At 41.2% G+C, this 72,089-nt stretch overlaps 1 protein-coding gene across 19 annotated transcripts; it reads left to right on the top strand.

The window, feature by feature from the left end:
• Positions 1 to 29,403: 29,403 nt before the first annotated feature.
• LOC100345762 (spermatogenesis-associated protein 31A3) lies at positions 29,404 to 63,949 on the top strand. Of its 19 annotated transcripts, XM_070050549.1 has the most exons (9): positions 29,404 to 29,560; positions 29,997 to 30,113; positions 48,337 to 48,449; positions 49,917 to 50,064; positions 54,807 to 54,965; positions 58,797 to 58,851; positions 59,388 to 59,445; positions 59,695 to 59,798; positions 61,054 to 63,949. In XM_070050549.1, the coding sequence occupies exons 8-9, from the start codon at positions 59,715 to 59,717 to the stop codon at positions 63,463 to 63,465; spliced, it is 2,496 nt and encodes an 831-aa protein (XP_069906650.1). In that variant the 5' UTR covers positions 29,404 to 29,560; positions 29,997 to 30,113; positions 48,337 to 48,449; positions 49,917 to 50,064; positions 54,807 to 54,965; positions 58,797 to 58,851; positions 59,388 to 59,445; positions 59,695 to 59,714; the 3' UTR covers positions 63,466 to 63,949. The 19 variants fall into 19 exon arrangements, with proteins under 19 accessions (XP_069906650.1, XP_069906651.1, XP_069906642.1 ...); XM_070050550.1 differs by lacking the exon at positions 54,807 to 54,965; XM_070050541.1 differs by lacking the exon at positions 59,388 to 59,445.
• The last annotated feature ends 8,140 nt before the right edge of the window (positions 63,950 to 72,089 follow it).

Below are 72,089 nucleotides of genomic sequence, written 5' to 3'. Positions count from 1 at the left end.
TACATTGCCTTCTCTGAGTCTAAATTTCCTCTGCTTCTTTCTTATAAGGACATTTGGGCCGGTGCTGCAGCTCAATAGGTTAATCCTCCGCCTAGCGGCGCCAGCACACCGGGTTCTAGTCCCGGTCGGGGCGCCGGATTCTGTCCCGGTTGCCCCTCTTCCAGGCCAGCTTTCTGCTGTGGCCTGGGAGTGCAGTGGGGGATGGCCCAGGTGCTTGGGCCCTGCACCCCATGGGAGACCCCGATAAGTACCTGGCTCCTGCCATCGGATCAGCGTGGTGCGCCGGCCACGGCAGCCATTGGCCACTGGAGGGTGAACCAATGGCAAAGGAAGACCTTTCTCTCTGTCTCTCTCTCTCTCACTGTCCACTCTGCCTGTAAAAAAAAAAAAAAAAAAAAAAAAAAAAAAAAAAAAAAAAAGGACATTTGTTGATAATCTCTCCATCTTAAAATCCTTTCTTTAATCACTTATGCAAAGACCCTTTTGTTTTTCACAATAGGTACACCATTTGCAGGTTCCAGGGCCTAGAACCTGTTAGTTTTAAGAGCCGTTATTCAACTCACTACAGTGCCTTTGGCACAGTGTTTATTTTCCTAATTTTTTGGCAATTATTTCTGCTTAGTATTCATCTGCCATTAAATATCAAGGCATACTGCAGGGGTTGTTTGCAGTGAGAAGTGGTGCAACTGTTTAAGCTTCTGAGAAATAAAAGCAACCTTCTTCTGGACACCAGTATTTCTACTTTTTGTTCCCACTTAAAAGTAAACATCTTGGTTGTATTTTGGCACAACAGGGGTACAACTGTAATGGTTAAACCTCTTTGTTTCATCAACAGTAATATTACAAAGAGGGCCCACAGTTATCCTGGGACCCCATTATATTATTTCAGTAGGAGTAAGATAATCTATTATGTTACAACAAACTTACATTTTACATTAAATGGAACATTATTACTATTGAGTACATTTAGAGCAACCACACACAAAAGCAGAAATGAATAAAATATGAAAAAAACATATAATGAAAAGGATCAACAAAATCAAATGATCAGTTTTTAAAAAGGTCTTTAAAAGTAATAATCCCTGGCTAAATTGATAAAGAAGAAAAAGAATTTAAGAGAAAAATCAAGAAAAAATGCAAGTATACATAGGATATAATATACAATGTTATGCCAGTAAATGTGAAAATTTGGATGAAACAGAGGAACACAACTTACCAAAAGTGACTCAAGAAGAAACAGAAAATTTACATACTCACATAAACATTAAATAAATTGTATTATGTTTTAAAACATTTATTTATTTATTTGAAAGAGTTACAGAGAGAGGGAGTGACAGAGACAGAGATCTTCTATTTGATTGTTCATTCCCAAGATGGCTACAATGGCAGGGATTGGGCCAGGCTGCTGCTTTTCACAGGCCATTAGCAGGGAGCTAGATTAGAAGTAGAGCAGTAGGAACTTGAATCAGCACCCATATGGGATGCCAGCATCGCTGGTGGTAGCTTTACCCACTTTTGCATCAATGCCTGCCCCAGAATCTAAATTATAAACATACACAAAGAGAACTAAGGGGCAGATGGATTTACCAACAAATTATACCTAAAACTTAAGAAAAATATAATCTCATTCTTTAAGTCTTTCAGGGTTTAGGAAAACGGGAAAATGGTCTCAATTCATTTTATGAGTTCAGCATTACCTTCATAAGAAAAACTATCATGAACACTATAATGCAAAAAAATTGACAGGCTAACTTCCTCATATAGAAGTTAAACTCTTAAAATATGCTATCACAAAAATTAAGAAAAAAAAGGAAGGAGGAGAGAATAAGTATCATTACATTCTTAAAACTGTATCTATGAGCTACATAAAACTTGTTTTCTTTATATTAATAAAAATAGTTAAAAATCAAAGTGTTAAGGAGCAGTTAATACATGATAAAATGTGAAGCCTGTTACAATGAAAAAATGTTCACTACTAGAACACAAATTTTAAAAAGAAATATGTATCTGAAGGATTTCTGTGTGAGTGAGACCCCAGTGGAAAGAAGTGGCCATCAAAGAAGGATATACTTTTCTCTGAAGGGAGGAGAGAACTTCCACTTTGCTTAATGAGTTGTACTATGAGAATTAACTGCAAAACTTGTTCTCAAACAGTACTTTACACATTGTGTGTGTGTGGGGGGGTGCAAACTGTCAAAATCTTTACTTACCATAGAGTCAGTTTTCTGTATATAAAATTAAATTAAAATGAATCTTAATGAAGAATGGTATGGGAGAGAGAGTGGGAGGTGGGACAGGAGTAGGGGTGGGAGGGTGGGTATGGGGGGAAGAACCACTATATTCCTAAAGTTGTAGCTATGAAATTTGCATTCATTAAATAAAGCTTTAAAAAAGAAATATGTATCAAAAGAAAGTTATTTATTCTGTAAATATAAGTTTGCTTTAAACTTCAAAATGTTTAAGTATATTTGCATATATTAGCTATATATATGTATTTATACATATTTCCTATATATCTTAGGCATTATAGTTAGTGAGTTCCTAACTCTTAATTTTCTTTCAGTAGGAATAAGATAATCAATTATGCTACAACAAACTTACATTTTACATTAAATGGAACATTATTACTATTGAGTACACTTGGAGAAACCACACACAAAAAGGGAATTATAGGGCCGGCGCCGCGGCTCACTAGGCTAATCCTTCGCCTAGCGGTGCCGGCACACCGGGTTCTGGTCCCAGTCGGGGCGCCGGATTCTGTCCCGGTTGCCCCTCTTCCAGGCCAGCCCTCTGCTGTGGCCAGGGAGTGCAGTGGAGGATGGCCCAGGTGCTTGGGTCCTACACCCCATGGGAGACCAGGAAAAGCACCTGGCTCCTGGCTCCTGCCATTGGATCAGCGCGGGGCGCCGGCCGCAGCGCGCTGACCGCGGCAGCCATTGGAGGGTGAACCAACGGCAAAGGAAGACCTTTCTCTCTGTCTCTCTCTCTCACTGTCCACTCTGCCTGTCAGAAAAAAAAAAAAAAAAGGAATTATAGCTAAAAAATCAATAGAAGGATGTAAATTCAATGCTAAAATGTATCCTACCATTCCAAAAAATTCAGGGAAGAACAGTAAACTAGAAAACAGATTATTCAAACAAAAAAACACAAGTAGTAAAATGTTATATGTCCAAATCCAAACATGAAAGGAGCTACATTAAATGTAAAAGAATGAAAATACTACAATTAAATTTCAGACACTGTCTGAATGGAAAAAATACATATCTATAAAAATATACTTTAAATACAAGAATTAAAATAGTTTGAAATAAAGGATTAAAGAAAAATACACCATGCAAAAGTAAGCATAAAATATTAGAGTAGCTATTTAACTCAGAATATTATTAGAAATAGGAGGGCATTTGGTAATGACAAAGCAATAATTCATCAAGAAGACATAAAAATCATAAATGTTCATGACCATAACAGAGCTTTTTTATACATAAAACCAAAATTGATAGAGTAAAAGGAGAAACAGACAAATTTACAATCTAGTAGGAGATTTTAACTCTTTCTCCACAACTAATAGGAAAGAGAGAAGAATTTGAATATTATCAGTCATGTTGAGCTGTTAATTGATCTTTATAGAGTACTATACTCTACAGCTGGAGAATACATACTTTTTAGTGTATAGAGCATGTTCAATAAGATATTCATAAAACAATTCTCAATAAAGTTTTCAAAATACTGAAATACTAGAGAATATGTTAACTACTATGGAATCAGTTTATCTAGGGGAGAAAAGTAAATAATGTTAATCAAACATATACTTGTAAATAATCTAAATATTATATTATATATTATAATAATATGTAATAGTTTATATAATAATTTTTATAAATAATTATACAATATAATAATTTTATAATAATATATTATATTGTAAAAATATCAATAAATTGCAAGTTAAGTTAATCAAGAATAAAACAGAACACAGACAGACTTATTGAAAAGGGATATCACTCATATTACAATCATTAAAAGAACAATGAAGGAAAAATCACAAACAACTTTATGCTCATTGACATCATAGAAGAAATACAGAAATTCTTTGACAAATAAAATTTGTGGCCGGAGCTGTGGCATAGAATTAAAGCCACTGTTTATAATGCCAGCATCTAACAGGGGCACTGCTTTCAGTCCTGACTGCTCCACTTCCCATCCAGCTCCCTGCTAATGTGCCTAGGAAAGCAGTGGAGGATAGCCCAAGTACTGGGGCCCCTGAATGCATGTAGGACACCTGGAAGAAATTCCTGACTCTTGGCTTTGGCCTGGCCCAGCCCTGCTCTTTGCAGCTATTTGGGGAGCGAACCAACAGATGGAAGACCTCTATCTCTGTCTCTCTCTCTCACTGTCCACTCTGCCTGTCAAAAAATAAAATAAAAAATAAAAAAAGCTTAAACTTCATAAAAACTAAAAAAAAGTGCATCAAAAGATAATACCAAGAAAGTGGAAAAACAACCTACAGAATAGGAGAAAATATTTCCAAATTTGTATATCTGATTAGAATTTAGTATCCAAAACAAATATATATATAAAGAATCCTTACATCTCAACAATGAATGGAGTCAAAAAAAATTAAAAAACAGGCAAGGGTGGGTATTTAGCCTAGTGGTTAAGATGCCTGTTGGGGTACCCACATCCTATATCAGAGTATCTGGGTTTAAGTTCTGGTTCCAGTCCTGATTATAGTTTCCTGCTAATGAACACTAAGGAGGCAGCAGCTGACAGCTCAAGTGGTTGGGTCCCTGCCACTTACGTGGAAGATCTAGATTGTGTTCCTGCATCCCAGGCATGTGGGAAGTGAATGTCTGTTTCTCTCTCTCTTTCTTTATATTGTAAAAATTTTGATCACCTGAAATGAAAACAAAATGCATCAAAATGTGGGAGATTTAAGGTAATGTTTAAAGGTATATTTACAGCCTAAAAAGACATGACACAAGGTTCTACCTTAATAAACTAAAATATGAAGATTAAAAATACATTTCAAAAAAAGTGAAATAACAAACAATAGAGAAAGTTAACAAAGCTAAAAAATCAACAATATCAATATATACTGTTATTTTAGATTATAAAGATCAAACATTTCTCTTGGCCTTACAATGCAAAAGCATCTACAGACAATATATAAACAAAGGGGCATGACCATGTTTCAATAAAACTTTTTTTTACAAAATAAGTATCAGATCAGATGTAGCCCGAAGGCAAAAGTTTGTTTGTTGACCTCTGCCCTAAAACACACTGCTATCAGTTGAATCCAGGGAATCTCTCTCCTCCTGGTCTACATTATTTAAGATATCCCATTATTTTCCATCTCAAAATTTTATTGCACTTTATACAATGTTTAATTATCATGTCTGCTTTTTTCTTTTTCTTGCACTGGAGAGTTGCTTCCTTTGCAAGAAAAAATCTATTGTTCAAAATTTTATCCTCAGTACCTCAACACAGCAGGCACTTCAATAAACCTGTGCTAAATTTATTAATGAAACAGATTCTTGATATCACAGCTCCTGGATATCTATTAGGACAAATAAATACTAAAAAGTACACAAACATTTAAAATTGCATAAGATGCTTTGGAAAAAGAAAACAGAGTGCTGTAAGAAAGAAATATTGGGAAATGTAGGTGTAGAGCCGCCCTGCCCGGGCCCGCTAGCCATGGCGGGGACGGAAGCGAGCCTGTTGCACCAGTTCCCGCTACTTCTGCCTCAGAACCGGGCGAAAACTGTGTATGAGGGATTCATTTCGGCTCAGGGAACAGACTTCCACCTTAGAATATTGTTGCCTGAAGATTTTCAAATGAAGAATGCAAGATTACTATGCAGTTGGCAGCTGAAAACTATACTTAATGGATACCATCAAATAGTCCAACAGAGAATGCAGCACTCTCCTGACCTAATGAGTTTTATGATGGAGTTGAAGATGATTTTGGGAGTTGCTTTAAAGAATTCTCAGGAGATACCTGTGCTAACTTCACCTCCTCAGTTCTATTCAAGCCTTATTGAAGAGATAGGAACTCTTGGTTGGGATAAACTTGTGTATGTGGATTCTTGCTTCAGTACCATCAAGTTAAAAGCAGAAGATGCTTCTGGTAGAGATCATCTACTCACCCTCAAGTTAAAGGCGAAGGAGTCATCAATCAACTCTATTTCAGAAGATTGTAGTGATGAAAAGATCAATTGTGTTTGTCCTTTTTAAAAATGTGTCTGGCATTTAAGCTTTCCACAAGAGAAAATTAATATATAAAGCTGTACTGGGTGACACAGAAATGTTGATATCTTCCAGTGGCTCTGTATCAGACAGGTTGAGAAATGACTCATTCTCTCACACTCTTACACACAGAATACTTAGGTATAAGTTTAAGACCCATGTGTGATAAGTATTGAAAAAAAAATTGGTGGATAGAGATCTTATGTGTAAAGCAAGTTAGATGGTGATTTTTATTAAAATAAAAAGATTTTTATTTTCCTTTTAAGTTTTGGAAGGTGTACTTTCTTAAAAATCCAGGAGAAATCTGCCTTTATCCTTCCCAAAGGTCTTATGCTGCCAGTGGCAAGGGTGCTGTCATTTCCTTCAAAGCTTTTGTGCATTGATAAAGCTTGCTTTGCTACTTTATCAAAACCAAAAATCAAAGATTTTAAATACAGTCTTCCTTCATTTTTTACCAATCCTTCTACAAAGGAGATAATGCTTTAATTCTGCCTTTAACTATGCCTATAAGATTTTAGTATTAATCTAGGCTGATGACATTTATTTCATTTATTAATAGTATTGAGAATGAGGATGTGTGGCCTGTGATATGGTCCCTTCTGTCTTTTTTTTTTTTTATGACACATTCTCAGTGTAGATAATATGATACTTTTGTTTTTCTGGAAAGTGTTTTTCTGTGTCAGTTTATTAACATCTTTTGCTAGCAAGTAGTCTTATGGATGTCCTGGCAAAGAGGAAAAGAAAGCTTTAATTGAGCTCAGAAGGAGTTAAGAAAGAAAGTTTTGTCTTTATTTTTTTAAATAAGATTTTACTTACTCTTATGTTGGTATGATTTATGAATATTTATATTTTTCCTTTTAGTTTAGCTGCCTTTAAGATGCAGTAATTTCTCTTTTGAGGAGTATTTGGGTCTGAGATTATGAATTTAAAACAGTGATAGCTTACATGTTAAGAGTATGTAATGCAAAATCTAATCCATACTGTTTTAAACTGAATTTTTTAAAGAAGACGTATCTTCATAAATATATAAATCTTTATTTCTTTAACTTTTTTTGATATATTTCTTTTTATTCTGGAATGTATACTCTTATAATTCTACTTACTTTTGTCTCTTAAGACCAGCTAAGAACACAATACTAACTATTAATCTTAATGATACTAATTAAGATTGAGCACATTATTAATCATAGTAGAACTGAATATATAAATGAAAAAAAGGAAATAGTTGGATTGTGTTTTTTTTTTAAGTGTATTTTTCACATGATACTTATAGTACATCCTCAACTATGGGATGGAATGATCTTTTCTTTACAAAAGAAGGAGCCCAGGATTATACAGCTTTAACCAAGATACGAACTGTTTGAAAAACAATCACAGATACTGTATCAGGCTTGGTCCTCTGTCTCCATTACAATTTTTATGTGTTCACTTGGGGCCAGCCTTATTGCTTAGATAGTCCAGCATGGGACAGACTTGGTTAAAATTTTCCTTAGAATAATATATATTATAGAGTTTCTAGAGTTTACACAATACTGTGTGTTATAAAAATATATAATGTCTTATAAAATACTGTAACAAATTTATATAATTAACATATAGTTACAATCTTTTATAGTTATTGAATTGATTAATTCAAGTGAGATTTGGAAAATACTTAAACATAATTAAATACTGTACTTATTTTTCAGTTAATAGTTTGAAAAGTGGAGCTTTTGAGACTGCTAAAGTTAAACTTTAATGATTGAAGTTTATTAAAGTTATAAACAAAATTGACTTTACATGTAAAACTAATTGGCAAATTTAATATATATCTATTCATTTAAATCATAGATATGCAGCAAAGCCACTTGCATATAGGTTAGTCCAATTTATTATATACATATTTGTATATTTGCACTGTTACTAGTATAAAAATATATTTTAAAGATGACATCCCCAGAAGTATATAGCGGAATTGTTTATGTGTATGGGATCGTACTGTATTTATTAGTACCTGTCTTTAAACTTGTTTAAGTATTTGTGGATTTCTTTCTATGTCAGTTTGCTTGTACTATTTACTATACTGGGTCCTGAATAAGATGTAGGATCTTACTGCCTTCTAGCATAATAAACTGTGCATGTACTTAAAAAAAAAAAAAAGAAAGAAAGAAATATTGGGAAATGTAAGTAAAAAGGAAGGGAGGGGCAGGCATTCAGCACAGGAGTTAAGAGGACACTTGGAAGACCACGTTCCATATTGGAGCGCATGTATTCCAGACACAGTCCACTCCAGTTCCAGCTTCTGCTAATGTGAACCATGGGAGGTAGCAAATGATGGACCAGGTACTTGAATCTCTGTCATCCACATAGGAGACCTGGATTGAGGTTCAGACTTCTGGTTTTGGCCTAGTCCAGCTATGATTGAAGCAGACACCTTGGAAATAAAACAGTGAGTGGGAAATCTCTGTTTCTCTGTCTATGTCTCTCTGCCTCTCCAATAAATAAAATAAATAATAATTAAAAAGAGAAAGGAGTCTAAGATTATCTCAGATGATTAATAGAGTGCAAAAAAGCTTTAAGAATATCAATCAACAATTTATGGGAATCTCTGGTTCCCATTGAATAATAAAGTTAAATATCCAACTGGGGAGTGAACCAGCAAATGGAAGACCTTTCTCCTTGTCTCTCCCTCTCTCTGTTTGTAATTCTATCTCTCAAATTATAAATAAAATATTAAAAAAAATGACATAAAAAAAAGCAAGCAGAAGCATCAAACTGCTGGACAGAAATAAGTACTCAACACCCATCATTAATGGAAGCTATCAATCTGGCAAGAAGACACCTCAGATGACTTGTGGCATACAACCAGACTCCCTAGAACCTCTCTTGAGAATCCATGAAAGAGGGAGTAAAGGCCCTGCCTTAACACAACACAATTAAGAATTTTTCAAAAAATTAATGGAAAGATTGCAGTACAAAAAAAACTAAGCACCTACTCCAATTTTTGCACCAAAATATAAATATATCAACCCCATTTCCACAAACTTTTAAATTACCCTTGTATAAAGCTCTGTGTGTGATAAAAATAAGCTGAACTAAATATCTCAGTCTCAATCATCTAGTTAATAAACTACCATTCACTAATAACTGAGCCATTCAAGAACAAATCGAAGTACATTCTCTGCATGTTTATAATGGGCCATTCTCGACACAGGGTCATGTAAACGCTTTGCACATGCCCCATCTTGTTTAATAATCACAGTATCCCAGTAATGAGCCCAACTTTTCAGTGAGGAGAGTGCCCAGTCCCTCAGGGAGTAACTGCTACCACAGGCAGCACCAGCGGCAAGGGCAGCCCAATAGCAAAGAGCTGGCCCCAAGCCTGGGTCACAGGGTCACAATCTGCGTCTGTCACTTGGAGGAGCCACAGGTAAACCGCCAACACAAAGGGCAGCGGCAGGAAGCTGTCCAACTCTGCGCAGGAAAGGCAGATGTCCGGGCAGCGAGGCGAGCTCCTACCTTTGCCAGAGCTCCGGTGTGGCGCGGGTTTCCAGGATGAGGGCGCCCGGCGCCCAGGGAAAGGGGCCCGGCAGCCCAGGGCATTTGCCACCCAGCTGGCGGCTGCCAGCACCATCCCTGCCCGCCCTGCAGGCGGAAGCCACCAGGCAGGAGGCTGCGAGCAAAGATGGAGCCTCAGGGGACCCCGGGAGAGGGGGATGGCGGCGTTCGAGCAGAAGGGAGCAGAAGGGAGCAGAAGGGAGCAGAAGGTGGCGTTCACCTAGTCAGCTCCAGCCGCACTGCTGGTAAGGAACCAGAGGCTGACAGTGTGTAGCCCGATTCTCCTCAGAGAGGCGGGACACCAAGACTTGCAGCAGGAAGCAGCATGTTCACGCGGGCACTGGCTCAGCGGGTTCACATCCAAAGGTTGAGCTCTGGATGCAGCAGGGCCTTGCCTTAGATACTCTTACATACTTTCCCTTTACAATTTCAGCCTCTTTGCCCCCATTATATAGTTACATATGTTCTGATTGGGATCTCTAGGACTTGGGGTGGGAGGAACTAACAGGGTTGCGCATGCTCACAGATACTCATTAAGCCTCATTAGTTCCCCTTTAGTTATTCTGGGCAAGTCTGCCTCACCCCATGTTCCTGCAAAGTCCTTACCACAGGTGAAAGCCCTGAAAAAGGTCATAAAATGCGTGTTTCCATTTTTGCCAATAAATAACCTAAATCTTAAAACTATGTTTGGGGCAGGCATTTGACGTAGCAGCTCGAAGCCATTTGGGATGCCCACATCCCATATCAGAGATCTAGTTTTGGTTCCTGGCTCCTGTTAGCAATTCTGCCTTCTCTCTAATGTGCTCCTTTGGAGTCAGCAAGTGGCACCTCAAGAACTTGGGTTCCTGCCACCCACGTGGTAGACATGGATGGAATTCCCAGCTCCTGGCTTCAGTCTTCCCCAGTCCCAGCTGTTGGAGGACATTTGGGGCGCTAACCAAAGGGTGGGAGAGTCTCTCTTTTTCTCCCTCTCCTCCTCCCACTTGCCTTTCAAAGAAATAAATCCTTAAAGACAATTCTGTTGGAAAAGAGAAGGGAAGACATATTCATAATGTTTTAAATTAAATGTTCACACTAAATGTCAGGGTAACTGTAGTGGAATATTAAAGGAATGCATAAATTCTTAGAAAAAGGAATAATAAAGAAAGTCCAGTCAATCCAATACAAAACAAGAAGTAGAAAAATAAAAGCATGATTAATACAAAGTACAAAGTAGTAAAAATTTATTCACATATTTCAGTAAGAGCAGTATATATGTTAAATTAAATTTACTTTTAAATTAAATAAGTTTAAATTAATTAAATTGATTAAAGTTTAAATTAAATAAAAGTTTTAAATTAAATTTAAACTTTTTTGTTGTAAATCTACCTGTATATTACTTATAAGACATACACTTAAAAATGAAGGCAATGTTGAAAGTAAATTAGAAAGACCTTGTAAATAGTAATTCTTTTTAAAAATTAAGATAGTTCAAAATATTCATGTCAGTCAAAACAAGGGTTAATGCAGAAAATTTAGGAATAAATAAGTTACCTACTGTATTAGTCACTGCCATAATAAAATACTTTGGACAGAGCTTCCCTGTCTCACTGCTCCCTCCTCTGGGAACTCAGGGGCCCTTCCATGGAGCCAGACTCTGGGCTGAGTGGCTGAGGGAGTCGTGTCTGCTGCTGCCAGAGCAGGGAATCTCTAATCTCAGACCTGCAGATTCCAGCCACAGAGTGTGGCTTCTGGCTTCTGTCTCCCTGGAGGCTCACACCTCATCCAGGAGTCCCCTCCTGCTTGACTATGGCTTTGGCTGGGTTTTCAGCGAATGGTGACTGGGGCCTGGGCTTGCTGGGGATCATCTTTTCCAGCACCTCTTTTTAGTGGGGGCAGGGTGTTCCTCTGAGCTAGGTGGACTGGGACCCCTTCATCCCCAACATGCAGCCCCAACACAGCTGCTGCAGGGCACAGGGACGGCCTCAAGCCCAGCTTCAGAAGCCCTGATTAGGGTGTGGGGAGGGCGGCACTACTGTATGTACTGGAGCTGTACATGCCAGCAGAGGTGCTGGGCCCCAAGGCTCAGACCAGCCTGGGCACTGAAGGAGGGACTGGGCCTGCTCCTCCCCAGCAGGGGCAGGCATCCAACTGACTGGGCCTTTCCGCAGCCCTGCCTCTGTCCTGTCCCCAGCCTTCGTGCTTCTCCCTGCTTCTGGACTGCTAGTTCTCTCTTTCTCTACTTGCAAGTGTTCTAGTTACCACTGACCTGTGGCCGTGGACTGACCAGACCAGCATTCACAATAAAAGTCTGTTTAAAAAAAGACATAGTGCAGCCATCAGTTCATTTCTCACGAGGGCCATCTTGAGTGTAGCACGTGGTGGATGGCAATGGTAAAACACCTTGCAGAACAAATGGTCGCAGCTCAAAACCCAAGGTCAGATGTTGGGTTTTCAAATGAAGTGACAGGACATGGGTGTGTCCATTCTAAAAGCACGCTGCCAGATAGCATTGCACCAGCACTTCTTCTTAGAGGGGACCAACAATGATACTAGTCAGCAGGCACATAGGCAAGGTTATACATCAACTTTATGATGGGAAAGTAATCAGGTCTGGTAGTCCACAATAGAGAACAGAACAGTGGTATAAATCTTCAAATACAGGCTCACTCAAGTTTACAAATTCCTGGAAAACACCCCAGGTACAAATTAACAGTCATTAGCTCCCTGCTGCCTCTGCTGCCACATTCCTTTGAGAATGTATTCCTTTGGCCTATATTGGAGAGAAATGGAAACTGCAGCCTTGCCTCTAATCTCAGAACAGTTTGCTGCTCTGAGAGACACTTAGGCAGCATCCTTTACAGCCAGAGATAGCTGTATGGGGCCAGGCTGAGGCTTTGATAATAACCTTCCCCACGGCTCAATAGGTTAATCCTCCGCCTGAGGTGCCGTGCCGGCACCCCAGGTTCTAGTCCTGGTCTGGGCACCGGATTCTGTCCTGGTGGCCCCTCTTCCAGTCCATCTCTCTGCTATGGCCCGGGAATGCAGTGGACGATGGCCCAAATGCTTGGGCCCTGTACCTGCGTGGGAGACCAGTAGAAGCACCTGGCTCCTGGCTTCGGATCAGCGCGGTGTGCCATTGAGGGGTGAACCAACGGAAAAGGAAGACCTTTCTCTCTGTCTCTCTCTCTCACTGTCCACTCTGTCTGTCAAAAACAACAACAACAACAACAACAATAAACTCATAGCCAAAGTCCTACAAGAAATATCTTAGTCCCTGACTGGCACTGTGGCATAGTGGGTAAAGCCTTCGCCTGCAGTGCTGTGATCCCATGTGGGCGCCCATTGGAGTCTCAGCTGTTCCAGTTCCGATCCAGCTCTCTGCTGTGGTCTGGGAAAGCAGTAGAAGATGGCCCAAGTCCTTGGGCCCTTGCTCCAGTGTGGGAGACTCAGAGGAAGATCCTGGCTCCTGGCTTTGGACCGGTGCAGCTCTGACCTTTGCGGCCAATTGGAGAGTGAAGAAGCAGATGGAAGACCTTTCTTTCTGCCTCTCCTTTTCTCTCTGTGTAATTTTGACTTTCAAATAAATAAATAAATCTTTAAAAAAAATAAATAAATACCAGAGTCCCTTCTGAGGATGAGGACACCATCCCACTGACCCAGGCTCCTCCCACTATGCCCCATCTCTTACCTCCGTCCTGGGGACCAAGCTACTAACATATGAAACTTTAGGGCACACTCAAACCATATCTAAGCCATAGTGACTATGTAAATGACAAAGATTTTCTTTTTTACCAAGGAAAAAAATTTTCTCAGCTTATCACCACCTAATAATTAGTGTCAAAACATATAAAAGTTCTAAGAATTTCAATGGAAACTACTAAATCCATGGTAGGAAGGTAGGAATTTTAATCTACTTTATTACTGGATTTGAATCACATAGTTCATAGTTTTGAGTCTGATGTACATACATAAGGATCGAACATTTTACCCTATGTCAGATTATAAGCCTCTTTGCAAGAACACAGGGACCATTTATAAAAACTATGATCATGAACTATGTTATATAGCTTTTCACCCATCTGATTTTTAAGATCCTGTTCTCTGATCCCATGAATTACATTACAAATAAATATTTTAAAATATTAAATATTCAGAAATGTAAAAACACACCTTAAAATAACTATGGACCAAAGGTAAAAATCACTATGGAAAGTAAAAATTGGAATATTTTTAGATTATTGCAGCTGAGGCCTGATGATGACAAATGTCACGTTTTCATATAAGATGGTCTTCCATTCAAGATCTCTGAGGGAAGTCATCAATATAGACTTAATTATCCTAATTCCTCACCTAGATTGAGGAAACGGCAGGATTAATAATGGGAGGTTAGAGGAAGAGCAGTTACTTCTGATAGAACTGTTGCAGTCCCAAACCTCTTACTTCACAATGAGCCAAAGGGGCTTCCAGGTGATCACTTGAGAAGTTTAATATGCGTTCTCTGGAATATACAGGATATGGTGGACTATTGGACTGAAACGTTAGAAATCTGAAGGGCAGGTACTGTGACTGGCTAACTCCTCTGAAATTCAGTAGAAAGGGGCACACTCTTGGGGACATCTTATACTCAGAGTTTATTCTGGCCAAATAATGCACATTTCCTCTGAAGCCAATGTGTTCATGGGTAAGTGGAAGCCAGGAGAGGGTTCAAGATGATCCTCAGAGGGGATGTGGGTGACTGGATGCCTAAGAAATGAAGTAGTGACTCTGAAGAACACAGACAAGCATTTTAAGGAAGAAAGATGTCCAAGGAGGGTCTATGCTGCACCAGTTAAGTAAGACTTTTTCTGTTCCTTTATCTCCTTTTCTCCAAATCCACCATGCAGAATTCAGAAGCAGCATAAATGTGGGAGAGGAAGATGAGATATAAAAATATATAAATGAGCTAATCTCCCTCACCACTGCAAACAACTCACCTGCAGCAAATGTGAACCTGAAAAGGAAAGAGTTCAAGTTTTAATAAGTGTTGGAGTCTTAAGATTGTGGGAAGTTGTTACTTAGAAGGTAAAAAATGTTTATCTTGAAAAAGAAAGAAAGCTTAAAATTAATGATACATTCTTCCAAACTAACAAAAGAAGAACAAGTTAATCTCAAAGAAAATAGAACAAAAGGACAAATAAAGGACAAATTAATGAAAGAGTATAAATAAATACACTAGAGATGATCAACAAAGCCAAAAGTTAATTCATTGAAAAAGATTAAATAGGCAAACTACTGGGGGCCGGTGCCATGGCTCACTTGGTTGGTTAATCCTCCGCCTGTGGTGCCAGCATCCCATATGGGCGCCAGGTTCTAATCCTGGCTGCACCTCTTCCAGTACAGCTCTCCGCTGTAGCCCAGGAGGGCAGTGGAGGATGGTCCAAGTGCCTGGGCCCCTTCACCCACATGGGAGACCAGGAGGAAGCACCTGGCTCCTGGCTTCGGATCAGCGCAGCGCCAGCCATAGCGGCCATTTGGGTGGTGAACCATTGGATGGAAGACCTTTCTCTCTCTCTCTCTCTTTCTCTATAACTCTATCTGCTAAATAAATAAATAAATAAATAAAGGCAAACTACTGATTAAATGCATGAAGAAAAGAGAAAGGATTCAAACATTGAGAATGAAAAGGGGAGTTCGAAGATTAGAAATGACATAGTAGCCAGCACACGTATAGGTAAACAGGTGAATGGCTGCAGCATGCATTTCTTCTTTGCTCTGTCTTGGAGCCACTGATACAGCATGTGGCTGTGGAACTGCACTGTAACTTACAGGTCACCTTTGCATTGAATTTGCACAAGAACAAAATAATTTCTCACCACCTCAACAAGCCCCATGTGTCACCAAGTGACAGACAACCACCAGTGAACATTCAAGGATCAAGTTATTTTCCACAATGCACATAATTTTAAGTATGAACACATCTTGCAGTAAATCATTCCAGTTTTTAAAGATGATCTCACTGTTCTGAAGCAGTAACTGTGACATGATGTCTGGGTTCTCCTAGTCCAACCACAGTGGCCTTTTTCAGAGGACATAACTTAACACTCTTCAAGCCTGAGGTTTCCTAGTTGAGGAGCAGGATTTAAGGAGGTAGGAAGCCTTATAGAGTGTCCATGAAATCTGCTTTCTTCCTTTGCTTAACTAAAACTTCATCTGTACTTTTTATTTCGTCCTATGCTCCTGTTTGAGAATGCCAGTTAAGTCAATCAACTTTTCCATAGCCTCAACCTTCCTATTCAGGTGTTCAAACATACCCCAATGCAGGACAACAGGACTCCAAAGGCGGGTCAAACCTCTGACTGTTTTTTTGTGCATCTCAGCTTTTAAATGCCTAAAGAAGTGCCCAATCTTTTGATTAGCAAATGCTCTTTGAGTAAAAATCTCACAAGAAGGTTATCCAAATATTGATTCTATTTTAGGACCTAACTAGCTGAATTAGGTATAGAGAGAGTTAATCATCAGTTAAATACTTTTTCTAAACAACAACCAGCAAAACTGGCCCCACGTTCACCTGATAATGTTGGTGGATGCACTGTTTTACAAGTTTTGTGTACAAACCTATTTGAAGAGATGAGATAGACAGATGGCTGTTCCAGAGCAGAAATGCTTCCCCATCTCTCTGGAGCTGCCCCACTGGCCAGAGCTCTGTCTTCTGGATGGTCCCAGTCTACAGGCCCTGAGGCCACCACAATAGCATCCAGAGACAACAGTTGTGGCACTGGAACTGCCACTTCGTCCATCTCACCCCATCTCCTCACAAGTCCTCCCAAGCTCTGTTTCAGTGATGAATTTTAAGTATATCTCCGGGATACATCTAGTTGAGTAGTGCTTTTTAACTTGTCTGAATAACATTTAATTGGATTATTTATTATATTCATGTTTAATGTTATTGCTAGGACTTTCATAATATTTATTTTTCCCAATTTTTCTTCATCTGTTTTGATCCCCTGTTCCTCATTTATTTCTGTCTTTTGCACTGAGTGGATAATCTATAACATAACATTTTAATTTCTGCTATAATTTTTATGGTGTTATAGGTTTTTAAAATTTACTTTTATTTATTCATTTGAGATACAGAGAAAGAGACAGAAAGGAGCAGGGTTCCCATCTGCTGTGCTGGTCCATTCTCCAAATGCTTCAGCACATGGGGTTAAAGCTGGGAGCCAGGAAATCAATCCACTTCTCCCACATGGGTAACATGGACTCAGTTGAGCCATCACCACTGCTCCTGGGGTCTGCGTTAGCAGGAACCTACTGTCAGGAGCTGGAGCCAGTCATCCAACCCAGGTATTATGATATGAGCTGTGGTCATCTTAACTGGCATTTTAACCACTGCACTAAAAGACTGGCACATTTTTTTGAAATTAATTAGAAAAAAATAAACTTATTTGTGATTGACCAAAATGCACCCAGGAACGTCTCGATTTAGAGACTGAATGAAAGAGATATTCTAAAATTCTGTTGAAGAAACTAACAGTTTTTGCTGGCCTCAGTGTTTTTGAGTGCTAAGCCAAAAATAGACCATTTCTCAGGCCAGCTCTAGCCTTACAAGTCTTTTGTCCCAAGAGGAGGCCTAAGGGAAGATAAGGGACCTCTTAGAAAGTCAGCAGGGTGAGCCCTTCCTCATATCCCATCCCTCTCCTGAGGAGACTCCGAGCACCACGCAGAAAGCCAGGACCAGGTTGAGGCAGCCCCATGCCCTCTCAGCCTTTCAGCCAACACTTGGCTCTAGTTGTTCCCAGTGCCCTATGTGGGCCTTAACATATGTGCTAGAAGGGAGAAGAATGTCCCATCATCTCCACAGTGCAAGTCACACTGCAGAATGAAAAATGAAGCAACAGTTGTAATGAAGAGTGCTAGCCCTCAGGAGAAGCGCTCAAACTCCACTTTGGTGGTCTTGGTGGGAATGCAGCCCTGGTCAGTGGAACGCTGAAGGCTCTGGTGCCCTCTGACATACGATGCTAGATGCATGAACATTAGGTGAGTGAACAGCATGCTCCTTATGTCCAGGATGTGAAGCCCAGATCAGAAATTATGGTTGAGGGTGTCCTCAGGGCTGCTTTGTTGTACAGGATTCAGTGCCAGTCACTTGTCCGTTAGGTCCAGCACCCATGGGTCACACACCTTGGCCTTCAGCCTATCCTTCCCCTTCCACTTTTGGCTCTGGACCAGGTCCAGCTTCTTAAAAAGTTTGAGATGGCACCACAAAGCTGCATAACCTGCCTGTGGGTCCACATCTCCCCTGTGATGTGTCCAGCACTGCATAGGTCAACAGACAGTGGGGGGGGGGGTGGCCTGTAGGCCTGCTCTCTAGCAAAATGTCCCAGCAGTATCAGGGTGTCTCCATTGGCTGCTGGTTGGACTTGCTCTTCTTCATCAGGCTGAAGTCAACCAGCATCAGGAGCCCTCTTGGGTGATGAGAACATTAGCAGCCTCCTTGTCTCTGAGCAGACTGTTGTTCCACAGCTCTTGTTCCTGTGGACACAGAAGAGGTTTTGAGAGCATCTCCATCATCTTCTTGATCTCAGACAGCAGGAACTTAATGAAGCCTTGCTTGTAGCCCACAAGATTCTGTGCAGAGAAGTACTCCAGGATGCACTGCCCTTACAGCAGGTGTAGGGGCAGTGTGGTTGGACATATTCCAATGAAGTTGACCACATCTCCTGGTATAGATGCTGAAGATCCTGTGCTTCCACAAGGCTGTAAGGGGAACTTCCTGTCTCACTAATACCCACCTTCTTGCTCATGTTGTGCTTGGCCTGAATTCTTCCCTGGAGATGCCTTTGTCAATCTTCTGTTCTGGGGGTACTCCAGGGGTGGTGGGCAGAGGTTGGTGGCATTTTGATTGGGCTAAGAAGGCACTGGCTGCACTACAAACACTTCCCACAAAGGGAGACAGGCAGCCAGGGTGACTGGGGACTCCCAGCCTGTGGAGCCCTGGGCCTGGCCTGCATGCTTCCTGCTGTAGGGGTACATACCACTACCCAACCACCTTGCACTGCGGCCTCTTCCTCTTCTACTGCCTGGAGCCACAAGCGCTGCACCAGCCTTCATGTTTTTGGCAATCAATTGCCCAGGGAAAATTACTTTTACTCTTGTGAGCCTGCTTCTGAGAATTCTCCCCAAGAAACAGGAGAATCTGTCTGTCTCCAGCTTATGTCTGGTACTCATCTCTCCTGGGTGTGTAGTTATGAGGCCCCCAAACCTGCTCCAGGCACCACAACAGGCGTTACAGCACTAGGGGCCTTAGGCTCCAGCCTGGAAAAGGGAACATAAGTCAGCTGTAAACGGCCAAGGCATTTGGATCAAATGATTCCAGACCACAGCTCCCATTTTCAGACACCTAAGCTGTAATAGAAATGGAAGATGAGAGTACACCTAAAGTTGTGGGAAGGGGAAGTGACTGAGATTATAGAGCACATGCGTGAGGCACTTGGGGAACACCTGGATTCCATGGCAAAGCAGGAATTCAGGAAAAATAACATTCTCCAGAAGTTTAAAATCAAATCATCATGGAATCAGACCAGATGCTCAGACATGGCGAAGGTGTTGCCCACATCTGTATTTGTGGTGAAAAAACCCCTCCAGAAGTAGATGTTCCAGATTGCTCCGAACAGGTACCAAGAGAGATTCTGAACTCCAGGCCATGTCTCAACTGTAGGAGCTGCAGACTGGGTCTCAGTGTAGTATCCTGGCTGCCTTCGTAGATAAGTCACCTTTCCTGGACAATTGATTGCTATTCTGAAAAGCAGAGTGGAAAGAAATGTACTTCATTAACTGACAAAGATACTAAAAAGATATGTTACTAGGTGAACTGGGATGAGGGGTATATTAGAACTCTTCGTATTGCTACCTTGCAATTTTTCTTTTGTAAATTTAAAGCCATTATTTTTATTTATTTTTAATTTCATTTAAGGTAGACAAATTTCATATATTTCATATACACAGATTTAGGAGCACAGTGATGCTTCCCACCTCACCTTCCCTCCTGCCCATGCTCCCGCCCTCTCTCCCCCTTCCTCTTTTATTCTCTCTTAATTTTTACAATGATCTACTTTAGTGTGTACTCATCTAAAATACATGGTTATAATCAGAGAAAGATTACAGACGTAAATAATTCCAAAACCCTAAACACATGCCTATTTACACAATATCATAAAGTTCACAAATATTCTGTATATGCCAGAGCTCTTTGAAAGCAACAGAAAAAATGCCAATCAAATTGAGACAGAAAAGGGGGATGAGTGCATTTAGTTAACTTTGAAGCCCACATGGGATTGGTTTGGTTTCAGGAACACTGAGATCCAGGAGTGCAAGCTTGGTCACCAGCCGTTCACCTCCGTGCTTTGAACTTTCAGCTGTGGTTGTCTTCCTTTGACCTCAGCATGGTCCCTGCCATCTCCAGGCCACACAGCTCTTGTTATTTAAATGTTTTCATCTATCACCCATTTTATGTGATAGAAGCATTTTATACTTTGGTTTATTTCAATTCAGATTATTTTGTGAATTCTATTTTTAAAAAGTTAACTGTTCTGATTTTCAATGCTAAACGATGTTATTTTATACCTTGTAAGCATGTGTATTATTATTTTTTTAAATTTTTTTGACAGGTGGAGTTATAGACAGTGAGAGAGAGAGACAGAAAGAGAAAAGTCTTCCTTCCATTGGTTCACTCCCCAAATGGCCACTAGGGCCGATCCAAAGCCAGGAGCCAGGTGCCTCTTCCTGGTCTCCCATGCGGGTGCAGGGGCCTAAGCACTTGGGCCATCCTCCATTGCCTTCCCGGACCACAGCAGAGAGACGGACTGGAAGAAGAGCAACCAGGACTAGAACCCGGTGCCTATATGGGATACCGGTGCCACAGGCGGAGGATTAACCAAGTGAGCCATGGCGTCAGCCTATTATTAATTATTAGTTATTAATTCACCATATTAATTCAGAGAACTTTTTGAAGGGTTTATGAAAAATATTAGAAAATTTAGAACAGGATAATTGGCCCGCAGTTAGAATCTAATCCCTTGAAAAAATAACTAAATAGATCCACATAAATAAAAGTCAGTTGATTTGATTTTGATAGACTTGCTCCACTGCTTCCAATTCAGAAGTCAGTTACATAGAATCACATAGTGACAGAGTGAACAACAGAAACAAGGTTTTACTTAATTCTGCAAAAATACTTCTATGAGTTCTCAATTAAATGAAAACAATTTCACTTCCTCATTTATACCATGAATTTGTAATATGCTTATATCCTGTGAGACAAACTCTGTTCCTTCACTTACGTAAGAGTTTAAAAGGGCAATTACCAGGACGAATAGTACTAGGTTTTTTCTGTATGTGTTTGTGAGATGTGTCTGTTCAAAACGCCCTGAGGAGTATTTTGTGATTCGTCTCAAGAATTCTCCAAGAATAATCCAATATGCCTGAAAAGGCAGGAACAAAGAGGCAGGTCTGCAGGCTGTTTTCTCCTGTTCTAGGGGAAGCCCATGGACAATATAGAAGGCAGGGGCCCCAGTCCTATCAACTTCTAAATATATTCACGACATGCAGTGGATTCCTGTCTACTGGGGGCTTTCACCATGACTTTCAGTGTTGTTTAAAACTACTCCTGGTTTAGAAGAAAACAAAGTCGAGTATAAAATGAGGAGGATTCACAACCTAAATGACTTTTTCTGTGTAAGTGAAGTCCAATGTGCTTATCTGGGCCAGGGCATATCTAATACATGGGGAAAAAATCTAGATGTCTCATTGAAGACTTCTGCCCATCTGGGAAGGCTGTATTTATCCATCATTTCTGCAAGTTTTGTTAGATATAGGATACTTGGTTGACAATATTTTATGCTTGTAGCATTTGAGATGTGTCACTAAGAGAAGTAAGATGTTAATATTATTGAGTACATTTCAAGTTTTTTTTTTTATTGTTTTCAAAGACTGCAACACAGGTGAACTATGAAAATGCTGTGAAGAATGAAAGAAACCAAAATAAAAAGACCACAATTTTACAATTTATTTTCTGTGAAATTTCCATAACAGGAAAATCTATAGAGACAGAAAGTAGATTAGTGGGGGGTCTAAAGGCAGGGTAGAAGCTGGGAGAGGAAGGAGGCTAATGGGTAAGGGGATTTCATTTCAGATGACAAAAGAGCTGTAATATTAGATGGTAGTGAGGTTAAACAATGCTATGAACATACTGAAAGCCATATAACTATACACATTAAATATATGCATCATAATATGTCACTTACCTATCAAAAATCTGTTAGGGAAAAAAACACCAACACAAAATGTTGTATGAGTAGAGACAGCTCTAATTTTGCTAAAGACCCACATAAACAGGAAGAAACTGAACCATTTAAGCTGTGAGAGGATTGTGTGCATACTTGTCCTGCTTGCAGACTTCTTACATCAGGAGAAAATGAAATTTAGGGTGTTTGTAAAAAGGGGGGAAGAGTAGCAACATTTATTCCACACTAAAGATGAATTTTATTCTCAAAAATTCCTTCAGGGATCCATAAAATACACAAAGGCCGTAAGCTCCTTGAGAGCACGAGCCACATCCTTGTCCTGGCAGGCCCTGTGCTTTCATCAGCACCTGCCATGCAGCAGGTGTTCAGTATATTAATGCTGTTTCTATCTTGCCCCATCTCTGGATTTACAGAGAAAGAACTAACAACACCGGCACATCTGCAGTGAGTGAGGAGGATCACCTGTCAGGCTCTCCACAGAAGGAAGATGCTGGACCCTGTAAGAACTCAGCTCTTTGGAGGGATCCCAGATGACTGAGTAGGAAAAAGACATACGATTTTGACAATGGGAAGATTTCAGAAGACAAAGGGAGGAATCAGATTCCCAGATGACAGTTGGAGAAAAGTTTACAGTCAAAATGCTACAGAAAGAAGAGACACTGTGGAGTAGTGGGGATGGTACAAACACACAGCTACTACCGGCCAGTGACTCCTGCAAATTAGTGGTGGGATGGCATGCCATCCTCCTGTACTGAAGTGAGATGAACCTGTGGCAGCCCTGAGGGAGAACTTTGTGGGCCCCAATGACTTTGAGACTGGCCTGAAACACCCATGGGGTCACAGTGTCCACCTAACTTAGTGAAAGGAGAGCACATGCTTTCCTCTTCCTCCCCCCAAAGCACATTGCTCCTCTCCACTCTCCCCATTGAGAAGGGAGGAAACATCTTAAAAAGGTGAGTAGAAACTGCAGTGGCCCGTGCAGCTGGGGGATTTTATGGGAGGTATCCATCCACACTCCCCACTGACTTTGAGTCTGGCCTGGAAGGTTGCCAGAGGGTAGGGCACCCACTTAGTCCAGTGAAGTGCTCCCTTCCCCTCTAACAAGGCTCTCAAACTCAACCTGCCAAAGTGGAGAACAAACCAATCTCTGTGGCAAGCAGCTGCGCCCAAAAATGCCACAGCTCTCTCCATGGACAGGGTGGCTTGGGGCCGAGAATGGATTCTCTACTCCATGTGGCTGTGGGAGCCCTGTGACCTGTGACTGTGGGAATCCTGTGACTATGAGATACAGCATGAGGTGTGGCTAGATCTTTTGACCATCACTGAGTCTGGCTTCAGACGGTGAGAGTTAACCGAGTGCTGGGGTGGATCATTGCAGAGGGCTATACTCATTCTGAGGAGCGCACAGATCCTTTGTGTGGTTCACGCTCCTGAGTAGGTGGGCTGTGTAGGCACTGTGGGCTCACCCTGGGAAGTTGGTTAACCTTTGCAGAGTGGGGCTAAGACCGTGAGCCAAAATATCATACCCTCCCCACTGTTGGCCACAGAGATCAACCATGCCCAACGTGAGTGCCACTCTGGACTCGCTTTTTAATGTTAAAACATTTATTTCTTTTTATTTTCTAGTGTGATTCAACATAGAGTTTCCAGACTAAATCCATCTTAGTTTACTTTTTATCCCAGAGGCAGACACTAAAAAACCACTTGTCCTATGGAGGCAAATGATGTAAATAATTTGCCCTGAATAAGTAAAATTAAAACAGCATATTATATCTTTTTAGTTCCAATTGCTATGTGACATTTCTATTAAATTGTTGAGTTCAATGTTTTTAGAATAAATTTAGAACTATTTCCAGTATGTAATGCTATTTTTTTTACTTTTTAAAAATTTTTTATTTAAGGTATACACATTTCATGTATTTCCTATCTACAGATTCAGGAACATAGTGATATTTTCTACTCTACCCTCCCTCCTGCCCATGTTCCCACCTTTCTTTCTCCTCCTGCTCATAGTCCAGTTATTTTTTACAAAGATATATTTTCAGTTAACTTTAAACTAACAAGATTAACCATACACTAAGCAAAGACTTCAACACATAGTGTGAAGAAAAAGATACTGTTCTTCAACAGTTGAGACAACGGTTGCTAAAAATCATTGAATCTAAAATGTCAATTTCACTTCTATAGATTGCCTTTTTTTTTAACTTTTATTTAATGAATATAAATTTCCAAAGTATAGCTTATGGATTACAATGGCTTCCCCCCCATAACGTCCCTCCCACCCGCAACCCTCACCTTTCCCACTCCCTCTCCCCTTCCATTCACATCATGATTCATTTTCGATTCTCTTTATATACAGAAGATCAGTTTAGCATACATTAAGTAAAGATTTCAACAGTTTGCTCCCACACAGAAACATAAAGTGAAAAATACTGTTTGAGTACTAGTTATAGCATTAAATCTCAATGCACAGCACACTAAGGACAAAGATCCTACATGAGGAGTAAGTGCACAGTGACTCCTGTTGTTGACTTTACAAATTGACACTCTTGTTTATGGCATCAGTATTCTCCCTAGGCTCTTGTCATGAGCTGCCAAGGCTATGGAAGCCCCCTGAGTTCACCGACTCTGATCATATTTAGACAAGGCCATGGTCAAAGTCGAAGTTCTCTCCTCCCTTCAGAGAAAGGTACCTCCTTCTTTGATGACCCGTTCTTTCCACTGGGATCTCACTCGTGGAGATCTTTCATTTAGGTTTTTTTCCCCCAGAGTGTCTTGGCTTTCCATGCCTGAAATACTCTCATGGGCTTTTCAGCCGGATCTGCATGACTTAAGGGCTGATTCTGAGGCCAGAGTGCTGTTTAGGACATCTGCCATTCTATGGGTCACTTCCCATGTTGGATCGTTCTCTCCCTTTTTTATTCTATCTGCTAGTATTGCCTTTTAGATACTCTATTAGTTACCACAGACCAGGGAAAGCATATGTTTTTAGATTTTTGGGGGATTGTCTTACTTCACTAAATGTTGTGGTTCCAGTTTTTTTCCATTTTGTTGCCAATGAGAGGATTTCATTTTTTTTTTACTGCTATGTAGTATGACGCAGCCACTGTGGAAGACCATATGGAGATATTTCATATATCTGATTATAACCTACCATATGACCCAACCATCCCATTCCTGGGAATTTACCCAAATGAAATGAAATCAGCATACAAAAGAGTGATCTGTTCCCTTTATTGCAGCTCAATTCACAATAGTTAATTTATAGAATTAACCCAGATATCCATCAACTGATGACTGGATAAAAAAATTATAATATATACATTATATAATACTGAACTCTGGGCTCTTAAGTCACCCTGGAACACTGGCTAGAGCTCTCTGGCCCCACCCAGAACACAGTGCATATCCATTGAGGGAACAGACATTACACTAAGCCATAGAAGCATATCTCAAAGATAAAGATGATCATAGGAGAAAGCCAATAAGCATTTCCATAGATATCTAAAAATAAATGTAGAAATACAAGAAACATGAACAAGGAAGACAATATGATTCCCCGAAAGGAATACAGCACTTCAATAATAGACTGTGAAGACAAAGAAATTGATAAAATGCACAAAAAGGAATTCAAAAGAATTATCTTAAGATTACTCAAAATCACAGAGAAGCAAATATATGAATTAAAGAAATTCATACATGACATGAATGAGAAAGTTTGCCAGGACATAGAGATACTGAACAGAAACCAAATTGAAATATTTGAAATGAAGAATTGAATATTAAAAATAAAAAACACAGAGGATGGCCTTTAAAATAGACTCAGTGAGGCAGAAGACAGAGTATCTGAGCTAGAAGATAAATCTTTGGAGATAGTCAGACAAAAAAATTAGAAAAAATAAAAAGTGTTTGAGATTTATGGGGTACTATCAGATAACCAAATACTTTCCTGAAAGTGTGGAAAGACAGCACAGAATAGAAGACCTATTCAGTGAAACAACTGTAGGAAACGTTCCTAATTTGGAGAAAGATATGGGCATCCAAGAACAGGAAGCACATAGAACTCCTAACAGATATGATCAGAAAAGATCTTCACCACAACACATTGTAGGCAAACTTTCAAAAAGAAAATATCTGAAAATGTGCACAAGAGAAATGCCAGATCACCTTCAAAGGATCTTCAGTTATGTTGACAGCTGATTTCTCAGCAGAAAACCACAGGCTAGGAGAGAATGGAGAGACATGGTCCACATCTTAAAAGAAAGAAAAAACTGTAAACCTAGAATACTGTACCCATAAAAGCTCTCATTTATAAATGAAGATGAAATAAAGACCTTTCAAAACAAACAGAAATGGAAATAATTTTTAACAACTCATCCAGCCCTACAAATGTAGCTGAAGGATATGTTACCCACAGAAATAGAGAAAGATTGCCAGTATCATGGAAGAATGCAAAGGTGGAAAATCTCCCAGTAAAAGTAAACAATGCTAGTGCACCTGGCTATTTAATCTCAATTTCAAGGGAAAATTTTCATTCATGTCATGTATGGATTCAATTCGTGAATTTGCTTCTGATTGCTTCTGTGATTAATCTTTTGCATTCTGTTTTAGGCATTTATCAAGCTCTTCATTTTCACATTCTAGTATTGAAGTGTTGTATTATGTTGGAGGCATCATGTTCTCTTCCTTATTCTTGTTTAGTGAATTTCTGTGTTTATCTTTAGGTATTTGTGGAAATACTTGATGGTTTTTTCCTCTGATGGCTTTTCTCTTTGAATTATGCCTCTGTGGTTTGTGGAATTTCTGCTCTTTCAATGAATATCACCAGGTGTGTTGCTGGGTATCACCAGGGAACTCTGGTCAGTGCCCCATATGTGGTGGGTATCAAGGGTGACACCCTACTTGGGCATGGTAGAACTCCTCTTGTTAATGGAAGGGGGTAGGTATGGTCAACTTTGTTGACTTGATCACACCTTCACCCCTTGTCTTTCAAGGTGATTAATGCCCTGGTATTAGCCCTCAGTTGGTATAATACTTACCCATGCTTCTATATGGACTGCATTAAGGATCTCTGCAGTTCTCAGTGTAAGCCCAGATCCCACTGTGACTCACTCCAGGCAATCAGGGAGGGAGCTCTAAGCATGTGGAACACTAACAGTGATTTCCCAGAGACCCAGCTACACCCTGTGCCTTTCATATAGTCATATTATTTTTACAGTCTCAGCATTCAAGGCTCCCATGGTCATGGATGTAAGAGGATCCAATCCACCCCACTAGCCTGTCATATCCAAGAGAGGCTGAAGGGCTCCCAGATCCCATTGCCTGTGGGTGGTCCACCTAGGTGGATTGAGCCCTGTAGCTTCAGATCCTGTGATGTGTTTAGAGGTTGAGGAAACCTTACAGTCATATGTGGGTGCCCCACCCCCTGTCAATTCTCCCAGCCAGACTCAAAGTCAGTGTGGAAAATAGATTTTTTCTCTCTTGACCATAGCCCTCGATTGTGCTTGTTTCACAATCATGCTAGGCATGTGTGAGAGTCTCCACAGGCAGTAGTTTTGTCAGACTGGCTCCACCTCCCCACCTGCGGGGGCTGCCTGCTAACAAGGTGGAGACCACCCCTTCAGTTGCCCCTACTGCCAAGATGGAGACTGTCCCTGCCAGTTGCTGAGTGCAAACACAAGAGCTGCAGCAGCTGTAATCTATTTATTTCTAAAATGGCGCCCGCCCTCTCAGAGCTGGTTGCAAGGCACTGCTGTTGGTGGGAGCTTGGCAGAGAGAGATCTGCCACTTTTTTGTCCTCTAAGTGAGCAGGTGCCATGTTCCTCTCAGGACTTTGGGCTGGACTCAAAGCCAGTGTTATAACAACAGTGGCACAGGCTGTGCAGTCTGCTATCACCTTGCTCAACAGAGCTGATGCTTTCTCCAGCTCAGGGCTGCTGGGGTCGTTTGTTGTGTCTGTGCTTGTTGCTGCACATCTACACTTTCTGCACAGATCCATGGCATCTCTCCTCCTGCAGAATCTCTACTTCAATTTCTCCTGAAACTTTCCCCTTGAGAATGCACATTCTCCACTTTTTTTCCTACTGTTTTTGCCTAGCCTACAGCAGTTCACCCTGTCGCTGTTCCACCATGTTGGAATCCCAGCGCATAGTATGCTTTAATTTTCATTCATCTCAATGTATTATCTGATTTCACATTTGTTTTCTTTTTTGTCCATTGAATGTTCAGGAGAACATTGTTTAATTTCATGCGCTTGAAAATATTCTAATGTCCCTTCTATTTTTTATTTCTATTTTCATTCTATCATGATAAAAGAACATACTTATAAGATTTCAATCCCTTTACATTTATCCAGATTTGTTTTATTTCTTTATGTATAGTCTACTCTCAGGAATGTTCTATATGTACATCAAAATTATGGATATTCTGCTATTTTTGGATGGAGTTCTAAAGATGTCTATTGGGTCTAGTTCTTTTATAGTTTTGATCAGGCCTTCTATGTTTGTGCTGATCTTCTACCTAGGCCCATCACTTATTGAAATGGAATTATTAATGTCTGCAACATTTATTGCATAACTATTTCTCCTTTCAGCTTTATCATTTGTTTCTTATATTTTGGGGCTATTATGTTGGGTGCACATACGTTTATGTTTTAATCAACTGGATTGATTGATCCTTTTAGTATTGTAAAGTTTCTTTTTTGTCTATAGTAACAGTTTCTGTTATAAATTCTGATATTGGCATAGTCACTTCAGATCTTGATTGGTAATTGTTTATACTAAGGATATTTTCCATCATTTTGCTTTCAACCTGTATTTAGCTTTGATTCTAAAGTAAATCTATTATAGATGTTTTTGAATCATGCTATATAATCTTTTGTATGAATTTCTGCTTGTTAATCCACTTGCATTTATTATAATTACTGACAAGATAGGACTTCTACCATTTAACTACTTTAGTATGAAAAATGTCTTCCAAAACTTTCAGGGAAAATATTATGAAAAAACTATACTTGGATTTTAATAGTTTTGGCATCAAAAAATGCTTCCTTTTTTTTTCAAGGACTTCTTGAAATATTCTCATTTAACTCATCATTTTTGTTTCTCAGTTTTTCATTGCTGTCTTGTGTTAAATATCTTTTCTGTTGTTTCCTTTAAATTGTCTTGTCATTTACATTGTCCTGTTTATATTATGTACTTACTTATTTTATTTTAACCCCTTAAACATAAACAAACTAAATGTTGAAAATAAAAGTTCAACCGTCCTAACTGAAAGATAGCTGATGCTTGGGGTGAATGAAGTGGGAGAAGAGAGAATTCTGGGAAGCTGTCCTTCTGAGAAAGAAACGGTCAAAATCTAGAACTCGAGAACACGTCACAAGATGACAACAGCAGGCAAACGCTTAACCAGGGACAAAACTACCGAAACTCTGGACAGAACCTCAGCGTTGACCACACCCATCCACTCCCCAACGCAGGGCCGCCTTGGGGCTCTCAGGCCATAGACACAAGGTGGGCATCTGGTTCCCAAGGCTGGCACCGTTCGTGTGAGTTTCCTGAGGGGCTGACGCCCGGGGCTTGCCTGTGGTGGTTGTCACTCCAGAGGGTCTCAGGACCGATCAAGCGCTGCACGGAGCCCTCTCCTCAGACTCCCAGAGAGGTGGCGCACAAAGGGCACAGTTGCCGGTGGGCGCGCATCCAAAGGTTTCCTCTGGGTGCTGCTTCAGCCTCCCTGTTCCCCTGGCGGCAGCTGGAGGAAGCGGGGGCGGCCAAGGTAGAGGAGCGGTCGAGGGGGAGAGGCCGCCTGGCTCTGTGCAGCCGCGCTCACCTCCTGCTCAGGTACCAGTGGCCGCAGGCTCTGGACTGAGAGCTGTCCTCCCTGCGCCGCCCTCTCCCAGAACGCTGGGATCCCCTGCTCTGTACTCGCTGTGATCCCCACTTCTCACAGGGGTGGCGGCGGCCAGAGCAGCAGCTCCAGGACCACACCACCAATTCCAGGACCAAGTCAAGTCCAGCAAGACGCGGACCCTTGACTTCCAGAGCACCAAGAAGCAGAGCTTCAGCAGTAAGAAGGAGGACCCCGCGCTGCTGGTTAGGGACTGGCGGGACCCAGACTTGTGGGTTGTCCTGGAGCAGGGTGGGAGCCCTGGTGGTACTGCAGGTGATTTTTATGAGGAGATGTTTATGGCCTTACAGTCACTTAGAGAAAGATTGGAAAGAGTCTATTTACATAGGATGCAGGAGAGGCTGTTGAAGTACAGACGCAATGCCAGTTCATTAACCTGTGCAGACACAGAGCCCCTGGTAAACTAAAGCCAGGTTGCTCCCAAACAGTGGGAATTCCTAGTCCTTTCCCTTGTTTATAGCTGCAGCACAAACCCCTGGGTTTCCACCTCCTATGAACCAGAATTGGGAAGATTTCTCCCACCATGTGCAATCTCCTGGAAGGAGATTGTTTATTTTCCATGTCTAACATCTGTTGGATGCTTGCAAACTGAGATTTTGTCATTTACTGGTTTCAGTGTACGTGCATGTTTTTCAGATGCCCTAAAATCCATTAAAATTGTGTAAAGTGATTTTATAAGCCAAGGTTATGTGGAATTCTTGATGGATGCCTTAACCATGACCCTCCCCTTATGTTATATTGGTGATTATTTTTACATTCCATTTTTCAGAGATTTTTGTTCACTTAATATCAGTTTGTGGTTTAGTCTATTAAAACAAATTATTGTGGATATATTTCCCATAAATTGGAGATTCACAACATTAATGTACTCAGTAAATCTTTTTTTAAAAAGATTTATTTATTTACTTGAAAGTCAGAGTTATAGAGAGAGAAGGAGAGGTAGAGAGAGTTGTCTCCATCCGCTGGTACACTCCTCAGTTGGCTGCAATGGCCGGAGCTGTGCCCATCCGAAGCCAGGAGCCAGGAGCTTCTTCCAGGTCTCCCATGCAGGTGCAGGGGCCCAAGGACTTGGGCTATCTTCTACTGCTTCCCCAGGCCATAGCAGAGACCTTTATTAGAAGTGCAGTAACCAGGTCTCGAAGCAGCGCCCATATGGGATGCTGGCACTGCAGGCGGCAGCTTTTTTTACCCACTACGCCACAGTCCCGGCCCCATCAGTAAATCTTTACAAGTTGAGAATAAATGAAATATATTCTTGATATTAAGGAAATCCATCTGTCCTTAGCATTGTTTCAAAGGATCACATTTTTACAAACTGCAGATTTTTGCTATTTCTCTGTGATCCTGTAACTATTTTGATGGACTAATTTGCTATTGCAGGAACTTGCTGATGTAGAGGCTCCTCACATCTGGAGTTTGTCACTGTCTTCCTGATACAGATGCTTCCCCTGGAACTCAGTAGTACTGAATTCCATGTAGTGTACGACACTACACTACTGTCACATAGTGTAAATCCACAGAGGCAGTGATTTTTAGTCACATATTGTTAGTTAAATACATGTAGTAAATGTGTGCAGTCTTGAAAACTGCATTTGTAAAATTGTTTTAGGGTGCTTAGCTGACAAATCCTTTAATTTATCATCACTCATTGTTTCAGAATACTTCAGAATCATAGTGCTTTCAATGTAAATCACCCTTAGAAAGTATTTTCCAATTTTTAGTTTCAGTGACATATTTTCTCTTAATTCTCCATGTTTACGTACAGCCTTGGAGTTTGAATTCCATACCAGGCTATGGCAAGTATATCACAGGGGAATCAAGTGGCCTTTGTGCTGCTCAGGTGTCACAGACTAAGGACACCTTAAAAGTTCTCATCTAAGTTGTCAATAGGGACTCTTTGTCATATGACGAAAACTTGGGGACAAAGGGACATCCTTCAAGTCAGCATTATTTGATCTTATACTCATGTAACATAAAACATATAGGTATCTTACTTCAAATTCCTGCATCCCCACAACCAGGTCAGAGATGAGAAGGAAAATCTTGAGCTAAGATATGAGGTAGGGAGAGTGAAAACCTGTACCTGTGTAGACTTTAACCTTTGATAAATACTGTAGCTAGTGAGTGTACCATAGAAGATAAAGTTGAAGTGCTTGTTTCATGAACTGGTGTTTGGCATAGCACTTGAGTTGAAAAGTAGGATGCCCTTATCCCATATCAGAATGTTTATGATGGGCCGGCGCCATGGCTCAATAGGCTAATCCTTCGCCTTGCGGCACTAGCACACCGGATTCTAGTCCCGGTTGTGGCACCGAATTCTGTCCCAGTTGTCCCTCTTCCAGGCCAGCTCTCTGCTGTGGCCAGGGAGTGCAGTGGAGGATGGCCCAAGTGCTTGGGCCCTGCACCCCATGGGAGACCAGGAGAAGCGCCTGGCTCCTGCCTTCAGATCAGTGTGGTGCACTGGCCGCAGTGCGCCAGCCACGGTGGCCATTGGAGGGTGAACCAACGGCAAAGGAAGACCTTTCTCTCTGTCTCTCTCTCACTGTCCACTCTACCTGTCAAAAAAAAAAAAAAAAAGAATGTCTGTGTTTAGCTGCACTGTTAATTCAAGCTTCCTGCTGATGTGCATCCCATGAGGCAGCATGTGACAGCCAACCATGTGGGAGAACTGGACTGAGTTTCAGACTGGTGGCTTGGTTCTGCCCCAGGCCTGGCTGTTGTGGACATTTGGGGAGTGAACCAGTGAGTGAGATCTCTCTCTCTCTTTCTTACTCTTTATGTGTTTCTTAACTGAATAAAATAAACAAATAATGAAAATTAACGTTCCTTCTGGAAATTATTACCCTTTAAGAATATAATTGTTGTTATATAGAAGATACTATCATACCTAAGGAAAATTGGTTTCCTTTTATAAATGAGAGCTTGTGTCATGACTGCCACTGAACCAAATACAAAAAATAATTCACAAATTATTGCTGTCAAAGAAATAAGTAGAAATAATGTTAACCAGTGGTATTTAATTCTAAATTACATAGTGTGATCAACCATAATCATCTTGAAATTTTTATTTGTATTGAGGTTACATATCCTGAGTGTTGTTCAAAAGCATGTATGTTAAATCTCACAAATTGACACTTTCTATTTCCCTTTAAGAGTTTTTTTCTTGATAATTTCTGAAAATTCCTGAAGTCACTCACTTAACACAGCAGAGAGACCGGGTTGTTTTAGTGTGTAAGATTGTCTTCACCTGAAGAGCTCCCACAAATGCTTGGGCACAGTGTTAGCTCTTCAATGACATTCTTAAAAGAATGAATGCATAAACTTACTTTCGAACTCCTGGAACCTGTAGTTAACGTGTAATATATGTGCTATATTTATGTCACTTAGCATACATAACTCATAATTACTGTTGTAAAATTTCCTTTGATCAGAAACAAGTGAACTAAGTATTATCACTTGGTCAGCTTTTACTTCAATGCCATTTAGCTAACTGACTGTGTTTAATACATCTGCCTACAAACATTTGAATAGTGAATGTAGAAGACTACTTTACAGTTTTCACACCCTAAAATCCACATGAGTATAGTTCTTTGCTATTCTGCAACCCAGTCTATAATATGAAAAACTCTGTGGAAATTGATTCCCATTAAGAGAAAAAGCCAGGGCCAGCATTGTGGCATAGCAGGTAAAGCTGTTGCCTGCAATGCCAACATCCAATGTGGGAGCGGGTTTGTGTCCCAGCTGTTCTATTTCTGATGTAGCTCCCTGCTAATGGCTTAGGAAAAGCAGCAGATGGGCCAAGAACTTGGACCCTGCCACTCACATGGAAGACTTGGAAGAAGCTCCTGGCTTCTGGCTTCATCCCAACCATTGTGGATATCTGGGTTGTGAGCCAGCAGATGAAAGGTTTCTCTTTATTAATCTGGCATTGTAACTCTGACTTTCAAAAATGATTAAGTTAATCTTAAAAAATGAAAAAAAAACATTCTAGAAAATAGTTGAATCAATGAAAGATAACAAAGGGTATTTATCTGAACTCTGATATCTGTCATTTGTACTTTTGTAAGTTAATTGTGTAATATCAGGCAACTAAAATCTTCAATTCCATGTGTATCCTAAATAAGAAACAGAAAATAAGTATTGTAAATTGACTTAAAGACAGAGAAGAAACCGTCCTGTAAACAGTTCTTGTAAACAGGATGATATTTACCAAAAATGTTCATGCCATCTAATTTGCTGTCAACCTCACTGTTGTACAAAGGAGCTCAACTGAAGGGGAAAATAACTGTCATACAATGGATTTAGATAACACAGATGAGCAAATGAATATTTTATCAAGTCATTGCTATCTGGGGCAAATATTTACAGCTTAAGAAACCAATTGACAAACCCAAAAGGTTGCCATGCCTCCACCTGCTTCCAGCCAGGGGAACAGGAGAAAGTTATACACATGTGTGCACAGCAGGACACAGACTCATGCTCAGAAAAGACCCAAGAAGTCCCTAATCTTTCACCTCAAGCTGATCTTTAGGATCAAAACAAACAGGATATGAAGGCTAGGGCAGAGTTGTAAGCAGAGTGGCTAGATAATAAAATAGTCCCAACAGACAGCAAAATCTCACAGACCTAGAAATTTCTTTTTCATCTTTCCTCTCTTTTTGAGATTTTCCCCATTTTGTGAGTATACATATCATAAAATCTAATAAACCAGCTTCTGGGGATTAATCTAAAGGAATATAAATGTCAGAGCTAACACATGATAAAAACAAAGCAAAAAGACTTTACATAAATAAATTGTGCAAGATTTACTGTGATTTTGATTGCTCTTATCTGAAAATATGTTAAAACCCACTGAGTTGTGCAGTTTAAACAAATGAATTATATTATATAAATATTGTATAAAATATTGTTTGTATAAATATTATTTGTACAATATTTTATTTTTATTAAGCAAACAGAAACTCAATAGCTACAGGTAGAAAAAAACCAATAATTTCTAGTAATAAGAAAAAATTTGACTTCCTGAATTTCATGGGCTAATTCTCAAAATGCCTAGTTTTTAACAATAACAGAACTCCAAGTCATGCAAAGAATAATAAAGTGTGACCCATTCATAATAAAATTAGTGTAAACTCTCTCTTGGAGATATAACACTGGCTTTTCTAAAGACTTTACATAAATTATCTTATATATGCTCAAAGAGCTAAAGGAAAGCATGGATAAAGAACTTAAGTACAGTTGGGAACCAGGATGTCAACAAATAGAGAGTAGCAATAAAGAGCTAGAAAATATAAAAAAATACATATAGAAATTTTGAATCTGGAGTGAACAGAACCAAAATGAAAACTCACTAAAGGGGTTTTGCTGCATATTGGGGCAGACAGAAATAGGAATGAGTGAATTTGAAGAACTATCAAGTAAAATTATCCCTACTGAGGAGCAGAAATAAAAAAATAAAGATGGAGTAACTATATTGATATCATATAAAGAAGTTTCAGAGAAAATATTGTACATGAAGAATGAAAGTCATTTCATATAGACAAAGGAGTAAATTACAATAAGACATGCATTTGGAGAACCTAATTACCAAGCTTCAAAATACATGAATGTTAACATATGCCAGGAGGAACAGAGAAATCCACAACTACAGCCAGATATTTCAGTTTCGCTCCCTTGATAAACAGATGAAAAGCTGGTAAGCACAGCAGTGTTAACTAGAGTAACAACCAATTTGATGTGGTTAATACTGTAAAGCACCCAGTAACAGGACAGACAAGTGAATGGGTGATTTATTAAAATAGAACATGAACTGTACTTTATAAACAATAAAATCACATAAAACTTGTATAAATGTATACCAATTAGTAGTATACATGAGCACATTTCAAAAGTTCATGGAAAATGTCATAAAAAGATAGGTTTATTTTGCTTCAAAAGTGGAACTGTAATGCACATTTTTCCATAATGTGCATTTTCTCTAAATTTTTTCAAGACTCCTTTATTCCCACCACAAAGATTTTTTTTTAAAAAATCAATACCAAAAAAGTGAGAAATGTGTAAATATTGGAAAGGAAATAAAACATCTCTAAATACAATATGATTCAAAAAGAAATAAAAATGAAATTATTTAAAGCAGTATGGATGTAAATGAGAATGTTGAATTTTGTTAGGTGCAATAAAAGCAGTATTTAGAGATCAATTTCTAAGGCCAAATGCCTATTTCAGAAAGGTGTCAAATCAAATGACCTTGGAGTCTGTTTTATGCAATTAAAAGTGGAAACAAAGTAAGAAAAAAAAGGAAACAATAAAAACTAAAGAAGAAATAACTGAAATTGACAATTTAAACATGGACTAGGTATTCAGGGAAACCAGTACCAGTATACCAAGAAGGAAAGAGCAAAAGGGTGGTAGGAGCTCAGGGCTCCTGAGAGAATTTTTAGCTTTTTTGAGATGTGAGACAAAGTTTTCATCTGTAGGATACTTTGTGATGGCCCAGCACATAGGCTCAAAGTGTGAGGAGGATGGATAAGTTTAGGAAGGAGTAGTGTAATAGTTTTCTTTTCATTATTTTAACTAAAATACCAGAGAGGAGCTTCTTGGAAAGAAAAAAATTTGTTTCTAATTACAGTTTGGAGATGACAGTTCAGGATTGGGCTGCTCCATAGTCCAGTGTCCTGTGGAGGCTGGTAATGGCAGGTGTGGAAGAATGATCATATGGTGATCCAGGAAGCAGAAAGATCAACTAGAACCACTGTCTAAAGGCACACCCCCAGTGACCTAAAGGCCTCTACAAGACCCATCCATCAGATTCCATAATTATATCAAGTAACCACCCTTTCTTTTTTAAATATTTATTTATTTATTTGAAACTCAGAGTTATGCAGAGAGAGGAGAGACAGAGAGAGAGAGAGAGAGAAAGAGAGAGAGAGAGGTCTTCCATCCAATGGTTCATTCCCCAGTAGGCTGCAACCGCCGGAGCTGCGCCGATCAGAAGCCAGGAGCCAGGAGCTTCTTCCAGGTCTCCCACATGGGTGTGCAGGGGCCCAAGGACTTGGGCCATCTTCTACTGCTTTCTCAGGCCATAGCAGAGAGCTGGATTGGAAGTGGAGCAGCCAGGTCTCAAACCGGCACCCATATGGGATGCTGGCACTTCAGGCCAGGGTGTTAACCTGCTGCGCCACAGCGCCACCCTTAATCCAACAACCCTTAAGGTAGACTTCAGAGTATAAACATCTTCATGAGTTTTGGGAAGCCAAGCCCTACTCAACACATAATAAGTAGACAGGAAATGGAATTAAGAAAACAGTCATTCCACTGAGACTAAGAGTTTGTTTGTTTCCAACACTTGTGCATCTGTACTACCTGAAAGACTCCCTAGTAAAAAATAATCGTTGGAGTAGTGGATAGACTGTTTTCCAGCAGTTTAAGAACTGACAATTATGTGTAGATGCTTAGTTAATGTTGTACTTAAATGTGTACTTAATTGTGTGATTTTTTTCCCAAAGGGAATTAGTCCATTTAAAAATATTTTTAATGTATTCTACAGGGAAGGGGAGAGAGAGAGTAAGAGAGAGAGAGAAAAATCTTACATCTGCTGGTTTGCTCCCTAAATGACCACAACAGCCAGGACTGGGCCAGGCTAACATCAGGAGCCAAGAACACAATCTGTGTCTCCAACCAGGGACCCAAGTGCTTAAGCCATTGTCCACTGCTCTCCCAAGTATGTTAGCCGGAAGCTTGATGAGAACAGAGCAGCTGGGACTCAAAACAGCAATCCAATATGGAATGTCCACATCTCAAGTGGTAGGTTAACCTGCTATACCACAATGCTGGAATAAATTAGTCCATTTTTATAAAACAAGTCTAGAAAAGGTACTGAGTTGTATTTCTTGGGAGCAGGAAGGTTAAAAGGAACTTGGGGTAGACTGTATAGAGAGGAACTATACACATTTACAGTTAGATGTGGAACATAAAATTTTCCTTGGAGAATGAGGATATTAAGACAAAAGATTATGGGGCTAGTGTTGTAGTACAGCGTGTTAAGCCACAGATTACTGTTTTCAGTTTCTTGAATAGTTCATATCATTGTGATACTGAGGACATAGAATAGGAGGATTAAGACTGGAATGTCAGACTACATTTGTTTAGAAGGCAGAGGTGTTTCTTATGATAAATTCTAGGGTGTGACAATGACTCAGAATGGAGTTAATGGACTTTAAGGTGAGAAGGGATCAACAACGAGAAGCAAAGATTTTTTTAAATTATTTATTTGAAAGGCAGAGTGACAGAGAGAAAGAGATTTTACATTTGTTGGTTTACTCCCTTAACCTTGAGATGGTTGGAACTGGGCCAGGCTGAAGCCAGGAGTCAGGCAGTCTGAGTTTCCCACATCAGTGGCATGGGCTCGAGTACTTGGGCCATCATTCGCTGCACTAGCAAGGAGACATATTGGAAGCAGAGCAGCTAGGGCTCAAAGTGGGGCTCTGATATAAGATGTGGGTGGCAGCTTAACCCTCAGCAACACAAAACCAGTCAAAGAAGCCAGGTTATTGGAAGCTCTACACTCCTGGATTTGGGATTAAAACTACTCATCCTACTTCACACTCTACCCCAGGTCCCATAATACCTCTTTCCCCTCTCTAGTTCTGTACAGAATAAGCATTTTCCCAGTGTAAACTTCAATCAATGGCACCAGTGTGAAAATGAAGGCAGAATTGGGACAGTGATATGAGAGAGAGAGAGAGAGACAGTGAGAGAGAGAGAGAGAGAGAGAGAGAGAGAGAGAGAGAAATTGTAGTAGACAGCTGTTTTAATTTCCTTTAAAATTTTAATTCACTTTTTGGATTGTGTCCCTTGTACTCTGGAGAACTCACTCTATTTTCAGTTTCCATTCAGGTGCAAGCTGAGTTGTCTTTCACTAAAAGTCCCTTTTAAAGTAAGGGATGTAACTGAGACTTGACTGCAAAGATCATTCTATGTTTTGCACTACAGTAATTGGTGAAGAATAGACACGTGACTCAGTTAGACATGACAAATATCAGTGGGAACTTTTATGATAGTAGTGGGAGAGAAAATACATTTTTAACTGCACTTGAGGGGTAGAGGTGGCAATTTCAGACTTGCAAGACACAAAAACTTGCAATAAATCTAAGCCAGAATATAGAGACCAGAGAAGCATAGAAAATAAATTCTGATGGCATCATTTGAGTCTCCTTGTGAACTCTGTTGCCTGAAGGTCTTTAGTTAACTTTATCCCAAGACATCTTTAGAAACTGAGATACTTCTATTCCTTTTGCTTAACTCAGTTCCATTATATTTCATTTCATCTAAGTCATTCTCCCAAAATTAAAGTGCTTCTCCATTTATAGCTTCTTCTCAATGTTACTCCACCAGATACACAGAATTTTTCCTGTCCTTCATGTTGCCCTTCTGTGTAAGTAGATAAAGAACTTGAATGCATTATAAATACAAAAAAGGATAATATAGATAAAAGTAGAAATTTGTTTCACAACATGTAAAGGCAACAAGTATTAAATGTAAAATGTAATTCAATATCCTAAGTTAAATTGATTTTAATGACCCCCCCATGTCAAAAGATAGAAAGATAGCAAAAAATAGTCCTTACCCATGGATTTTGCCTAATAAGCATTACTCACTGTGAAACATAGATGCCAAGATTGGACAAAGCAGTGCTTTGATGGAGCTCTGTGATTAAATATCAGTTATCTCAGAAAACATCATTTCATCCCTTTAGGGAATCCTGACAACTTGTAGAATATTTTGACTCTGGACACAGCTGCTCTAGGGACCCATATTCACATCCATTCTCACATCTTTGGAGATTTGTTACACTGTTTGATGATGATGTGATTTCAGTAATATTCCACTGTAGTGTCACTGTTGATGCACCTCATTTTGAATAGATCATTTCATAGTGGATCTGTGAATGTAAATTCTCTGACTCCCTCACCCATTGCTTCTATAACTTTAAGCATGTGCACACCAGTTATGACTGGTTATGTTTCCTTTGGTCAATCACTTCATCACTTTATGTCATCACTTTGTGCCATCAGATATTCCTTGTCATGAATTCATTAGGCATTGCGTACATGGGAAGGATCCCAGAAAGGGAGTTATGAACTCTGAGATTTTTTATTGGCATTTTTAAAAATTGGTAGACTTTTTTTCTATTGTTCAGTCTGTGAGAATCAAATTTCAAGTGATAAGTGTACTGGATTACATTTAAATAGATATATAAATATGTGTGTATATATATACATTAAACCATGTACACTGCAAGATGATCTTCTCTATACAACACTCTATATCCATGGTAGCTGAAAATTACTTCTTCAGGTCTGTGTTCTGGGAGCTAGGGCAGAGTACAGATGCTATGGAGCCAGGATGAGCCATTCTGTAAATAATTTCTCTGTACCTCTAAGTCTGAAGACTGACAGTGGCATTCCAGAGAGTTCAAGGAGCTACTTTCTCTCTATCATTTAGGATGGACCCTCACCTCTCTACTTCCTCACCTACTCCTTCTTTCAATGCTGAAACAAATTTGATTTATCTGTTTTTTTCTATCTAGCCACTTTTCTCTCAACAATTAAACAGATATTACTTTGATAAAATTGACACAGATGAGAAGGATATATTTGTTAACCTATTGAATCTGTCTTCAGTGAATTGAGTGGGGATTCCAAGAAGAGTCTCTTTTGTTAGACTTAACTCCACTGACCCTGCCTTCTTTTTTTTAACTTTTATTTAATGAATATAAATTTCCAAAGTACAGCTTATGGATTACAATGGCTTCCCCCCCATACCGTCCCTCCCACCCGCAACCCTCCCCTTTCCCACTACCTCTCCCCTTCCATTCACATCAAGATTCAGTTTCGATTCTCTTAATATACAGAAGATCAGCTTAGTATACATTAAGTAAGGATTTCAACAGTTTGCTCCCACACAGAAACATAAAGTGAAAAATAATAGATGATTTTTTAAATGATGATGAAATCAGATCAGACCTATTGTCATGTTTAATTCCAGTGAGAGTCAAGTTGGGATTTGATCATTTCTTTTTTCTTTCTTTTTTTTTTTTTTTACAGAAGATCAGTTTAGTATACATTAAGTAAAGATTTCAACAGTTTGCACCCCCATAGAAACACAAAGTGAAATATACTGTTTGAGTACTCGTTATAGCATTAAATCTCAATGTACAGCACATTAAGGACAGAGATTCTACATGAGGAGTAAGTGCACAGTGACTCCTGTTGTTGACTTTACAAATAGACACTCTTGTTTATGGCATCAGTAATCTCCCTATGCTCCAGTCATGATTTTCCAAGCTATGGAAGCCTTTTGAGTTCTCTGACTCTTATCTTGTTTAGACAAGGTCATAGTCAAAGTGGAGGTTCTCTCCTCCCTTCAGAGAAAGGTACCTCCTTCTTTGAAGACCTGTTCTTTCCACTGGGATCTCACTCACAGAGATCTTTCATTTAGGTTTTTTTTTTTTCCAGAGTGTCTTGGCTTTCCATGCCTGAAATACTCTCATGGATATTTCAGCCAGATCTGCATGCCTTAAGGGCTGATTATGAGGCAGAGTGCTGTTTAGGACATCTGCCATTCTATGAGTCTGCTGCGTATCTCGATTCCCATGTTGGATCACTCTCCCCTTTATTTATTCTATCGGTTAGTATTAGCAGGTACTAGACTTGTTTATGTGCTCCCTTTGACTCTTAGTCCTTTCATTATGATCAATTGTGAACTGAAATTGATCACTTGGACTAGTGAAATGGCATTGGTACATGCCACCTTGATGGGATTGAATTGGAGTCCCCTGGTATGTTTCTAACTCTACCATTTGGGGCAAGTCAGCTTGAGCATTTCCCAAATTGTACATCTCTTCCCTCTCTTATTCCCACTCTTATGTTTAACAGGGATCACATTTCAGTTAAATTTCAACACTTAAGAATAACTGTGTATTACTTACAGAATTAAACTAGTCATATTAAGTAGAACAGACAAAAAAAACTACCAAGAGGGATAATGTATTAAGTTGTTCATTAACAGTCAGGGCTATGCTGATCAAGTCACCGTTTCTCATAGTGTCCATTTCACTTCAACAGGTTTCCTTTTTGGTGTTCAGTCAGTTGTCACCAATCAGGGAGAACATATGGTATTTGCCCCTTTGGGACTGGCTTATTTCACTCAGCATGATGTGTTCCACATTCCTCCATTTTGTTGCAAATGACTGGATTTCGTTGTTTCTTACTGCGGTATAGTATTCTAAAGAGTACATATCCCATAATTTCTTTATCCAGTCTACCGTTGATGGGCATTTAGGTTGGTTCCAGATCTTGGCTATTGTGAATTGTGCTGCAATAAACATTAATGTGCAGACAGCTTTTTTGTTTGCCAATTTAAATTCCTTTGGGTAAATTCCAAGAAGTGGGATGGCTGGGTCGAACGGTAGGGTTATCTTCAGGTTTCTGAGGAATCTCCAGACTGACTTCCATAGTGGCTTAACCAGTTTGCATTCCCACCAACAGTGGGTTAGTGTCCCTTTTTCCCCACATCCTCGCCAGCATCTGTTGTTGGTAGATTTCTGTATGTGAGCCATTCTAATGGGGGTGAGGTGAAACCTCATTGTGGTTTTGATTTGCATTTCCCTGATTACTAGTGACCTTGAACATTTTTTCATGTGTCTGTTGGCCATTTGGATTTCCTCTTTTGAAAAATGTCTATTGAGGTCCTTGGCCCATCTCTTAAGTGGGTTGTTGGTTTTGTTTTTGTGGAGTTTCTTGATCTCTTTGTAGGTTCTGGTTATTAACCCTTTATCTGTTGCATAGTTTGCAAATATTTTTTCCCATTCTGTCGGTTGTCTCTTCACTCTCCTGACTGTTTCTTTTGCAGTACAGAAACTTCTCAATTTGATGCAATCCCAATAGTTGATTTTGGCTTTGACTGCCTGTGCCTCCCGGGTCTTTTCCAGAAACTCTTTGCCTGTGCCAATATCTTGAAGGGTTTCTCCAATGTTCTCTAGTAACTTGATGGTGTCAGGTCATAGATTTAGGTCTTTAATCCATGTTGAGTGGATTTTTGTGTAAGGTGTAAGGTAGGGGTCTTGCTTCATGCTTCTGCACGTGGAAATCCAGTTTTCCCAACACCATTTATTGAATAGACTGTCCTTGCTCCAGGAATTGGTTTTAGATCCTTGATCAAATATAAGTTGGCTGTAGATGTTTGGGTTGATTTCTGGTGTTTCAATTCTGTTCCATTGGTCTATCCATCTGTTTCTGTACCAGTACCATGCTGTTTTGATTACAACTGCCATGTAGTATGTCCTGAAATAGGGGATTGAGATGCCTCCGGCTTTGTTTTTGTTGTACAAGATTGCTTTAGCTATTCGAGGTCTCTTGTGCCTCCATATGAATTTCAGCATCATTTTTTCTAGATCTGAGAAGAATCTCTTTGGTATCCTGATTGGAATTGCACTGAATCTATAAATTGCTTTTGGGAGAATGGACATTTTGATGATGTTGATTCTTCCAATCCATGAGCATGGAAGATTTTCCCATTTTTTGGTATCCTCTTCTATTTCTTTCTTTAAGATTTTGTAATTCCCATAATAGAGATCTTTAACGTCCTTGGTTAAGTTTATTCCAAGGTATTTGATTGTTTTTGTAGCTATTGTGAATGGGATTGATCATAGCAGTTCTTTCTCAGTCATGGCATTGCTTGTGTATACAAAGGCTGTTGATTTCTGTGCATTGATTTTATATCCTGCCACTTTGCCAAATCCTCTATGAGTTCAAATAATCTCTTAGTAGAGTTCTTTGGATCCTCTAAGTACAGAATCATATCGTCTGCAAAGAGGGATAGTTTGACTTCTTCCTTCTCAATTTGTATTCCTTTAATTTCTTTTTCTTGTCTGATGGCTCTGGCTAAAACTTCCAGAACTATGTTAAATAGCAGTGGTGAGAGTGGGTATCCCTGTCTGGTACCAGATCTCAGTGGAAATGCTTCCAACTTTTCCCCATTCAATAGGATGCTGGCTGTGGGTTTTTCATAAATTGCTTTGATTATATTGAGGAATGTTCCTTCTATACCCAATTTGCTTAGACTTTTCATCATGAAAGGGTGTTGAATTTTATCGAATGCTTTCTCTGCATCTATTGAGATAATTGTATGGTTTTTCTTTTGCAGTCTGTTAATGTGGTGAATCACATTGATTGATTTGCGAATGTTGAACCATCCCTGCATACCAGGGATGAATCCCACTTTGGGTGGATGATTTTTCTGATGTGTTGTTGTATTCTATTGGCCAGAATTTTATTGAGGATTTTTGCATCTATGTTCATCAGCGATATTGGTCTATAATTTTCTTTCAATGCTGGATCTTTCTCTGGCTTAGGGATTATGGTGATGCTGGCTTCATAGAAAGAATTTGGGAGGATTCCCTCTTTTTCGATTGTTCTGAGTAGTTTGAGAAGAAATGGGATTAGTTCTTCTTTAAATGTCTGGTAGAATTCAGCAGTGAATCCATCTGGTCCTGGGCTTTTCTGTTGGGAGGGCCTTTATTACTGTTTCAATTTCTGTCTCAGTTATGGGTCTGTTTAGGTTTTCTATGTCTTCATGGTTCAATTTTGGTAGATTGCATGTGTCCAGGAATCTATCCATTTCTGATAGGTTTCCCTGCTTGCTGGCATACAAGTCCTTGTAGTAACTTCTGATGATTCTTTTTATTTCTGTGGTGTCTGTTGTTACGTTTCCTTTTTCATCTCTGATTTTATTGATTTGGGTCTTTTCTCTTCTTTTTTTAGTTAGTTGGGCCAATGGGGTGTCAATTTTGTTTATTTTTTCAAAAAACCAGCTTCTTGCTTGGCTGATTTTTTGTAGTGTTTTTTTTTTTTTTTTTTGGATTCAATCCTGTTAATTTCTTCTCTGATTTTAATTATTTCTCTTCTCCTACTAGTTTTGGGTCTGGTTTGCTGCAGTTTTTCTAGGTCCTTGAGATGCGTTGAAAGCTCATCTATTTGGTGTCTTTCCAATTTCTTGATGTAGGCACCTATTGCTATAAACTTGCCTCTCAATACTGCTTTTCCTGTATCCCATAAATTTTGATATGTTGTGTTGTTTTCCTCATTTACTTCCAGAAAGTTTCTGATTTCTCTTTTAATTTCTTGAATGACCCAGTGTTCATTCATGAGCATGTTGTTCAGTCTCCATGTGTTTGCATACTTTCTGGGGTTTCCTGAGTTGATAATTTCCAGCTTCATTCCGCTGTGGTCTGAGAAGCTGCATGGTATGATTCTAATTCTTTTAAATTTGCTGAGACTTGCTTTATGGCCTAGTATGTGATCAATCCTAGAGAAGGTTCCATGCACTGCTGAGAAGAATGTAAAGTCTTTAGATGTAGGATTGAAAGTTCTGTAGATATCTTTTAGATCCATTTGGGCAATAGTGTCGATTAAATCTGCTGTTTCCTTGTTGATCTTCTGTCTGGATGTTGTGTCTATCTCTGAGAGTGGAGTATTGAAGTCCCCCAGTACCATTGTATTGGAATCTAAATCTCCCTTTAAGTCCCTTAACATATATTTTAAATAGTCTGGTGCCCTGTAATTAGTTGCATATACATTTATAATAGTTACATCTTCCTGCTGAATTGAACCCTTAATCATTATATAGTGTCCCTCTTTGTCTCTCTTAACAGTTTTTGTATTAAAGTTTATTTTGTCTGATGTTAATATGGCTACACCTGCTTTTTTTTGGTTTCTGTTGGCATGGAATATCTTTTTCCAACCTTTTACTTTCAGTCTGCATGCCTCTTTGTTAGAGAGATGTGTTTCTTGTAGGCAACAAATAGTTGGGTTGTGTTCCTTGAGCCAATCAGCCAATCGGTGTCTTTTAACTGAAGAATTCAGACCATTAATGTTTAATGTGACTATTGATACGTAGTGCCTTTGCCCTGCCATTTTCCTGGAGATATTTTCTAGTATATGCTTTGAGCTTCCCATGTTCTTTTACTGGTAGGTGTTCTTCCTTTACCTTCTTTCATATTGATGGCCGTGTTTCTGTGTTTCTGAGTGTAGCACATCTTTAAGTATCTTTTGCAGGGCCGGATGAGTGGCCACAAATCTTTCAATTTCTGTTTGCTATGAAAGGTCTTTATTTCACCTTCATTCACAAATGATAGCTTTGCAGGATATAATATTCTGGGCTGGCAATTTTTCTCTCTTAGCACCTGTGCTATGTCTCGCCATTCCCTCCTAGCCTGTAGTGTTTCTGATGAGAAGTCTGCTGTGAGTCTAATTGGAGATCCTCTGAGAGTAATCTGACGTTTCTCTCTTGCACATTTTAGGATCTTTTCTTTATGTTTCACTGTGGAGAGTTTAATTACCACGTGTTGTGGTGAGGATCTCTTTTGGTCATGTTTATTGGGGGTTCTGTGAGCTTCCTGTACTAGATGTCTCTGTCCTTCTCCAAACCTGGAAAGTTCTCTGCTAGTATGTCACTAAAAAGGCCTTCTAATCCTTTCTCTCTCTCCATGCCTTCAGGAACTCCTAGAACCCGAATGTTGGTTTTTTTAATAGTATCCTGTAGATTCCCAACAATATTTTTTAGATTTCTAATTTCCTCTTCTTTTCTTTGGTTTGACTGTATCCTTTCCTGTGCTCTATCTTCTAAGTCTGATATTCTCTCTTCTGCTTCACCCATTCTGTTTTTAAGGCTCTCTAATGTGTTTGTCATTTGATCTATTGAGCTCTTCATTTCATTTTGATTTCTCTTCACTATCACACTTTCCTGTTCTTTTAGTTTCTGTGTTTCATTTTGATTCTTCCTTCAAATTTCATTTTCACGAGAGAGATTTTTCAATCCGGTCCAATAAGGATTTCTGTAGTTCAAGGATTTGCTTTTGAAAACTTCTAAATGTTCTTATCATAAATTTTTTGAAATCCGTATCTTGCATTTCTTCTATCTCATCATCTTTATAATCTTGGCTTGGGGTGTTTTGTTTATTTGGAGGCATCATAATGTCATCGTTGATCTTGTTCCCTCGATTTCTGTGTTTATTGCTTGGCATAGTTAATTCTTCTTTCGTCACTGTGCATTTTTTTTCAAATTTTTTTTTATTTTATACTATGTCTGTGCTAAGTGGACTGCCTGCTGTTGGAGGAGCCTTGGAGGCTTGAGATGGGTGTGGCCTGAGAGCTCTGCTTGGTTCTTCCAGGTTAGGGGTGTGCAAAGGTGACACCCTCAGGTTATGTGTGGTAAATCTCTCTCTATTTATTTATTTATTTATTTATTTATTTATTTATTTAATTTATTCAGGGGGTAAATAATACCACACAGCAGGGCTGTGCAGAATTGATGGTAATTAGCTTCCTATCTCTGGCTTCTACCCAAAGAATCTGTGCAGGCTCTGTTTCTCCTCTGGACTCCCACTGGGTTGCCTAGGCTATTGAATTGTAGTGACTCAGTTCCTTAGCTCTCCCCTGTTGTTATGTAAATCCAGAGAAGTGGCCTGCTCTTTGTCTCTTGCAAACTCTTACAAACTCTTGCAAACTCTTGCAGGCCTTGCAGCCTTGAAGCCTTGCAGGGAGAGAAACCCCCCACCTTTTTTTCCTTCTCTCCTGGAGTCAGTCTGGTGCACTTTCCCAGTCCCTTCTAGATGCTGACCGCGGTTTCCCCACCAATGTCTTGGGTTATTGAGCTCACTTCCCCTTCCAGCGCCGATGTGTGGACTCGGAGCCCCGGGCGTCTCAACTCTCCCAGCTGGTGTCTGTGTGACATCCACTCCCCTTCCTGCACTGGCACGCAGACCCTGCAGCTCCCGTGGCTCGGCTTCCACGCGGTGGGTGACCTTGTTCTCCCAGTAGGTCCTCCGAGTCACAGCCACTTGATCCAGAAGAGCTTCCTCTGCAATTTTCTCCTGATCCTTTTTCTGAGGCTACCATAACTCCACTTTTATTAAACTAAATTTTCCCGGACTATTGGTGCGTGCCCTCACTATTCCGCCATCTTGGCTCCGCCCCCAGCTGTCTTTTCGACCCTGCCTTCTTATGTTTACAGTCCTGTATAATTATCCCTTAAGCTTGAGTGTTGCAGAAGTCAGTGAGTTCCTTCTAACCCAGAGAATAGTAGAGACATGATGGGATATCGTTTCTATTTTTAGATTACAAATGATCACACTTCTGTGCTTCTAGTAGACTTCCCTTTCCTTGCTTTGATGAAATAAGCAGCCACATTAGAGGGGATGCATTTCGAGGAACCAAAGGAGCCAGTGGTCATCGGGAAACTGAAGCCCTCAGCCCAGCAAGCATCAGGCTCAGAATCCTGCCAACAGCTATGTAAGTGAGCATGAACCTGTACCCTTCCACAGCCGAGCTTTCAGATGAAACCCTGCCTCCAGCTGACACCCTGAGTATAACCTTGGGATAGACCCTGAAGCAGAGAAGCAGATTGTTGTTCCTGGATTCCCAACTCAAGGAACCTGTGAGTTACTGATACATGTTTGAAAGCAACTAAATTTTGAGGTTTCTATTGTACATCAGTAGGTAACAAATACTCATTTACTTCACTGTAAAGAGTTGGGCTTTAAATGTCAAAATTTGGGGGGGGGAGGTGTTTCATCCTGCCTTTAACCCCTCTAACACTGTGAAATAAATTGGGCCTTTAGTTTCAAGAGCCTGTACTTGCTCCATCATCTTTCTGCTGCGCAGAGAGCCCTGTGATTCAAGGCTTGTCAAAAAGGCCCTGTCAACAGGCCAATTTATCCTCTAGCATCTCCCCAAGGCTGCCATGAGCTCAGGAGCATCAGTACTTCTGCATTCATAAAAGGCAGTCATTCTTTCATAAGTCTTCCCCGTCCTCTACTCTTACTTTTGGAATCGACCCACTGAACAAGTTACTTCACCTTTTTCTGAAGTAGATTTCAAGAGAAAATGATTCCTTTTCTGACAGAGTTGCAGAAGTCTCCTCTACTTTCTTGCGTGGGCTCCTCCTCATAGCTTGATTTCCCTAATCTTTACCCCTGCCTTCCACATTCCCCTTTGTGTCTGGTACATTATCCTCTTAGTTGGTGGGGGTACTTGCCCTGTCCTAAGACACACTTAGGGAGCCAGTTCTCCTGCTTCTGCTACACACTGATCTCTGTGCTGACCATGAAGGCATGCAGCCCACAGGAAGCTGCCACTCCCACTGGAGAGACCTTGGGGATGAGTCAGTGAGTATCAGAAACCAAGATGTCTGAAGTGAGGATTGTGTCATTGGGAGGGATTGATTCTAGATCTGTTCCCCACACTACAATTTATGTTTTAAAACATAAAGCAGTTATCTCATAAGAGCCTATGGTGTTGGGCCCTCAGGAATCAACGCTGGTGGGAAGTGAGGGCAGCATCCATCTGATTTATTTACATTTACATCTGTAGATTGGGAGCATCCCAACTGGCTTGTTGTCAAGACATCACTAGAGGGGATGGGATAGCAGAGGAGTGTGGAGCCTTAAAGATCTCCATGGACATTTTGGATATGAAAAATATTGTAAATTCTTTCCTACCATACTTTTCCTTGAAGCATTTCTACTGCATCACTGGATGTTTGTCTCTCACAAGATTCATGTCCATCCCCATCTTGCCTTGGGGGGAAGGCTGAGCTTCAACTATTGGGAATACTATTCAATATGGAATGACATCTTAGAGAGACTTTTGTATGCATTTCACTGATCAGCAATGTTGAACATCTTTTAATATAAACCATCTGGATGTAGGGGGAAAGGCTCACTAATCCACTGTTAGTGGGAATGCAAACTGATAAAGCCACTATGGAAGACAGTTCAGAGATTCCTCAGAAACCTGAATATAGCCCTACCACATGACCCAGCCATCCCACTCCCTGGAATTTACCCAAAGGAAATTAAATTGGCAAATAAAAGAACTGTCTGAACCTCAATGTTTATTGCAGCTCAATTCACAATAACTAAGACATGGAAGCAACTTAAATCTCCATCAACAGAAGACTGGATAAAGACATTATGAGATATATACTCTATAGAATACTATATGAAATATGGTTATTTGCAACAAAATGGAGGACTCTGGTAAACATCATGGTGAGTGAAATAAGCCAGTCTCAAAGAGACAAATATTGTATGTTCTGCTTGATCGGTGAAAAGGAAACCTATAGAAGTGAAATGGACACTTTGAGAAACAATGACTTGATCAGCCCTTGTCCTGACTGTCAAGGAACAACTTACTATTTTATTCCTTTTAGTATTTTTTGTTCTACTTAATACCATTGGTTGAACTCTTTAATTAACACACGATTATTCTTAGGTGTTTAAATTTACCTGAAAAGTGATCCCTGTTAAATATAAGAGTGGGAACAAGAGATGAAAGAGATGTACAGTTCAGCACATTCTCACTTGGACTCACCCCTAATGGTAGAGCTAGAAACGTGCCAAGGAATTCCAATTCAATCCCATGAAGATTGCATGTACCAATGCCATCTCACTAGTCAAAGTGATCAGTTTGAGTTCATAATTAATCATAATGATAGGATTAAGTGTCAAAGCGATCACATTAACAAGGCTAGTGTCTGCTAATAATAACTGATAGAACTAAAAAGGAGAGAATGATCCAACATGGGAAGCAGGATACACCGCAGACTCATAGAATGGCAGATGTCCTAAACAGCACTCTGGCCTCAGAATCAGCCCTTAAGGCATTCGGATCTGTCAAAAAAGCCCATGAGAGTTTCTCAGGCATGGAAAGCCAAGACATTCTGGCAAAACAAAAACAAAACAAAACAAAACCTAAATGAAAGATCTCTGTGAGTGAGATCCCAGTGGAAAGAACGGGCCATCAAAGAAGGAAGTACCTTTCTCTGAAGGGAGGGGAGAATTTCCACATTGACTCATGCCTTGTCTAAATAAGACTGGAATTGGCAAACTCAAGAGGCTTCCATAGCTTTGGCAGCTCATGACAAGAACCTTGGGTGATTACTGATGGCATAAATAAGAGTGTCAATTGTTAAATCAACAACAGGAGTCACTGTGCACCTACTCCCCATGTAGGATCTCTGTCTTTAATGTGTTGTACTATGTGAATTAATGGTAAAACTACTACACAAACAGTACTCTATACTTTGTGTGTCTGCGTGGGTGCAAACTGTTGAATTCATTACTTAGTATATACTAAATTGATCTTCTGTATATAAAGATAATTGAAAATGAATCTTGATGAAGAATGGGATGGGAGAGGGAGTGGGAGATGTGATGGTTGTGGGTGGGAAGGAGGTTATGGGGGGAAAAGATGCTATAATCCAAAAGTTGTACTTTTGAAATTTATATTTATTAAATAATAGTTGAAAAAATAAACGTGAGACATCACATCAACAACAACAAAAAATCCCTTTAGTGGCACTTTGAAAAAAATAGTAAATATTCAAGTATTTGATTTACTATATTGAATTTCTAGTAAAAATCATTTTAAATGTCTGACAAGAATTTTTAAATTATTGAAAGCATTCATATAGCAATGTCAAGATTTATCAGGATGTACAATTTTATTTTTTAAACAATTTATTAGAAGGAGAGGAGATACTTCTCTTTTGTTGTTTATTTTCCAAATGCCCACAACAGCTGGGTTTGGGCCAGGCCAAACTCAGAGTCAGAAACTCAGACCATATTTTCGACATGGTTGGCAGGGACCTGACTACTTGAACTACCAGTGCTGCCTTCCATAGTCTGCATTAACAGGACGCTGAAGTCAAGAGACAAAGCTGTCAATGAAATTCAAGCTCTCTGAGCTTGTGCATACTAATTGCTAAGCTAAATACCTTCCCCCCCATATTGAATTTTCTACCTATATACTTTGTCATGTTACAGTGATGTTATAATCAACAGAAAGCAATATTTTGCTCTGAAATTTCTCTAAAGATCACTTTGCAGGAGTTCATTCTGATGTCTCTTCAGAGTTGACTAGAATGTAGGGCAGAAATGATCATCAAATGCTCTTTTTGTCACTAATGGTATATATATCTGTTTTGAAAAGGTATGTTTCCTAAGTAATGTATATGAAGGGAAATTGAGAGAACTAAGGGCACATAGCATATATATTAGGAGATGGAAAGCAAGTTTTTCAGATGGACTTTTGCACTTTAATGTAAATGTAAATGATTGCATGTTGCAATATGCCAAATGAGGATAATTGGTAAATATGGGGATGCGTGCATGGGGAATTACTTAGTTTTATCTGCTCTTTTGTATATTTAAAATTTTTGTGATGAAATGTTTCAAAAAATAAAGATGCTGAGTACCTCATGGAAAGAGGGAAAAGCCAACAAGGATAGCAGGCAAGGGTGGGTCAGAACCAGAATTTAGCTGTCTCTTAAGGGAGACATTAGGAACACGGAAGGAAACCACATTCTGTATAACAGGAAAAAAGATGGGAGGGATAGATATGGTTTTTCATGCGAATTTATCATATGATGTCTTCCCTTTCCTGTGTGGATGATAAAGAACCAGAGAGCAGATTAAGAAAACAGTGACCTAAGCTCCATTTGTTTTGTTTGCTATTAGTGAGTACATGAAATTATTTGTGGGATACACGAGTAAATTACTTCCAGGTAGTGCTGAGGATGAACATAAAATTATTGCTGTGCTTAGAGTAGACTTGATTTTTAGATTTAATCACATACCTATAAGAAGCCATTCTGAAAAGGCAGAGAAATAGTGGAGTATTACAGGGGATTAAGTGAGGCCCGTTGGCTGTGGATCTTTTTCACATATTGGCTGAGAGACCACAATATCTAACATGAGAGAAAAGGCACAGAGGAGTTTTGTGGGTATATGACTAAATGTAAAATTTAATTACCCAGAATTGAAAGATTGAAAAAATGAGGGCATATGTTTGGAAGATACAAGGATGAGGTCTAAAGGAAGAATGCCAGGGTGTATTATTCCCAAGGGCAGACATGTTCTTGGGGATAAATACTCCTGTACAGCAGTAATCAACATGCAAGTACGAGAAAGTACCCTAAGATGGGCCTAGAGAGCAATTGGGAAGGCAGGCTCTATGCGGATCTATTCCCAGCAAGATGAATATCTCCACTGATTCCCTAAGCATTGTCCTTCCTAGGGCCTCCACAGAATTGCATTATTTTTTCTAACACTAAACTTCAGACAATGCTGAGCCAGTGGCATACCTTTTACCCTGACATAAGTAATGTGACTAATTGACTACAGAAACTGTCAGTACTTTGTGTCAAGTATTTCCATTGTCCTTACTGAGGTTACAGGTATCAGAAAGCCAGTTAGTCTTCTATTAAAAGATAACGTGTTGTAAGAAAATAAAATTCATGCTATTCCAAAGGAAGAAAGATAAAATCATTGATGGGCCTTTGTATCTTACAAGAATAATGAAATTTTCACTTCTGTGTTAGAACTGTTTTTCCCTGTGAGGTTTTCTTTGAGCCAATTTTCAAATATACCTTGCTAGCCTGAATTCTGAAATGTGAGTTGGTATCAGAAAATCAAGCAAATTAGGCAGAATTTCTGAGTGTGGTTGATCTTCACATGGGTCACCTGATAACATTCATCTTTTATCATCCACATTGTTTAATTAGGAAAAATTGATTGTTTTCTCCCAAGACTAAAGGTGATACAAAGTATATTTCTTCAAAAGGTTCTGCTTTGATAGTGAGTGAGGTCTGTTTTCCTTGTTCATCATTTTATGCTACTGCCTCTTAAAAAGGACTAAAGTATATGTATCTTGGGATAGCACAAAAACATTTTAAAGTTCACAATTACGAAAGAAACCTATGAATAACTTAATGTCTTCAGACCTAAAGAGTGTAAAGAATACTAAAACTTCAATATATCACTTGCCAGGAATAAACATTCTCAGTCTTTTGTAAAAGGGAGAAAAATTTTTGCATACATTTTTACTCTTTAAATAAAGACACTTATACTGTCATAATAACAATTATGTATTTCTTTGTGGTTTTTATTTTTACTGTAATTTTACATAAAACAGTTATTTTCTATTTTTACTCAGATAAAAGTATTTGTGCATAAAATGTAAAAAAATAGTAAAATGAGAAAAAATAAAATATACAGTATGTTAAAAAAAAAAAAAAGAAGGCCGAGGTGCAGTAGAGTGAGTAGGGTGTAGTTGACATTTGTTTTCTACTTGTTTTTTGTCACCCATCATTCACAAAATTTATATGGAGAAACAATGTCAGGTGCCCTCTGGAAAACTTATAAATTCCACACTGTAGAGTTGAGTTCTCTTCTATCGGGACGACCTATTTTAAGTGTGAAGATGTGCACAGTCTTGGTTGAAAACAATGCTCTGTGGAAGTTCTTGGTGAACCCCCAAAGATCTGTATCCCTGGTGCAAGCACCAAGATTTGGATTGTGAGCTGCTGATGTGCTGAGGGAGCTATACTATTGCTCCACCATGCCCATGAAGATCACAGGTGGCAGTTCCTACCTGGAAGGTGGACTGTACACACTAAGGGCAATTTCTTACGTGTATAATCAGGCATGGATGGAAGACAGATATCACCTGTCCTAAAGAGAGAGTCTCTTTGCCTCACAGTAGCCCTGAAGAGAATGTTCTGATGCTCGACAGACCCATGTACACTTCTGACAGATTGGCTTTAGTAAGACTTGCTGCTTGGCATCAAGTAAATGGTACTTGTACCAGATAGAGAAAGGGGGGAAGACACTGATCATGATGGGGGAATGATGAAGCATAAACCTTTGTTCCAGCAGCAATGTCACCCTTCGCCCTCCTCATTTTGTTCTTAATTTCCCTCTGACTACTGATGTCTTTCCCTTGCTTTCAGCTTTATTTAACCTGATAAGTAGGTGGTTCCCTGGTCTCCATTGTTACCACTGACAATTGACAGATGGTTTTGCTCTGCAATAGTAACGATTTGGGCATCATGAAGAGATACCTGGTTTGCTCATGCTCATGGTGTCATACCAATTAGGAAATTGCACAGGTGAGGACATTCTCATGCCCTACATGGCAAAGGTATTCTATTCTATCCCCAGACCCTATTACAATCCAGCCAATGCCCGTGGCAACAGCACATCCCAGACAACCAACTGAAGATTCTCCCTTCTGTGTAACCCTCTGATCACTGATAACATTCTCTAAACATGACTAAGCCACCATATACTCAGAATTTATACTGCTGTTCTTTGCACATATGAAAGAACCTATCTTCCTTCCTGCTTAGAGGTTATGAAATAGTCAATGAAGTAATGTGGGCAGCCATACATCATCATTAAGGATAAGCTAAGAGGCAGGGAACAGAGCTCCTATCACACTTAACCAAGGAGGCAAAGGTCTTTTAAGGGAAGGTGTTTATTTATTTCTCATAAAGAACTCTAGGGGACTCTTTATCTTCTAGGTAAAACTATTTAGAAGGAAAATGAGGCAATCAGCAAAAGTTTAACTCACTAATTCCTCTCTCTACCCACACATCCTGTATTACTTTTTAAAAAAGATTTATTTATTTTTTTATTTGCAAGATAGAGTTACAGAGAGAAGTTGAGACAGAGAAAGAGGTCTTCCATCCACTGGTTCACTCCCCAGATGGCCGCAACCACCGGCCAGAGCTGCACTGATCTGAAGCCAGGAGCCAGGAGATTCTTTCGGGTCTCCCACGTGGGTGCAGGGGCCCAAGTACTTGGGCCATCTTTTACTGCTTTCCCAGGCCATAGAAGAGAGCTGGATGGGAAAAGGAGCAGCCGGGACTTGAACCGGCATCCATATGGGATGCCGGCACTTCAGTCCAGGGCTTTAACCTGCTGCACCACAGCGCTGGCCCCAAGTCCTGTATTACTTAAAGCCACAACCCCCCAGAAAAACTCATGAACACACCAGCTGCATTCAAACATTTATTGGGGAGGCAGGCGCCGTGGCTCACTTGGTTAATCCTCAGCCTGCGGCACCAGTACCCTGGGTTCTAGTCCCTGTTGGGGACTAGATTCTGCCGGATTCTGTCCCGGTTGCTCCTCTTCCAGTCCAGCTCTCTGCTGTGGCCCTGGAAGGCAGTAGAGGATGGCCCAAGTGCTTGGGCCCTGCACCCACACAGGAGACCAAGAAGAAAGGAAGCACCTGGCTCCTGGCTTCGGATCGGTGCAGCACGCCAGCCGTGGCAGCCATTGGGGGCGGGGTGAATCAACGGCAGGAAGGCCTTTCTCTCTGTCTCTCTCTCTCTAACTCTGCCTGTCAAAAAGAAAATTTATTGGGGAGATTCCATGTTCTAAACCATGAATAAAACATTTTGGAGGCAGAAATTTACTCTCCTGGAAATTCTAGAAAGGTAGTTTGTGCTAATGGCTTGGAGACAAATCTCTTAACACAGTTCCTTTAGCAGTAGAAGGTTCATATAGAGGGACCTGGCAGACTTGATGCCTGAGGTGAGGCTTAGATGGAGCAGAACCACTTGTAGTGAACAGATGACAGATGCCTCTGAAACAATATCTGATCCTTAAATTCCACAACTTTCTGAGGATGTCAGTCACCATTTTTCATGAGTCCACTTCTTGTGTGATCTCTGGCCAGTAAGGGCAGCTTCCTGGCTGCAGGACCTGCTGCTTGTGAATTTACAGAAGGGGACAATGTAGTGCAAGGGACGACTCTGGACCTGTGTCTGGGCCTTGTGCTGACTCTCCCACACTTCACTGGGGAGGAAACTTGTCTTCCAGGACTTTCTCAACACTCATCTTCATTTTCTGATCTTTGTTAGTCCCTGTAAGGGCAGCCATACCCTGAGCCAGGTCTCTGCTCTGCACAGAGGATAGGCAGCGGCTCTTTTCCAGGGGGATTTCATACCCCTTTTCATTTATGCTCTGAGAAAGCCACTGGAGAAAGTGCTTTATGAGTTGTCTAAGAAGGTTTTCATGATACAAGTGGTCTTGTAAAGAAAATGTGCATCAAGAAAAAGCTGTCATGGATTTCAAATTGTTTTGCACTTAAAGAAACTTAACTTCATTTTCCTGCACATTTATCAATGTACTTTTATAATTTGTGCATGCTTAGATTTATGAATTTTGAACAATTATTTTAATTGCATGTGTGACATTCCCTTTAGTTTAAAATGGAATAAAAATTTAAATTTTCTACTTAAAATTCACAAAATTGTATAAAAAATCTGTGCTTGATATAGACAAAATCTTAAGACCTGATGGAAGTAAAACTTCTGAGAAACAACAAAAATGCCAGGGTTAACTTCGGAACTTTGGTTCTCATGGGGTGTAATACTGGTACACCCTAAGCCAAAGGACAAACGCAACCAGGAAATATCTGAGTGCTAATTTGAATGAGTGTGCCAAGCTCTGTCTAAAAGATGAGTGTGGAGGGGCTGGCACTGCGGCAGAGCAGGGGCACTGGTACCCCATATGGGTGCCAATTCCAGTCCCGGCTGCTGCACTTCTGATCCAGCTCCCTGTCAACATGCCTGCAAAGGCAACAGAAGATGGCCCAAGTCCTTGGGCCCTTGCATCCAGGTGGGAGACCCGGAAGAAGCTCCTCACTCAAGGCTTCAGATCAGCCCAGCTCTGGCTATTGTGGCCATTTGGAGAGTGAACCAACGGATGGAAGATCTCTGCCTCTGTCTCTGTCTTTGTCTCTCTTTCTCTCTCCGTAACTTTACCTTTCAAATAAATAAATAAATCTTTAAAAATTATGAAGGTGGAGCTGGAAGGAGGGATCTAGAAAGTCTAGACAGGTGGAGGGATCTCCTGAGTAGAGGTGAGAGCTGCTGACTGGATGGTGGAAAGGGGCCATGGCTCTACCTCCTTCTCTTTGTGCCCTCCATAACCTCAGGAGCCCTTTGTGACAAGGAGGGAATAGCCATAATCCTCAGTCCCAAAGAAAACCCCAGGGCTCAGTTGTCTAGTGCAAAAGTATGAATCAGATGATGGAGAATCATCCCTTGCCTCTGAAAAGCACCATTGCCACATGGCTGAGGCCCAGCTCCACATTGTGGATGGTGGATATCACCCTCCCCTTCTTGTGTGGAGTGGGGCTCTTCCTCCTGTTATTCCCCTGCCTCAAGAGTGACCCATCCTCACCACTGCTAGGAGGAAGGGCGGCATCAGGAAGGTAAGCAGCTCTTGGCTGTTTTTTCCTTTATATTATTACTTCCACTTTTGTGAGTCAAATAGACTCCAAGTAGGGAAATATCAGGAACAGATAGAGCATTATCTTTCTAGGGATAGGTGTGACATAGCAGAGGGTTACTGTGGGTGCTAGGATTTGGTCCAAAGCTCTACGATTATCTCTGTGGGTGTGCTGGAGGGCACCAGGGCAGAATCAAACACCATGACTCAGCCTCTCAGGACTGGATGACTGAGGTGGAATATTTGGGGGAGGACAGGCCCTGAGCACTGGTTCCTTGGTGGCCTTCCTGTGGCAGGTGCTTCAGGACCAAGACTTTCCTGGTTGTCTGGCTGATCTAAGGGCTGTGCTGAGCCCTGAGAGCCTCCATTCAGAGGCTGGAGTGACCTCTGGCCTTGGGCAGCAGGATCCTGTGCGGCAGCTCAGATGCTCTGAAGAAACGAGTCTGTTTCTTCAGCACAGGAACAGGGAACAAAGACATCCACGGTGAATCTCATGTAGAAAATGCCTTGTGTGCTTTTCAAAGAAGACAATCAGTGAATAATTTATCTACTTTAAAAATGAGGCAGTGGAATGAAAAGAACACAAAGCTTCTTAGCTGCCTGGAACGAGTTGTATTACACATCATCACTGAATACCAGCAGCTGGTCTGGGCAGGAACGAGAATGAGGTCACAGCCTCTTTCTTCCTTGTCTTCCAGCATCAAGTGAAGAGGAGGCGGAGTAGAAGTGGGAAGAATAGCACAGCTGTGAAAGGTAAGGGTCTGACCTTCCACCCAGAGCCCCTACAAGGCAACCCTGACATCGCTGATTCCTGAGGGACCAGAGCCACATCTTGTAGATGTCACTGTCAGAGGCCTGAAGGGAAGGTTCCTGGGAAAGGAATCAGAATTCAGGGTACCTCTCAGGTTCCTGCTGGCAATGAAGCCATGACAGGCCAGGGAATGATGTCACCCAGAAGGGGGCGCCATGGGCTGGATTTGAGGTGAGACCTCCAGGTCCCGCTGTGGACAAGCCCTCTCACTTTCCTAAGACCAATTCCCCTTTGAGATGGTCCCCTCATTTCTTCCTTCTGGGGCTGTTTGGAGGACCATAGGGGATAACAATAATGCACTGCCTCTCTGTGCACCTTGCTGTCACTGTCAGGTTCATGTGGTTGGTCACTGATGCTTGGGCTCTGTAGTCCTATCCGCAACAGTCATCCCTACAGGAACATTCCACCCGGACTCCTTTGCCTCCTTTAAGATTCCCAGGCCCCTCCCTTCTCCATAACTCAATTTCCTGAATTTCAGCCTGCAGGGATTTTCTGGAGAACCTGACAGAGGCTCAGACTTGATCTTACTTACACAAGTAGGACCTCCCGCCTTCTCTCCAGTATCCTTCCTACCAGGATCTATGATGTGACTTCTGGGCCACAGAGCAGACATGGGTGGGGAGATTATGGAGGGATGTGACCGAAACCCTGGGGTCAAGGGTAGCAGAACTGTGAAGTCAGGGTGTGGGGCAGTGGAGGGGATGTGGCCTGCACGTGCCCACCTTTGGCAAGTTTCTGGGCCCTGTCTGCTCCTGGCCCCAACTTGTACCTCCTGTCTCCTTCAGAAATTTAAGGAACCTCTCTGATGAAGGCAGCTTGTATCAACTCTTACATGAAGAACACCCAGGGAAAGTGTGCAAAAGGACACCTGCTAAAGCCCACTGGTCAGGTGGGGAGCCTGTGGAAGATGCTGCCCTCATTCTGTTCCCATTGACTTCCCAGCTCCTCTGTCTAAATTCCCCTTGCTTCTTGCCTCTACCCTGTCACCAAACCCAGAAAACTCAGATTCTGTCTCTTCACACTCATCTCTGGCTTCCTCTCAGCCACCAGAGCATTTGCTTCCCCTAGGACACCATCCACCTAAGCCATTTGCACATCCCCTTCCTCCATTGTACCCCCCTAATCCTGTGGACTACTCTCCACCTTCTCCAGCCCTCTCTGCTCCACCACTGCCAGGCATCACTCTGACTCTGTCTCAGAGTCACTTGATGGCACTGCCACTGCATTCAATTGCATGGAGCTCATTTTCACATAATGACCAGGATGGCTGACCACACCCATCTGTGGGTGTGCTGGAGGGCACCAGGGCAGTGCTGCTCAGCACCTGGCATCCTGGCCATCTCAGTCTTTGATCACTGAGGATGTCCCTTCCCAGTCCACTGTTGGTGGCAGGTGGCTACCAGTGCCTTGCGCTTCCCCACCTCTACAGAAGGTAAGACCTGGAAAGAGCATCTTTCTTGCCACCCACCTGAGGCCTTGTTCTATGCAGACCCCTTCAGGAGCAGATGTAGCCTGTAAGTTCCTCTTTGCTCAGCTATGATGATCAGAAGTACCTCTGGTTACAAGTCACAAATGAAACCAAGGCCAAGGTTAGGAAGGAAAGAGAAAAAGGTGGATCATTCCCTGAACAAATGAGCCCAGAATATCACTTGAATTCTGTGGAGAATATGGTAGCATCACTGGGTCCTGAACAGGACCCCACAACTCCTCATTCCTTCTGGAAGGTGAAAGAGAAATTAAAACAACTGCTCTGTTCTCAGCACTCCCAGCTGCTAAGATCTTGGGGGAACCATAGTCAGGAGAAATATATATATATATATATATATATATATATATATATATATAAAAGTATCTTCTCTGGGGTCTCCCCTCTGTGCATAGCAAATCCTTGGTGGCTGCTGCCTGTACCTCTGGGAATTCTTGTGCCCTGCAGACCCCCTTCCTCTTATTCAGTGTAATCATGAATGTCTGTCCAATTGAAATGCAAAGTAAAGTGTCCCCATTGTTTTCCCAGGTCCAGTCCCTCCACCTGATGCCCCAACCTCAATCCTTCTTTCCATGCATTTCCAGCCCCCACCTCTGGGTCAGGTACAAACTCAGGCCTACCTCCATCTTCCCTAACCCTACTACCTTCTGCACCCCAGATAAGTGATCACAGAGCACCTTTGTCTACATGCCAGAGTAAATCATCATCTCTCACCCCAACTGAAACTGAACATCCAGAATGGACCTTCCTGAGGCATCAGTTAGGAAGAAGGTGGGCTTCACCTTCTGTGGAACAAAGATTTCAAGAAGTCTGCCATCTCCTTGCTCCCATATTTTTCCAAAATACCTGGGCAGACTCCATCCTTCCTGAGAATTTCCCCATTAGCAGTGACCTCCGAAGGCAACTGCAGCAACATATTCAAGAGTGGCTCATTCACCACCGCTGGGAATTACCTCAATGTATCCAAAAGTCTGTGGAACTGTTGCAGCCTCAGAACAAATCACCAGTGACATGTCAGGCAAAAGACAAGCCTGGCCTCACAACATCTTCAGTGTCTATGGGTGAATGCAGAAAGAACCCACAGGACATGAGATTACAGCTAGGCAAGAAGCCAGGCATGAAGCTGTGTCATTTCCTAGGGAAGGTCCCAGAAGATCCATCTAGAGTCTTGGAAAGCTCCCCAGTAAAGGCTTTGGGGGTGTCCTCTGAGAAGTCACAGAGACATTTGGCAAGGTCCTTGAAGAGTGACTCTGGAAATAATATATTAGGAAGCAGAGATAAGAACCTTCTAGAAAATATTCCTAATGTCCATTTGGGGGCAAAGTCTGGGCAGATCAATGAAGAGATGACTCCTGTAAGGGTGGGCCCATCCTGGACTACTGACACTCACCTGTCAAAAAGTTGGGAAACCTGTGTGAGTACCTCACAGGAGCTGACCTTCCTCAATCCATTCACTCAACAGGCACTGGATTCACATATTGTGAGGCACTGGGTGAAGCACAGATGGAGTTTACCCCTCAAGGTTCTCAAGTTCATAAATATCTTGCAAAAGGTTCAACCTGTATCTCTTCCACAGTTTGCCTGTCCCTCCTCAGCTGCTGGTGAATCTGGAGCTAATTCAGTATTTGAAGTTGCCAAGGTCCTTGGGAAACTACCTCAGACATATCCAGAAGAGAAGGTGATAATAAATGAGCCCATTTTCACATCAGCAGATTTTGGCTCTCTCTCCTCCCCTGCAGACAGAGAAATTGAGGGGACTCCAATAAGAATCACATCTACTGATGATCTCAGGCCTTCAGAGGCTCCTCCAACTGGGCAGGAGAGCAGACAGCCTTCTTGGACTCTCAACTGTCAGAGCAGGACTGTCCTGGAGGCAGAGAGAAGCAACTTAGAGGTCCCTTTACTCCCTCGAATATCGTTTGCTCGAGACTCAGGAGAGATCTGCCTTAAGACAGAGGTTGTTAGTGAGGAAGAGCACACAGAGGATGAAGAGTCAGTGAAGCGACTTCAAGTCCGTGCCCTTCATGATATCCTCATCAGCTGTTGTCTGGACATGCTTAATGCAGCAGAGTTTGTGGATTCCCAGATTCACAAGAATATGCCTGTTGGGGGCAAACAAGATTTCCAAGTGGCAAGTGAAACCATGGCAGTGAGAGGGAGCAGCCTGGAGCAGCAGAAGCCCAGGGTCCAGAAACATGAGGACTCAAGGAACAGCAAAAGTGAGATGCATGTCCATGCTTACCAAAGTGAGTGCTATAGGAGACCCAATCCAGAAAAGCCTAAAAAAAAGTCTAGAGACTTTGAAACTTCAACACTTACCTACATCACATGGAAAGAAGAACTCCTTCAGAGTGAATCCCCCCAGCTCCTGCTGAAAAGCACACAGGTTTCTCCAGTAACCTGCTTCCAAGCAACCACAAACCACTTTCGTCAATGGATTTGTCCCAATAGAAAAATCCAAAAGCAGGGAGATCCTCTGCAAAAATCACCCAGTTCTGAGAGCCAAAGACCAGACACAGACACACCATGTACAGACACATCATCTACCATGGCTGAAGCAGAGGGGCAGTTGGCACCTGCTGGGCAGCTAAAAGAGAAGAAAATGAAGCCCCACCATGATCTTTCTGCTTCAAAAGTAAATCAGCACAGAGAGGAACTCGACAGTTCAGTCTCTAGGGTCTCCTGTTGCCACATACCTTCCATCCTGTCAGAGCAGAGAAGTCTGAGCTATACAGCCTACAACCACAAAGCTACTCTCAAGTGTCAGAGTTGTCCCACTTGGCAAAGCCATGTGAGAGACCAACAGTCCTTTCAGAGAATGCAATTCAACAATGAAGGCCAGTGCCTGAGGCATCCCCATGTCTCACTATCAAGCAAGGCTGTGTCCCCAGTCAGTTCCTCCCAGCATGGGCCAGCAATGCCACATACTGCAGTCTACCATTCCCACTGCCAAAGGCACTGTCATTTTCAGGGATCTGGCTGGTCTGTTCATCCAGAATTTTGTTCTCTAGTTGTCCCTTGTAGGAAACATGTCTCCATGGAAAAACTTGGCCTCTGCAGAGAAAAATAATTTTCCTCATGTCAGTACCTGCAAGATATTTGATGTTCCTTAATATACATTTTTCCTCATAAGATGATAATGGCTAGTATATGTTCTGTGCGTGGGGTGGGCTTTGGTTTCCACAAGGGATGAGGCATGACAGGAGGTTGACAGTGTTGATAAAGCTTGTGTCTATCCCGAGATTCTTTGTTGCAACTTTGGCACCATGATGTCATCATTACCCAAACAAGAGCAATCAGAAACCAGATGAGAAAAACCTATGAATGTCTTACCCTAGTATTTGTTTCAACTCATCTCTCCACTCCTCCTTCTCTACTTGAAACTTTATGCAGTTATAGGGACAGGTGCATAGAGGCAAACTGGCCTGAAAATTCCCACACCAGGTTCCAGGAAGTGAAAGAGGTAAGTTGCTTCATGTATTACACAGTGGGATGAGTTTGAATGGGAGCTGCCAGGGCCTGAGTTTTAAGGCAAAATAAATCTTGATTTTGGATTTCCTGGTGAGGAATAGATGATGTCTGCCCCGGGAAACCCCTTTACTCTGCAGTAAAGACTGGGGTGGACTTGGGCACACTTAGTTCAGCTTTAATGACATGTAAAGGCTTTATCCCACTTCTTTTGTATTTCTCACATCCCAGAGCAGCAATGAAGACAGAACTTGAAGTTCTGTGTGTGTTCAGGCTACAGGTGCTTCAGCAAGGCTGATGGGGGCCATATCCAGCTCTGGTCCACCTGAATGAATGGCCCTGCTGCTACATACTTTCTCTCCCATCAGAGAAGAGAGGGCTGAGCTATGTAGATATCCACCCTGGTCTATCTCAGATTGAGAAAGTTATGGATGAATGTAGCAGAATGTAATTGTGTGTGCAGTAACATTCTGACACTTACTAGATGAAGCGTGGGAAGTGGGACAGTAATTGTGCAAGTGGAACCAAGGAGGGAGGCCAAGAGGTGTGTGGGAACCATAAATGGTGCAGTCCACAGGAAAGCCCTGACCTCTCTACTATCTACAGGTATAGAGGAAAGGGGACATGAGGTACTCAGTGGCCCATCCCAATCCCAATTCAGGTCCTCACCTGCTCCGATTCTTGGAACACAAAAGTGGACAAGCCACCTTTAGCTCTGACACACAGGGTGAGACTTGAGATGATGAAAAATTTGAAACTATTAATTTCTTAAGAATATATTTGATTAGCTTGCATGCTGCAATCTCTTGAATTCTAGACATAATGAGTTGATAAAATGTAGAAGAGCATGAACTAGAAAATTCAGGATATGAATCCAAGTGTGGTGTCCTTTACATCTTTATGTGGCTCCACATCTTAATTTCTCCTTACTAAAACAAAATACTTAAGGCAGCTAACTTGTAATGAGTGGAGGGTTGTTCAGCCAATATTTGGAGGTTCAAAGTTAAAATAGCTTTGGCTCTGGAAGGGGCCCTAGGTGGGTGGCAAAGTGTGTGCAGATGGAAGATCGCATTATGAGACAGGATGAAGAGAGTGCAGTTGTGCCCAAATTCAGCTTTTATATCAATTCTGCTATGAGATCTCAGTAGCTCATACCTTTCTAGAGCACAATGACCTAAGTATGTCCCACTTTGCCCTACCTCCTAATGAGTTTATCATTTCCCCAAAGTGCCACCCCAGGGATCAAGAACCTAATGTATGTTCTTTTGGGTAATATTCAATATACAAATTAACAGCAAGCCATAGCACCTCGGGATTGCTGCCATGGGAGAAGTGGGAACTTAAAAGTGATGAGCTCTGACCTAGGATCACAAAGTAAGTCTCTCTGGCCTCCGATTCCTTTCTTATCTCAGAGTCCTTCAGAAGAAAAGACAATTAGACAAGATTCTATATAAGATACTGGAAATGACCTGTTCCAAATGGTCAGGAAGAGTGGAGATGCAGGCAAGGAATGGTCCCTTCTCTCCCGTTACTCTGTTTCCAGCACAGATTTCCTCTTCTGGAGACACTTTCCACATGAGAAAGCAGGAGTACCCAGAAAAGCAGGGACAAGAGTAGCATGGAGAATAAGAGCTATTTTTCTAGAGGGAGTTTTCTATGCTACACCATAGGTAGGGCATGTAGTAGGCACAGCTCCAAAGGCATCACTGCCATGGTAGATTCAGATGATGATGGGAATTAACTCCCCTGCCACACACCTGGTGGGACCCTCACAGGCTGGACTAGGATGGAGGTAGAGAAGGCACCTCTCATGCCTGCCTGTTGGTGCTTAATGTTTTGCCTGGAGCCAGGTCCCGATCTCAGTGGCTGGTGATGAGTCAGCAGACTACAAGGTGGCACCACCAATGAGATCAGAGTCAGGAGCATCAGGAGGGGCTGGAATCTGGAGAGAGTGGGCACAGTTCATTGGGAGCTTAAGAAACAAAGTCACTGCCTGGCTGCTGTGGGTTCTTTGGGGACACTAGAATTGAATTAAGGAATACGGAGGGGCTGGGAACCTCAGGGCTCCTGCCAGGAGATACACTATAAATGGGCAACACAGATGGATGTGGAAGGAAACCAGGAAGGAGCAAGTTCTTTCTCCCTTCTATGGCTCAGTCTCCCACAAGGTGCCATGAGGCCAGCAATGAAAAGATTCACAGAGATCTCCCAAGGAACCTCACATAGATATCTCACATGGTGACAGCATCCTGAGACCTCTTAGTACCACACAGAGACATGAAAGGAAGCAACCCACAGAGACCCTTCCCAGTACCTCACACATCTCTCAGGGACCCCACCTCAGAGATTTCCCAAACAGCTCTCCCACAAACATCTACAAGAGACCCAGTACAGAGACCTGCAGAAGACTTCTCAGAGACCTCGCAGAGACCTTCCTCAGATTGCAGACTTTCCACAGTCCTCACCACACAGGAGCCTGCTGGAGGGCTCACACACAAACCCACAAAGACCTTTTGTGGGCACCTCACACACAGTGAACCCAAGTGAGCTAGCACACAAAGGCTTCCCATAGAGGTCCGGCATAGAGGCCAAGCACCAGAAGCCTGCCCAGGGACCTCCCAGGCACAATACAGAGTGAGATGTCAATGACACATGACAATTAATGTCCACATGACAATGGGTTAGAAATGAAACTGCAATTAACATTGCACTGCTGTTTAGAATTAGGCCAAGATCAAAACATCTTCACAAGTCAAATATATCACAACACACTTCCCATTACTAGGAATTTTTCTATAAACAACATTTTTAAAAGATTTATTTATTTAGTTAGTTATTTATGTGAAAGGCAGAGTTACAGAGAGGCAGTGGCAGAAAGAGAGAGAGAGAGAGAGATCTTCCATCCACTCATGCACTGGTTCACTCACCAGATGGCCACAATGACCATAGCTGCACAGATCTGAAGCCAAGAGCCAGGAGCTTCTTTCAGGTCTCCCATGTGGGTGCAAGAGCCCAAGCACTTGGGCAATCTTCCACTGCTTTCCCAGGCCATAGCAGAGAAGTGGATCAGAAGTGGAGCAGCCAGGACTTGAACCGGCACCCATCTGGGATGCTGGCACTGGCAGTGGCTTTACCCAGTATACCACAGCACTGGCCCCTATGAACTTAACATTTAACATAATGGTTATTGTAGTCTGTTTGTTTTAAAAAACACCTGGGCTCAACTTATTTCCTTTCCAAACATGTACTTCTGTAAAGTTACCACATTATTGGCATTTCAAGTTTAGTACTTACCAAACATTAAAAATTCACATTAATATTCCATATTTTCCTTTTACTCTTCATAGATATATGAAACAAAGAAACGAGTAATAATAAAGAGTAAAGGGGTACACTGTACTTTAAAATCAACTTAGATTATTGGATATATTCAGTATAAAGCTAGGCATTATTTAAATACAGCATCCAGAATTATTGTAGTCCATGAGTCTCTGGACCTTTCAATTTGGAGTTACTTTGCAACTCATAAAACGTGCGAAATGGAAAGTAAGCAAATGTCTGTGGTTCACATACATGCCAACGATAATCTTGTGAAAAAAGGAATGCAGAGATGAAACTACATCCAAATGCAAATCTGACAAAATCTGTTAATATCCACAAGGAGAGGGAGGTTAATTGTCCCTTCTCTAGCCAGAGTTTGCATTACTATGGACAGTTATGATTTGTATTACTATTAGTTTTTATAAATGGACCTCTTTAATGCTATACTATTAGTTTTTATAAATGGACCTCTTTAATGCTGTGGGCATGTAAAATGACCTATTCAAATGTAATTTCATGTCTGCATTCCTTTTTCTGACAAGAAATGTGTGGCATGTGATGCCCAGTTCGGTGGTCCCCAAAGACCATCAAGGAGCCGTTACCACTGTAAAACACACAAGAGTTTTATTACAGGCCCTGGTCTGGTCTCTCAACTGTCACTGGTGCAGCAGATCTAAACTGAGAGCCTAGACTCTTCATTTAACTAGGTTTTATAGGGTTTCCAGAGACATTCTATACCTTATAGCACCATTCAGCAAATCATCTCATTCCACTGGAAATTCAAAGAACATCTCTTAAAATTGATTAGTGCATCCAGCAGCTGGAATGGAACTTGTAAATGTGGTTGGATGGTTTTTGGGGTCGATGCCTTTTAAAACTATTGGCTAAGGGGATTCCAATTCAATCAAGGTGGCATGTACCAATGCCATCTCACTAGTCAAGATGATCAGTTTCAGTTCAGAATTGATCAGAATGATAGGATTAAGAGTCAAAGGGGGGCGGCACCACGGCTCACTAGGCTAATCCTCCACCTGCAGCACCAGCACCCAGGGTTCTAGTCCCGGTCGGGGTGCTGGATTCTGTCCCGGTCACTCCTCTTCCTGTCCAGCTTTCTGCTGTGGCCCGGTTGTGCAGTGAAGGATGGTCCAAGTGCTTGGGCCCTGTACCTGCATGGGAGACCAGGAGAAGCACCTGGCTCCTGGCTTTGGATCAGCATGGTGCGCCAGCCACAGCGCGCCAGCCGTAGCGGCCATTGGGGGGTGAACCAACGGAAAAGGATGACTTTCTCTCTGTCTCTCTCTCTCACTGTCCACTCTGCCTGTCAAAAAAAAAAAAAAGAGTCAAAGGGATCACATAAACAAGACTAGTGTCTGCTAATACTAACTGATATAATTAAAAAGGAGAAAACGATACAACATGGGAAGTGGGATACACAGCAGACTCATAGAATGGCAGATATCCTAAACAGCACTCAAGCCTCAGAATTAGCCCTTAAGGCATTCGGATATGGCTGAAGAGCCCATGAGAGTATTTTAGGCATGGAAAGTCAAGATGCTCTGGCAAAACAAAAACAAAAACAGAAAACAAAAACAAAAACACCTAAATGAAAGATCTCTGCGAGAGGAAAGAACAGGCCATCAAAGAAGGAGGTAAATTTCTCTGAAGGGAGGAGACAACTTCCACTTTGACTAAGACCTTATCTAAATAAGATTGGAGTTGGCAAACTCAAAAGGCTTCCATAGTCTTGGCAGCTCATGATAAGAGCCTTGGGTGATTACTGACATCATAAACAAGAGTGTTAATTTGTTAAGTCAACAGCAGGAGTCACTGTGCACTTACTCCTCATGTAGGATCTCTGTCCTTAATGTGTTGTTCAATGTGAATTAATGCTATAACTAGTACTCAAACAGTACTTTACACTTTGTGTGTCTGTGTGGGTGCAAACTGTTTAAATCTTTACTTAGTAAATACTAAGTAGATTTTCTGTATATAAAGAGAATTGAAAATGAATCTTGATATGAATGGAATGGGAGAGGGAGCGGGAGATGGGAGAGTTGCGGGTGAGTGGGAGGTTATGGAGGGAAAAAAGCCACTGTAATCCAAAAGCTGTACTTCAGAAATTTGTATTTTTTTTTTTTTTTTTTGACAGGCAGAGTGGACAGTGAGAGAGAGAGACAGAGAGAGAAAGGTCTTCCTTTGCCGTTGGTTCACCCTCCAATGGCCGCCGCTGCAGCCGGCGCACCGCGCTGATCCTGGCAGGAGCCAGGAGCCAGGTGCTTTTCCTGGTCTCCCATGGGGTGCAGGGCCCAAGCACCTGGGCCATCCTCCACTGCACTCCCTGGCCATAGCAGAGAGCTGGCCTGGAAGAGGGGCAACCGGGACAGAATCCGGCGCCCCAACCGGGACTAGAACCCGGTGTGCCGGCGCCGCAAGGTGGAGGATTAGCCTATTGAGCCACGGCGCCGGCTAGAAATTTGTATTTATTAAATAAAAGTTTAAAAAAATGATTGGCTAAAGTATAGGGTCCGAGCCGCTGGGGTGTACGTGACAAACTGCAGGGTCTTGCGATGTTATCAGTCACCTTAACTGCCCAAAAAGACACCTGAAACTGTAGGTATTGCCCTGCCATCTGCTGATTGGCTGTTGCTAGGGGAATTTATTTTTTCTTCTTTCAGGAGCTTAGGGTTAGGCTTAGGGTTCAGTGCCCAGTCAGGCCTGAGTTACAAGATGGAGGCCTAGTCTGAAACAGCTGCACCATGATCCCGGCTCAGGTCTCTCATGGCACATGGGGTTCATCTTTGAACTGGCTCTCCTGGTGCAGGGGCAAACTCAAATATGGAGCACAAACCTAGAAACAAACAAAAATTCCTTGGTGCCAAAGGGGAAAGACACTTTTAACTGCACTCCCTTTGCTTAGATAATTACTTTTATAAAACTTCTAATTGGGGGCCGGTGCCATGGCTCACTTTGTTAATCCTCTGCCTGCAGCGCCGGCATCACATATGGTCGCTGGATTCTGTCCCGGTTGCTCCTCTTCCAGTCTAGCTCTCTGCTGTGGCCCTGGAGGGCAGTGGAGGATGGCCCAGGTGCTTGGGCCACTGTACCTGCACGGGAGACCAGGAGGAAGCACCTGGCTCCTGGCTTCGGATCAGTGCAGTTCTGACCATAGTGCCATTTGAGGAGTGAACCAATGGAAGGAAGACCTTTCTCTCTGTCTCTCTCTCACTGTCTATAACTCTGTCAAATAAATTAAAAAAAAAAAAACCTTCTAATTGTAAATCCTTCTGTGCCTTTGTGAGGTGTGCCTAGGTCTTTTAAAAGACACTCACTTGATTTGAAAATGTTAAAAATGTTTCTTAAAAACTTTGGAAGTCATTTGAAAACTCATTGAGGTTTCTCTGTTTTTACATTCCAGGAATGATTTCCTTGAGGGACTTGGGGACATTCCCTTAAAACATAATCGTGGAGCAAATAGCACCTGTCTCTGGTAGCTTAATTAGTTGCCTGGCTGCTAGAAGTTGCAACTTCCTGGTTGCTGGAGATGTGAGGAGTTTTTCTGTGGATAAAGAGAATCAGCTCATACAGATGGCCTCCCCCATTTCAGGGGAATGTGGGGTGGTCTATGTGGGGCAAATTGTGCTGCCATGTCCTCATGAGCACTAGTTTCACCGGAGAACAGATCCGTGTATGTAATTGGCTATATCTGCCTGGCTATGTAAATTGAGATTTATTTCTGTCTTTTTGATCTTAATAGCAAGTACCTAAGTGTGCATCAAAGTCTGGCTTAATATTCATTCAATACTAAAATTACATCTTTTCTCCCTTGGGAAGGGGAGCCACTAAATGGACAGGTGATTTGGTCTTTGTTTCCACAAAACAGATTCTATTTGAGGAGCTGGAAAAAAAATTGATATGTGTTAATTTTGTAGGTGTGTGACTCATTCTTTCATCTTGAATTTTCAAAATACAAACACCATGTGTCCTGTCCCTACTACTGAGTATCTCCAGGTCTTCCACGGCTTATCTTACACCTAAGTGGAGACAGATCTCAACATTTCAGCTGCAAATTGTTCCAGAAGTACTTTTATTTATTGTTTTAAAATATTTATTTAAAAAGTTAGAGTTACACAGAGAGAGGAGAGGCAGAGAGAGAGAGAGAGAGCGAGACATCTTCCATCTGATGGTTTACCCCCCCCTAATTGGCCACAATGGCCGGAGCTGCACCGATCCGAAGCCAGGAACCAGGAGCTTCTTCTGGGTCTTCCACGCAGGTACAGGGGCCCAAGGACTTGGACCATCCTCCACTGCTTTCCCCAGGTCACAGTAGAGAGCTGGATTGGAAGTGGAGCAGCCAGGTCTTGAACTGGAGCCCACATGGGGTGCCTGCAATGCAGGCCAGGGCATTAACCCACTGCACCACAGCGCCAATCCCCAGAAGTACTTTTAAATAACACTCCACCCTCTGAATTCCTTCACAGATCTTGAATCATATATTCACCCAGCAACATGGTAACAGCACCTGGTCCAGTGTGTTCCTAACTTCTAAAGGCATCCTTCTTTGATGACAGCCCCCTGGTGCCTCTTCTTTGTTAGACTCTCTACTATCTTAAGGAAAGCTTCCATTTTCTTCTGATGCTAACTTAGGTCTGATGCTGATTCAAGAGCCAGATCTTGTCTTAAATTTGCAAATGCAGTCTGCAACATCCAATCAGCTCTGTGTTTACTTGCCCACACCACACTGGACATTAGCAGCCAGTCAGTCAGCATATATTATTACTCAGTCTTACATTATGGGAATTAAATTGTCCTAACCCCGCTGTTAGGTAGGAAGTCAGAAGTTGAGCTTATGTGTGTATGAGAAAGGCCTGAAAACCAGCACCTACTGTGGAAACTCCAGAAGCCCAA

The sequence above is a fragment of the Oryctolagus cuniculus genome, chromosome 10, assembly GCF_964237555.1.
Source record: "Oryctolagus cuniculus chromosome 10, mOryCun1.1, whole genome shotgun sequence".
NCBI lineage: Eukaryota > Metazoa > Chordata > Mammalia > Lagomorpha > Leporidae > Oryctolagus > Oryctolagus cuniculus.
Note: the sequence above shows the minus strand (reverse complement) of the source record. Positions and strands in the feature narration are given on the sequence as shown.

What these genes read in the sequence shown, in the direction of transcription:
- LOC100345762 (XM_070050548.1), top strand. Translation starts at nt 59,715, where the DNA reads ATGAAGGCAGCTTGTATCAACTCTTACATGAAGAACACCCAGGGAAAG. An exon ending in TGCTAAAGCCCACTGGTCAG is followed by an intron (nt 59,799 to 61,053) that starts GTGGGGAGCCTG and finishes TCTGCACCCCAG; the next exon opens with ATAAGTGATCACAGAGCACC.